Source organism: Oncorhynchus mykiss, chromosome 5 (genome assembly GCF_057628025.1).
Source record: "Oncorhynchus mykiss isolate SJ-2025 chromosome 5, ASM5762802v1, whole genome shotgun sequence".
Classification (NCBI taxonomy): Eukaryota; Metazoa; Chordata; class Actinopteri; order Salmoniformes; family Salmonidae; genus Oncorhynchus; species Oncorhynchus mykiss.
Genome location: NC_143026.1, coordinates 53,858,953 through 53,929,824, shown reverse-complemented (window position 1 = coordinate 53,929,824; position 70,872 = coordinate 53,858,953). Strand labels below are relative to the sequence as shown.

Sequence of the window (70,872 nt, the reverse complement as noted above, 5' to 3'; positions counted from 1 at the left end):
TGAAAAGAAACGGATACTTTTCTCAGCACGTAGGTAGTGGGCCAAGGTTCAAGGCCTCTGCTCTGCCAGCAGATATAGGAGACTAAAAAAAAAATAATAATAATTGGGGCACTGACTTCCTTGTTTGTCTAGGTGGGAACAATGCCACAAAGGGTCCAGACCTTGTTCCAGTAGTATGAGTTTGTACAAAGGATGGGACAAGTGTTAACTTGAGCCCTTTCAATGGAGAGAAACATTCCCATAGTATAGAAAGTTGTAGGCCTATTGCTTAGAGTTGACATGATTGTCAGATATTCACATGTCTATACAATACATTCCAGCTGATTTTAATATTGGCTGATGGTGTTGGCAATAAGGTGAACATGTAATCTGTACTGGCACAAACCTCAATTGGCCTTGAACAATGTCATATAACAATGTGAATTACTTCAGTAGACCACAATTGCCCTTAAAACAACTTCTAGCATGCGACAAATTGGTTGCTTGAATTTGAGTCATTCCCATGCGTTTCTTGTGCAGTTGCATTACAAAAATGTGATTAGGGCCTCACTAGCCCCATGTAACATGTACAGTGGACTCAGTGAGATGGTCCAGAATTCTTTCCTGATGGATTTAATTTTTCATTTAACCTTTAACTAGGTAAGTTGGTTAAGAGCAAATTCATATTTACAATGATGGCCTACACCGGCCAAACCCGGACGACGCTGGGCCAATTGTGCGCCGCCCTATGGGACTCCCAATCACGGCCGGATTGTGATGCAGCCTGGACTCGAACCAGGGTGTCTGTAGTGACGCCTCAATCACTGAGATGCAGTACCTTACAGGCTGACTACACCGCTCGTGTTGCAAATACATTTAGAAATCTATATTATTCAATTATTGCACCCACACTGCTCGCGCGCACCAAAGATCGTCTGTGTTGCCAAGGGGTAAAATAGAAGTCAGTTCTATTTGTGAGGCAGATCGCGCTGCAAGTCCTGCCTCTCCTGTCTCCTCATTGGTTTGTAGAAGCAGGTACCCATGTGCCATCTCCTCATTGGTTATACCCACGTGGGTGACTGAAAGTTCAGTGGCGGTAATGCACTTCAATTATGAAAGTTGCCAATCGCAATCTAATGTCAAGAGAAGGAAAAGGCCTGGAAGGAGGAGAGATGACTAGAAACAATTCGGTTGACCGTTTTATGTGTGGATTAATTGGCGGGGTAGAGGACCTTGTGCATTTCAGGTAAAATAACAACTCACTACACACTACAACATCTGTGCATATTTGTGTGCTATGTGGCAGGGCCTGCGAGTTCTACCATCAGTCTAAGCATACACATTCCGTCCCATGCTTCCTCTCTTCTGTAACGGATAGATATGGCCTGTTCTATCAGATTCTCATTCTCTTCATTGAAGAAAAGCACAGTGGCATGATCTAACCGTCAAAAACATGAAAGATTATGAAAGAAATGTAAATTCAATGTAGAGTAAGATCTGGTCAGATGCAGACAACTGTTTACATTAACACATTTGGTCAGGCTATAGATCTGTCTGTAAATACTGTAGGTTAGTTTTTCTCAAAGTATTCCCAGGCCCAATGGTCTGCACACTAACATGTAAAGGAAGGAAGGAATGGCATTTCACAGGGCTTTCAAGAGCTCCCATTACCCTGCTTTCATTGTTTTATACTCCTATATCAGCCCCTCCCCCACCCAGGCTTAGTCATGTGAGTATGACTGGGACATGTATCACCTAACCCTCCACACTAATAGGCCTGTTTACTGGTACAGAACCTGTACCCGGGGGGCCTTGTTTTCTAGCTGGATTACCCACTCCCCCAATGTGTAAGATAGCCCTCAGTCAACTAAGTTACCTTCTCATTCTCGACTCAAAGGTTGGAATGCATGTTCTCACTTTTAATGCCTGTATGTAACATGCTCCATACCCAGACACTTGGAAGCCTAAAGAGAAACAATAAACCGTTTTTAACCTGGCTTCCTGAAACTGTAAAGTGTTTTATTATTTGAAGGTTTTGCCAACTGAAGTGAGATAATGGCATCCAGGGAAGTAACTCACACAGCTTGAGTGATGCAAGTAGTTATCCAGTCAACTTCGCTTATATTTCTCAATCGTCCTTGACTGATGTTTTAGACAACGCCTTATTTCTGAAGAGACTTGGCCTATCTGACATATCCCAGGCCTAGATTTTTGAAAGGGCTATGGTGTAATTGGAACTTCGTACAGCAGTGAGTGGCATGTTGACGATTAGTGACAGCTCATGTATATCATGTAAAGGTTACTACAAGCTCTAATCTGTTGAGCTGTGTGCACGTGGGTGGAGTGGGATTTTTGGAATACCAGACACCTTTTGGTAACATGATATCCTCGCCGGTCTCACTCCCATTCACAAGGGGGCGATTGCGAAGAGTCACCTTCCCTTGCTAGTAGTGGCTAGCTGGCAGCCTGGCTAGCTGGTTTTAGCCTAGCTAAAAACATAGCAAGATAGCTAGACTTTTTAGCTTCCCACATGTAATATAATAAAATATTGAAAATGGCAAATAGTTATACTTGCTGGTGTAACGTAAAACATATCCCAGTTTGAAATGTTGCTTGTGTAATATCTTACCATATTGGCAAAACATAGAACCTTCTAACCAAATGGCTACTTTTATTTTACCTTTATTTAACTAGGCAAGTCAGTTATGAGCAAATTCTTATTTTCAATGACGGCCTGTTCAGATTTGTACCTTGTCAGCTCGGGGATTTGAACTTGCAACCTTTCGGTTACTAGTCCAACGCTCTAACCACTAGGCTACCCTGCCGCTGGTCTGTTTGTGCATACATAGTCACTTTACCCCTACCTACATGTACATATTACCTCGACTAACCGGTGCCCCCGCACATTGACTCTGTACCGGTACCCCCCTGTATATAGCCTCGCTATTGATATTTTACTGCTTTTTTTTCTTAACTGCATTGTTGGTTAAGGAGTTGTAAGTAAGCATTCCACTGTAAGGTCTACTACACCTGTTGTATTCGGCGCATGTGACAAATTGGCTTAGATTTATGAAGTGTGTGTCCGTCAAGGGGGTGGCCCTGCCTTTGTTGCCAGGGGCAATGGATCCCAGTGTCTTTTTAACGAGCGTTGCAGCAGTATCTCAAATAGAACAGTGGACTAACTAAGGAAAACCTTAACTATAGTTGTTCACCATGAGCCTGTTCTACTGGTGCAATCCCCCCCCCCCCCCCCCCCCCTTCGAGTGTCCCTCGGTGGGAGAGTGGCACTTAAACGGAACAACTAGTGGTAAGGAGAGCAAAATTGGGCTTAATGGGACAAACAAATAACACAATTGAATGATGACGAGCCTTGTTTTTCACAATGCCTGTAGTGGTGGCAATAATAGCTTTCCTTATTTCCCATGGAACAAATACGTACCTACTATATGCGCAACAAATGAGAACAGCAAAACAACAATGTGCCTGTACCAATGTACCCATCTTCTCGCTGTGGTTCGGTGTGGAGTCGTACTGAAGCAGGACTTTCATCCCATAGCTGTTTGACATGTAACATTTCCTTCACTCAGTCATAACCAGTGGAAGCATTGTAGCATTGTATTAAAACCCCTGTTTTGAACTAGGCTAATATTTATGCCAAATGTTTTCAGGTCCATACACCAATCGGCTACATGGCTACACAGCCATAGCATACAGGTATTTTTAACCTCTGCACAATAAGCATGAAAATAGTTAGCTGCGTTACCTGCATTGGCAAATATCTTCAATCTCTAACATCACTACAAATAAAGAACCATGACTAGTTATTGAGTTTGAAATATTTTTTAATGAACGGCATGGAAAGCTTACATAATTGGACATTCAATTTGCATTAAAGCCTTTAGCTAGCTAGTCAGATTATTTACATCCTCTGGGTTTCACAAGATGACTTGCTGGGTTGCTCAGCAGTCCATAAAACAAAGACTAATTACAATTCATACAAATGGCATATGCCCAAAGAGCAAGCTAGTTGGATAGCTTGTTAAATGGCGATTTTGGGAAATTTGACATGTATGCATCGTTTTTCTTTACGTTAATTAACATATTCCTCTGAACTGTACATTATTTTTTTTATTTTTTTTACATGATTTGTTATGAAGCTATAATAGCCATCTTCCTGAAGCAACTTCGGAGCCTTGGGTCGCAGAGCTTTATGGGACTTTTTGATAACCCCTAGATAGGAAGTCTGCATTTCACTTTGTTTGGGGTGGGTATTGGGATTGAGCCCAAGTCTAGCTTTCGCAAATGATGACGTGTTGATTTTGTATATTCTTGTGCTGAACATCAAGTGGCATACCATGTGATCTGTACTGTTGTGGATCCATAGCCTTGGGGGAATAGGAAGTTTGAACCTCTACTCCCTGTCAGAGAACACTTGATGGGCTGGGTTTGAGCAGCTCTCAGGCATCACCACACACCTGGGCTTCTCAGACTTTCTCTGCACTGTAATGTAATTATGTCTTCAAGCTACAAGCTATATGTAAAGGATCCGTATCTTTCATTTCAGTCTAGCCTAGCTACTCTGAGCTTGTGGACATTTTTTTTAAATACGGGAAAAGGATTTATTGCTCCGCTGACTGTTAGTGCAGAAGGCGTGTGCCCTTACGTCACCCACTATGACGTGTCACACTATTTCAACACGAAGCCACATCCTTTTAGATAATAGAAAAATCAGCTTTCACTGGAAGGATGTGGCTGAGCTGAACTAGTTCAGAAGTCACTCGGCACCCATCATTATGCAGTAGCAAGTTCAGACTTGAAGGCCTTTGTTCAACTGTTTTCGGGTTGGGTTTTGTTTTGACTGGCTGCAAATTATGGATTGAAATCAGTGCTGCTACAGTGTGTTTTTATTCAGATAAGGAGGTCTTGCTATAAACAGGTATGAGTTTTCGGTCATCAAGGAGACTGCATCTGAACGGGTAAGACTTTTAAACGGCAGTTTGTGCTAAGTTGATTGTCGATTGCTTTTCAGGCAAGTTCTTTGAACAGCTGTGCAAATAGGCTAAATACCTAGGTTTGAGACTGTCCTGTTGTGTAGTGTGTTTGTAGTTTAGATTCATTCTGCACTTTTATGTTGCATGTTTTTGTCCTGTGAAAGGTCTAATGATGTCTTACACTTTGTAGCCTAGAAATGGCCATTATTGGATTTGACTTGGGCTAGTATGTTTTGATATGGGCTTGAATGTTTCATGCTTTCATCTACACCATAGCAGGCTCATCACGTGTGTGTGTGCGCCTAGAAGGCCAGCATCCCAGAGCCGCCTCTTCACTGTTGACGTTGAGCCCCGTGTTTTGCGGGTACTATTTAATTAAGCTGCCAGTTGTGGACTTGAGGCATCTGTTTCTCAAACTAGACACACTAATGTACTTGTCCTCTTGCTGAGTTGTGCAACGGGGACTCCCACTCTTTCTATTCTGGTTAGAGCCAGTTTACTTACACTGTTCTGTGAAGGGAGTAGAACACAGCGTTATACGAGATCTTCAGTTTCTTCAGCAATCTTGTATGGAATAGCCTTCATTTCTCAGAACAAGAATAGACTGACGAGTTTCAGAACAAAGTTCTTTGTTTCTGGCCATTCTGGGCCTGTAATCGAACCCACAAATACTCCAGATACTCAACTAGTCTAAAGAAGGCACATTTTATTGCTTCTTTAATCAGAACAACAGTTCAGCTGTGCTAACATAATTGCAAAAGGGTCTTCTAATGATCAATTAGCCTTCTAAAATGATAGACTTGGATTAGCTAACACAATGTGCCATTAGAACACAGGAGTGATGGTTGCTGATAATGGGCCTCTGTAAGTCTATGTAGATATTCCATAAAAAATATGCCGTTTCCAGCTACAATAGTCATTTACACCCTTAACAATGTCTACACTGTATTTCTTATCAATTTGATGTTATTTTAATGGACAGAGAATGTGACTTCTTTCAAAAACAAGGACATTTCTAAGTGACCTCAAACTTTTGAATGGTAGTGTATATGTGATGAGCCTAAACGCAAGTTAATCGCCAAGAAAGCATGTGGTTTACTATCTGTTTACAGCCTTGTCACAGGATGCGTTGATGCAGTTTTTTACAGTCACTATAAGGCAGATTACTCAAATGGTCACCTTTTCTGTGAATCATAGAGATAAGCCTTTGGCCTCCAACTGTCCATTTTTCATTGATCCTTTATTGCAGTTAACCTAGTCAAGAGTTGAGGAAATGTACTCCGTTTTCAGCGAGTCCACACAAACTACCATTTACATACTACTCTATTCCACTTATTAGACCATTCTTTTAAATTTTTTATTTAATCTTTATTTAACCAGGTAGGCCAGTTAAGAACAAGTTCTCATTTAGAACTGTGACCTGGCCAAGATAAAGCAAAGCAGTGCGACACAAAAAACACAGTTACACATGGAATAAACAAACATACAGTCAATAACACAATAATTATACACGGTGACAAGTGTCAGCAAGACAAAATAATGGGTTTTCACTCCTTTTGCAATTTTGCTTGTATCGCAGGGGCTGAAATGTGACGGTGGTTTGACTTTGAGCCAGTGGTGATATTCATATACATCTGAATGGTGTGTACTTAAGGCAGCCCTCTGAAAGCATTAGGCTACACTGCGTGCTTGGAAAGCAGTGCTTCATTATTTACGTAATATTCATATTCGATACGTGGTTCGACATTGGCCGAGTCTATAAATCCAAACATTTTATTTATTGTCTCTATCTCCTCAAACTTCAGTGGCCGTAAGAATGATGGGTGTTTCGGTTGATCTGTTTTGGCCCTGTCAATTAACCCTTCTCGTCTCCTCTTCCTCTCTTCCAGCTACCCGGTGGAGAGTGGGGGACTATTGGTGAAGAAGGTGAGCAAGAAGGTGAAGACCAGGAAAGCCTTCAGTCTGGAGGAGGCCCAACTGGAGCTCCAGCAGAACAGAAACTTCACCAGACAAGCCCCCGTCAGGTAACCACACAGACGCACTGTGCAACCGTAGGCTGCATTTACACCAGCAGCCTAATTCAGATATTTTGCCCAATTATTGGAACAAGGATATCAAATGGGCTGCCTGTGTAAACGCAGCCATATAGATTTCAAGATTTACCATAGACCCACTTGTTTTCTCTTTTGTGAATGTGTCACACCTAAGGCTTCTGTGTTTGACTATTAATATCTGTCAAGAATTCGCTAAACCCACAGACTTCACGTAACGTCATGCTGATGCTTTGTCTTCCAAAGGTCTCAGACGTTCGACGCGGATAGAAGTTTTGAGAAGACTGAAGGCAGTGGTTCACAAAGTGTACGTTCACTCGTTCTTACTTTTTTTTTATTTTTACCTTGTTTATGAATATTACGTAAATAATGAAGCACTGCTTTCTCAAACCACCGTCACATTTCAGTTTTAGTCATGCTTTTTTTCCTTCTGTTCAACAGAGTTTTATAAAGCACAACAAAACATTCCACAAGCTGTTTCCTGACATTCCGGAGAGTGAAGACGTGCTACATGGTAAGTGACGGTTTGGAATATTATTGGTAAAATACTCATGTCATGGAAACATCTATTCATGCTTCTCAGTCAAATCACATACCTGACCTGTGACATATTGTAAGCTAATCGTTAAACGATAGCATGGTTCGGCGACGCTGCGGCACGTGTTGCCACAAAACCATATCAGGCAGCCTTTACGGCCATCAGCGTCAGACCGGCAGCCTGTGCTTGCGGTGTCATCACGCTGCAAGGCCTTAAGTAACTAACATTCTCATGTCCTCCCTTTCTCCCCAGCCTACATCTGTGCCCTGCAGAAGGAGGTGCCCTACCACGGCAGGCTCTATGTCACCGAGCACCACGCGTGCTTCCACTCTTCCGTGCTGCTCAAGGACACCAAGGTAAGCAAACCTGACCCTTGATTGGCGACTAGGCTTTTCAGTTGAAAACATGGTTTGAACTTGGTCCTACTTGTGAATAGATGGTTTGGCCATCCTATTCGTAGCTAACGGAGAAATGTATTCCTGTACCTCTGCTTTCTTTCCCAATTATGTGTTAAGTTGAGCACACAGTTTATTAGGTTTGGGCGATACCCCGCGTACGGTACATTTTTAGAAAAACGTTTTTTTATTTTTTATTAATACCTGTTAGGGTCACCTCTGCACCGCATGCATGGCCTGTAGGGGTATGGTATGGAAACCTGGATACCGCCCAACCCTACAGTTTCTTAATATGCATTTTACTTGGTACATCTACTGACTTGATTATTGTTTGAAAAGCCTTTTTCTTAGTGTAATGTGAAGGTCTGTTGCTCCTCTGTGTGTTTCTGCAGTTGGTTATCCCGGTGACCAGCGTGCACATTGTGAAGAAGCAGAACACCGCCCTGCTGGTGCCCAACGCCCTGTCTATCCGCACCATCGAGGGGGAAAAGGTCAGGGGTCACTTGCTCACCTATCACATTGACACTGCATAGTCCATCCCTTAATCAAATGATAAGATCTACACTGGTGGTTGTATTATCAATCTTCAACAGAGGGCAACCGATGAGTTACATAACACCCATTGACCTCTGATATATACAATTTTAATCTGTTCAATAACTGGGCTCATTTTAAGGGCAAAGGTTTGCAACCTTGTACTTTCCAGTTTGACGAAAGGGCATCCGAGCTGAAATGTCTCTCTCTCGCTCCTGTGTGCATTTTTAGTACCTGTTTGTGTCTTTGCGGAACCGAGAGGCATGCTACAAGCTCCTGCGGTCCGTTTGTTCTCGACTGGAGGATGGAAGTGCCAACAGCAGCCCCTTATTATCTTCTACGGACAATAGCTTTGATCAGGGCAAGCTAGTGGTGAGTTAGAATCACTAGTATTTGTCTGCCTAAAGTTCAATTCTTTTTTTATCCCTGAATGAAAATACTGCAGATACGACAACAGCCCTTCATAACCTAACGTTACTGCCTCATATTCTACTGTAGATGTTTTGCCCTCCATTTTGAAGCTGATTTTAACCCAGTCTTTTTCCATCTCCCCAGAACTCCAGTCAGTCCAGTCTAGACCAGCTGGACAGGTCAGACCCCAAGCTATTCCTTGACTCGCCCCCACCCAACCCACACACAGGTGAGTGAACCTAACTGGAATAGTAGTCTGGAAGAAGATCAGCCTTTAGTCTGGGGGGTCTACTCAGGACTAGTACTTTTTAACTCTGCGTTGTTGGGAAAGGGCTCGTAGAGTAAGCATTTCACTGTAAAGTCTACACCTGTTGTATTCACTACATGCGACAAATCAAATTTTATTTTTATTGGGGGCCGGTTTCCTGGACACAGAGTAAGCCTAAGCCTAGTCCTAGATTAAAAAATCCCTTTCAAGGGAGAATTTCCTTTTGAGCGTGCTTAATCTTAAGCCCTATGTTCAACCTCTCCTGTAGTCCCTAATGTGTAGAATGATAGTTTTACATGCGAGTGTTCTCTCCTAATGAATGAATTGTCTAGGTTAAAGGGATATGGTGCGTTGTTCAACCTACCCTGAAAGTACCCCCATTGTGTAGAATAACAAAGTTTTAGTCGGCTACGCGTGACCGTTATCTGTTGCCTGTGTACGTGCCTGACCTCCACATGCAAAGTCCAAGGTCATGTTTTTTTAGAGTGACTAATGTGTATGTTATTTCTCCTACTCTTCAGACCTAGTGCCTCAAGGGAGCAGCTCCAGCCGTAGGAGCACGCACACGCAGCAGAGTGACGGCTCCTTAGAGAACGTCTCAGGTAACCACACAACGTAGGCCTGCGTGTCTGGTTGTCTCCTTTTCCCACTCGAACAGAAACACACGTGATCGTACAAAAATAAGCTTTATCACAGCGAGCCACTGACGTGCAAGTCGTTTCACAGTTAGTCATGTGGGATTGCTTGATTTTATTTGGCGATGGAAAATGCATATAAAGCTGCCCATTACACCCATGCGCCCAACTCTGTGTCGTTCCCTCTCTCCTTGGCCAGGTGGCTCGTGGGTGTGGAGTGTGACGGAGAAAGCCCGCTCCCTTCTCATCCACAGAGAGACCAGCAGCCTCAACACGCTCCTCTTCATCTACCTAATACTGTAAGTGACCTCTAACCTCTCCACACTCATTTACCGAATCCTACTTCCTATCTCTACACTTACTCTGTATTTGCTCAGTTTAACCCCTCCTAAGGTTGATTGTCCGTGCCCCCACGAAAATCTAATTTGCATAATAAAAAGCCCCATCAAAATCTGTCAGTTTAAGCAAGAGATGTCTATTTATTTTGCATTGGATGCGTCTCAATCCACCGCATCCGCTTATGTCCCACTTCCGCATCTGCAGTGAAAGGTGACAGAGCTAGAACGGTGTTTGTCAGACCATGAGACATCCCAAAAATCGTTCTCACAAAATCGGCTGTAGCGGTTCAAACGTTTACGATGGGGTTGTTGTCAGGGCTCTGTGCAGGCCAGTAAAGGTCTTCCACACCGATCTCGACAAACCACTTCTGTACGGACATCGTTTTGTGCACGGGGACATTGCCATGATGAAACAGGAAAGGGCCTATGATGAAACAGGAAAGGGCCTTTCCCAAGCTGTAAGCACAGTCTAGAATATGCTGTAGCGTTAAGATTTCCCTTCACTGGAACTAAGAGGCCTAGCCCGAACCATGAAAAACGCACCCAGACCATTATTCCTCCACCAAACGTTACAATTTGCACTATGCAAAGCGTGATTCATCACTCCAGGGAATGTGTTTCCACTGCTCCAGAGTCCAATGGCGATGAGCTTTACACCACTCCAGCAACCCTTGGCATTGCTCATGGGGATCTTAGGCTTGTGTGCAGCTGCTCGACCATGGGAACATGAAACATTTCATGAAGCTCCCGACGAACAGCTGACGTTGCTTTCAGAGGCAGTTTGGAACTCTGTAATGAGAGTTGCAACCGAGGACAGATGATTTTTATGCCTCAATACTCGACGATCCCGTTCTGTGAGCTGAGCCGTTGTTTCTCCTAGACTTTTCCACTTAACAGCACTTACAGTTGACCGGGGGGCAGCTCTAGTAGGACAGAAATTTGACGAACTGACTTGTTGCTAAGGTGGCATCCTATGATGGTGCCATGTTAAAAATCACTGAGCTCTTCAGTAAGGCCATTCTACTGCCAATGTTTGTCGATGGAGATTGCATGGCTGTGTGCTTGATTTATTTTATTTTTTTACACTTGTCCGCAGCGGGTGTGGCTGAAATAGACGGATCTACTAATTTGAAGGGGTGTCCACATACTTTTGTGTACATATAAGGAGACTGTTTAGTGCCAAAAAAGGGTTAAATAGTTTAAAATATATTTAAAAATCCTGAATCTGTAAGATATATGAATGAATGACAGACACTGCAGAACAAACTTCCTTAGAATGTTTTGGGGATTCTGTTCCATTTAGTGATTTGTTATTCAATGCGTTTCTAGGCTTATGCTCTGCAGGTAGAGATGAAACAGTATGAACATTTCAAATCAGGGTATTGTTAAAATGTGTTGGAAATGTTCGGAAGTACTGACACACCCATTGAAATCATTTCACCAAGTTTTATATTGAAAACCAACAAATGTAAAATTAGCAGCACTATGCATTTTTTGTGTGCATAAACATTAACAATTAAAGATGGCACCATGTGGCCATGAGGTAAAAATTTCCCCGGTGCTGGTTTAAATGAACACAACCTTTTTTTAAAGTAATCAAATAAATAAACAAATAAAATTAGCAGCACTCACTTTTGATAAAGGTTGCCGTGCCTCACGACAGCCTCAGAACTGTAGATGATGAAGGGACCAGTAGCATCACTGGGTTTACCTGCTGCACGCCCACTCTGTAAACAAGGGGACAGCAAATGTATTATTGGTGTTACATTATAATTATTATTATTCACTTACACACAATCTTCTGTGTTGCATTTGAGTATATGCAATGATCCCATGCACAATTTACATAAATACAATGAGTATTTATACAGCAGGCTTGTATACAGCAGGAGTCTATAGTGTTTCTCCTGTTGGAGCACTTACAACCAAGTCGACGTCTGACTGATTCTTTTTTTAAATGAACAAAATATGTTGGTTGGGTGACTAGACTACGTGTTATCATGTGCAATGGGAGAATAGTCTGCAGACACGACGCAAACAACTTGTAGTGTTTTTAGAAGAGTAGGTAAAACTGAAAGCATGTTTACATTATTGACAAGCTAAGCGGCAAGTTGGCTAGACAATGACCCCCCCCCCCCCCATTCTGAAGTCTCCACATCATGCATTGAGATAAAAGTGAACTTACCTTGCATTCGCTATAAAGTAGTGGGTGGTGGTCATGAAGATGACTCAAGATTTGAAGTGTTACCCCCTTTCGCAGCGATATTTATTTTTGCATGCTCTGCAGACAGGGTGACCATCTTCGATTTTAAGTTTCCCTCAGCACTCTTGTAAAATCCAAAATACGACCACACTTCAGATTTGGTTCTCTTAGAAGACATAAAAATCTCCTGAGCGCTGTCACTACCTTCCGCCATGTTTTCAAACAAAACAAAACCCACGTTGCATGCTGCGCCTGCGTCTGACTGTTGCGAACTTTGTTTGATGCGGGACAATATTTACCGTGAGTTTTAATTTAAGCTGCATATGCGGGTGTGACTAAACATTGTTTGTGTTTAGGGTGGTACTACTGCTGCTATCATCCGGGTACATCGGCCTCCGTATCGTGGCTCTGGAGGAGCAGTTGACCTCTCTGGGCGCCCTCCCTGAATTCTCCCTACAGAGCAGGTATGACAACCCCACAACAACCATAATACAACTTCCACATAACAGGTCACAACCGCGTGACAACCAGCAACCATGTCACGTCTCAAGCAAGCCTTGTCCACAATTGCTTAATTTAAACTCATCCTTGATGTATGAACGTAAGCACAACAACCATTTTCATTGCGTGTCAACAGATCCTGATGGGTTTTAGCCCTCCTCTGAATATCTTTGCTCATGGCAGGACAGCTATATTCAGAGGAGTTGGCTAAACCATATACAGATCTTGGACCAGGCTTCTGCACGTTGGAAGACATGCCTCATCTGTGTGTGTGTGTGACTGTTCTATACAGGCGTAACTGAGATCTGATTATTTTAAGATGTCAGTTACGATATTTTGTGGTTATGCAAATTGCCTCTCCCTCCCTTTCAGAGCTGTGACTTTCAAATTCCCATAAGAGGTGCAGCTCAGTTGACTCGAAGCCAAATCTTTTTGTATCACGTCGGGGTGTATTGTGTGTTCAAACCTTTCTCGAAGTATACTCAACGGCCTCCTTTCTCTTTTTTTTTAGGTACAAAGACACAACCATGATTGGCCAGAGGAGAGATTGACTCATGTTTGGAGGACGTGACAATATAGCGCCAACTGGAGCTCTCGTGTTGAAGATATTCTGTCCTATAAGAACTAGGAGCAATTTTGAAAGTGTTCCAGAGTTGGCCCGTTGTCCTCTTGCATATAGGACTTTTGGAGCACCTCCCTGTATGAGTTCAAACACAGACGGGTAAACTCAAAGGGCTATATTTAAGAGAGCTAACCCAGGCCAGCCACAACTCGCAGCAAGCGGAGCCAAGCCAACACATATGCACACAAATGAGCTGCTGTGTGACTTGGAACCAAAGCCAACTCTCAAACTAAGAATAAACTGAAGGAAGGCGGTAGTCAACTCCATCTGCTCTCAGATCATATTGACGAAGCGATTTCTCTGATTTCTAAGAGAACTCTGAAACGTGTGTGTGCGCTTCCAGTTTGTATTCTCTTCATGAGCATGTGGTCTGTGCAGACTAGTCAAATTGAGTGTAGTCCTACGTTTTGCTGCTTCTTTTTATTTTAATTTTTTTAACACCTACCGTAAGGTACAAGTGCTATGCAGAACCAAAGATGCACGTCTTTGGCATGAGTACACAGATACATTTTATTCTTTACCTCCTATCTCAGCATTTCATCACGGTGTTAAGTCTATCTGTATTTAATCTTTCACTACTAAGCCATCTGAGGGTTCTCTTGAATGATTCTCCTGGTAATCAGCCATAATGATAACAATGAATTATCTTGTCTTCCACGGATCAGCCAGCCAAGCAGCCATTTTGAGCTTATCTCCTGAAGGTCTCCTCTCTTTTAAAGATCAGCAGTATTTAGCCTGGCATTCGCATGATTTAAACCAGTTTTAATGATTAATGCTTTTGGAGGCCACTCCCTCCAGTCTCACTGGATGTATGCATCTTCAATGCACAAAAAAAAGTACGATCAGGTTGAGTGTTGTCGCATTTGTAGCCGTAGAAATGTTAAACTTTTTTTATTTTATTATTACTTTGATCATCAAAGTAGTTTTTGATATACCAATACTATTCTTGTTCAGATTAATATCTGATGACTTCTGTACTGTATAGAATGAACTGATGTTGTGTAAAAGCAAAGAATCAAACCTCTGTTCTCAACAGGCCTGTCAATGACTAAACGCTTGTTCCTACCGGTTCGGCTGTTTCAGGACTGTTCAATGGCTATTTAGATTAAGAAGCGCCATAATGTATTGTATATTATTGCATGTGTCTGGAGCATCAGATACTTGACTGATATATTATGCACACTTTAATCAAGCGATGTTACGGAGGTCCTATTTCCAACGAAGGAAATAAATGTGGTCGAGAGAATTTATTTCAATATGCAAAAAAACATGCAGGCAAAAAGATGTATTGGCAAACCTGTAGTTTTTTTAATTTTATTATTTGTTTTAAAAAATAAAGCAAAAAGAATGGCTCGTGAGCGATCAAGCGCACTTTAAAAGTTGGGAACCTGTCAATCCAAAGACATCACATTTGACAGATGGTGGGGAAGCAGGTGTTTGTTCTTTAGTATTTTATGGCGCTAAGGCCTTTTGTTCTTCTCAGGGATGAGGGCAACCTGCCACAGTTTCAGGTTCCCTGCTTTTCTTTCGCCATTTACTTTGTCCATCGGAGCGATAATGTTCTCTACTTTTCATTGAGCATCACTTTGTAACTTTGCGATATGTCAGTCTCTGATTTGTTTGAACTTATCTCGTGACATGGGATGATTTGGTCGAAAAACATGAGAAAGAAAATCCATTAAATTGTAACACTTTCTCTATTGACGAGACATTAAATGCGTTGAAGTGACGTCTTATGTCCTAATGATTGGGTAGTTGTAGTCAGGTGTTGGGCTCAACTACATGCCATAAAGCAGTACTGTCAGTTCCTGTACTTCCCCACCTTGAGACAGCACACTTCTTCAAACGGATACAATGCAAGAATCTCAAGAAGAGTGCAGTATGTGTGGTTTTGCACTATTGAAGTGGTGTAAATTATTGTAATGTCCTTAATTCTATGGTCATATGTATTTATTTGCATTCTGTGTAATTCAAAGTATTTGTCTCCGTGAGATTTTGTTTTGGTATTGTTAAACAAATAAATCAAATGTTGCACAGAGTATACATGCATATCATATTCATGGAAGCAACCTTTTCTGGCCTGGGAATGTAGCAAAGTATTTGAAAGCCCCTGTGTTCCCTTTCTGTTCATAGTTGCACCACTCCAATATCACCTTTACACATTACTAAAGCACCACTGAGGTGAGCGAAGTACTTGTGGCAGAAAATTATTTAGTTTTGTTATCTATACAATGTTTGTTATAAACTCAGCAAAAAAGAAACGTACTCACTGTCAACTGTGTTCATTTTCAGCAAACTTAACGTGTAAATATTTGTATGAACATAAGATTCCACAACAGACATGTGACTTAACAGAAATTGAATAATGTGTCCCTGAACAAAGAGGGGGCAAAATCAAAAGTAACTGAGTATCTGGTGTGGCCACCAGCTGCATTAAGTACAGCTGCATCTCCTCATGCAGGAAATCACGAGCAGTATGGCTGGTGGCACTGTCATGCCAGGATGAGCCTGCAGGAAGGGTACCACATGAAGGAGGAGGATGTCTTCCCTGTAATGCACAGCGTTGAGATTGCCTGCAATGACAAGCTCAGTCCGATGATGCTGTGACACACCAGACCATGACCGACCCTAAACCTCCAAATCGATCACACTCCGGAGTACAGGCCTCGGTGTAACACGCATTCCTTCAACGATAAATGCAAAGCCGACCATCACCACTGGTGAGACACAACTGTGACTCGTCAGTGAAGAGCACTTTTTGCCAGTCCTGTCTGGTCCAGCGACGGTGGGTTTGTGCCCATAGGTGACGTTGTTGCCGGTGATGTCTGGTGAGGACCTGCCTTACAACAGGCCCACAAGCCCTCAGTCCAGCCTCTCTCAGCCTATTGCAGACAGTCTGAGCAGAAGATGGAGGGATTGTGCGTTCCTGGTGTAACTCGGGCAGTTGTTGCCATCCTGTACCTGTCCCGCAGGTGTGATGTTTGGATATACCGATCCTGTGCAGGTGTTACACGTGGTCTGCCACTGCGAGGATGATCAGCTGTCCGTCCTGTCTCCCTGTAGCGCTGTCTTAGGCCTCTCACAGTACGGGCGATGCAATTTATTACCCTGGCCACATCTGCAGTTCTCATGCCTCCTTGCAGCATGCCTAAGGCACGTTCACACAGATAAGCAGGGACCCTGGGCATCTTTCTTTTGGTGTTTTTCAGAGTCAGTAGAAAGGCCTCTGTAGTGTCCTAAGATTTCATAACTGTGACCTTAATTACCTACCGTCTGTAAGCTGTCAGTGCCTTAACGACCGTTCCACATGTTCATTAATTGTTTATTGTTCATTGAACAAGCATGGGAAACATTGTTTTTAAACACTTTACAGTGAAGTTATTTGGATTTTTACGAATTATCTTTGAAAGACAGGGTCTTGAAAAGGGGACCCCCCCCCCCCCCCCCCCAATGAAGGTGGCTTCATTGTCCATTTACCCGGAAAACAGATCAAAAGATATGTATAAGCAATGAAGTAAAGAGACCAGGCCACAGTCAAATATTCCTATTTATTCTGTTCAGTAGATTTTGCCAAAGGACACCGGTAGTAATGTAACGGTAATGTGGTCACATTGCTATCAATGATAATGGTAAAGACTAGAGGTTGATTGTTTTGTGCAAGTAAAAGATGTGCTCCATTTAGCTTTCTTGAATGTTAGGTGGTTCGGAAATGTTCTTCTGGTAGGCACAGAGTTGGAACACACCTGAAAGATCAAGCAACAATGAAATGGATGAGGCACAACATTGAAACTATTCCACGAGCCTGTGCTGAGAGGGACTTCTTTTAAAGTCTGAATTTGGACAACCTGAAAAGCTAGTTGCAACCCAGCTAACCCATGGGACCTAGACACAATATCTACAGCACTGTCCGTTGGTGGCAGAAGTTGGATCCATCCTAACCACAGAAGATGTACATTATGTACGTTGAAGTGTTGCTAATCAATGGATTGCAGCTGATCCTAACACCAGATTGTACCAGTCAAACACCTACTAAAAAATAAAAAAAAAACATTTTAAACACAAAGGGATAGTTTGAGATTAAAGTTCGATGAACTCATGAATACCATTCTTCTGGCTGCGTGCAGTTTGAAGGTAGTTTCTGGAGCCACTGTTAACTAGCATTGGCGCAATGACTAAGTCCATAGGAGCAGCTACTGGAAGCTACCTTCAACATCCTTCAAACTGCACCCACTCTGGATAAGTAGAAAAAAGTGCTTAACCCCCTAGAGTCTGTGTCTGCGGTTCTGAGAAATCCAATTAGCATAATAACAAAGATATCCACATCAAAATCCAGCAGTTTAAGCTAGAGATTTTTTTTTTGTTGCATGGGCTGCATCATGTTGTTGCATGGGCTGCATCATGTTGTTGCATGGACTGCATCATGTTGTTGCATGGGCTGCATCATGTTGTTGCATGGGCTGCATCATGTTGTTGCATGGACTGCATCATGTTGTTGCATGGGCTGCATCATGTTGTTGCATGGACTGCATCATGTTGTTGCATGGGCTGCATCATGTTGTTGCATGGACTGCATCATGTTGTTGCATGGACTGCATCATGTTGTTGCATGGACTGCATCATGTTGTTGCATGGACTGCATCATGTTGTTGCATGGGCTGCATCATGTTGTTGCATGGGCTGCATCATGTTGTTGCATGGACTGCATCATGTTGTTGCATGGACTGCATCATGTTGTTGCATGGACTGCATCATGTTGTTGCATGGGCTGCATCATGTTGTTGCATGGGCTGCATCATGTTGTTGCATGGACTGCGTCTCAATCCGCTGCATCTGCCGACGTCGCCCTCCACATCTGCGGTGAAATGTGGCAGAGCTAGAGCTGTGTTGTCAGACCATGAGACATCCCGAAAATCGGTCTTCTCACAAACGTCTGGACGGTGTGGCCCACAAACTATTATGACCTCTATATGGAAAGGTGAGACTTTCACGAACACGGGACTCTTCTAGGTCCGTACATCCGATCTGCAACATCTGTTTGTAGCGTCTGAACCATTTGGGCTACACACTAACACATACTTATCGGTTGTTTTGCCCTAGGAAGAGGTAGACGGTACCAGATAAAAATACAATTAATGGAAGTATATATGAATATAGTTTTGTGCCTAAAATAAAGGGTAAGTGCATGTAAATTACAAAAAACAATCCTGATCATATATCTCAGATCTAGAACAAACTTCCTTTAAAATGTTTTTGGGGACCATCTGATTATGCATGTACAAAGCTGTTATTCAATGCATTGCTCAGTAGTGTAAAGTTTACTTAAGTTGTTGTTTGGGGGTATTTGTACATTACTTTACCATTTATATTTTTGACAACTATTACTACCTGACACCCAAAAGTACTTGTTACATTTTGAATGCTTAGCAGGACATAAATGGTCCAATTCACGCACGTCCCTGGTCATCCCTAATGCCTCTGATCTTGCAGACCCACTAAACACATGATTTGTTTGTAAATTATGTCTGAGTGTTGGAGTGTGCCCCTGGTATCCATAAAAAGTTAACAAGAAAATTGTGCAGTTTGGTTAATATAAAGAATGGGATGATTAAACTTTTGATACTTAAGTCTATTTAAAACAAATGACTTTTACTCAAGTGGTATTTTACTAGTGATTTTTACATTTACTTGTCATTTTATGTTAAGGTATCTTTACTTTTACTCATGTATGACAATTGGGTACTTTTTCCACCACTGGCATTTCTATGGGCTAATAGCAGTAAGGCCAAATAAAAATAAACAATTTGATAAGTTAAGGGGTCCTAAAACTCAATCAAATAGCTAAATGATTCTTGGTATGACCACCCCGCTTAGACTCCAGAGGGTTTTTTAATCTCAAACTATCCCTTTAAAGACCAACGGTTTTATTAGAGGAGTTTACCAGCAACGAACGTTAAGATGATGGCCACCCAACCTAAGATGTAGGACCAGGAGAAGCGCCAATCAAGGAAGCGCTTGCCAAAAAAGTTGACAGTCACGCCCGTGTAGATGGCCAGAGCTAACAGAGCAAGAACACCTGAGGGATGAAAGAAAATGTGGTGGGATAAAAGAGAGAAACATGTTGATGTGGCCAAGACAGAAGTTTTTTTAAATAATGTTGATGTTTGTTCAAGTCTATACAATTCTACAAAATGTAATTCCTGATTTATTATAAATACAGTGGGGAGAACAAGTATTTGATACACTGCCGATTTTGCAGGTTTTCCTACTTACAAAGCATGTAGATGTCTGTAATTGTTTATCATAGGTACACTCCAACTGCTGCAGTGTGTGCAAACCTGGTCAAGAACTACAGGAAACGTATGATCTCTGTATTTGCAAACAAAGGTTTCTGTACCTGTGCTGCCATCCTGTTAGAAGGTAACAGATTATTTTATTACAAGGGTTCAATTGGATTTTCATTGTGTGCAATGGTGTTATTTGCCCCCTAGTGGATGCTTCTGGTACTTAAAAAGACAACGCAAACAGGAAGTAGAGAATTTGTTCTGCACGCATAGAAGCAGCTACAAACAACGCTACGGTGCAGGTCTTTCATTGTAGTTATTTCTTGTCACGCTTCAGCCTTGGAAAATATTTGTTTGTAAGTTCAATTCAAGCATTTAGCTAATGATTATAATCTTGTTATTGATAGAGTTGCTTACATGTCAATGTTGGTTGCATTTACTCACAAATTGCAATGCTTTTCATGTATGCGTTAGCAGTATTACTTTGCTCGTGCGTCATGCAAACGAATTGTAAAATATACAATACTGTAGTTTTGTTACTGTTCCTAGTGTAATATGCTTTGTTATTCTACATAAATGGTTGTACATTATTAGAGTAATGAAAGGAGCCAATTACCATATGAGTAACAATTAGCTATATGGTTTGGCATCATGCCAGATGCATGGTACCTTAGCGCGTGCTTTGTATTTATGCAACTTCAAATGTATAATGTACAGCTACTGTCGGTGTGAATTGAATACTAAAGTATATTCTTTTCTGTATTTTGCAGTTTCACAACATAAACGTTTTCAATATATTCATTCAAGAAAAGTCACGCCTTGGGAGTTTTATTGAAGACTTAGTTGTTAGCTATCTGTCTAGTTTTGCATGGGAACGCAACTCAAGGGCAGAATAGTACCAAATATTAAGTTCTGCTTTTCTGATGTATCAAATTCTTATGTCATGCAATAAAATGCAAATTACTTAAAAATCATACAATGTGATTTTCTGCATTTTTGTTTTAGATTCAGTCTCTCACAGTTGAAGTGTACCTATGATAAAAATGACAGACATCTACATGCTTTGTAAGTAGGAAACACTGCCGATTTTGCAGGTTATCAAATACTTGTTCTCCCCACTATATTTTTTCCTGACTGGTCCGCTATCCCATACTTTCTACTTCCATTGTGTAAACTGGTGTCTTCTCCTTGAAGGAACTGGACAGGTCAAGGCAAACCCCCTGTTGGCCTTCCATGCTTTCTCCTTTCCTGTCTTTTCCATAAAGCATCTGAGTAGGTGCTGATCTAGGATCAGGTCCCCCATGTCCATGTAATGTTATTCATTGTGATCTAAAATCCAAAACAGATCCTATATCAGCACTCCTACTCTGCAACGCTTTATGAATATGGCCCCTGGTGTTTACCTGAGAGGAGCAGAGCGATGCCCCCCATCCGGACCCTCCTGCTCTTGGTGCCATTGGCAAAGGCACTCAGGCCCAGCACCACGCCAGCGAAGCAGCTCAGCACGGCCAGCAGCATGAAGGCCCTCGTCGCATCCCAGAAGGCTGTGCAGAGAGGACAAAGTCATATACAGTGCATTCGGAAAGTATTCAGACCCCTTGACATTCCACATTTTGTTACATTACAGCCTTATTCTAAAATATATATAATTATTTTCCTCATCCATCTACACACCCCATAATGACAAAGCAAAAACAGGTTTATATTTTTAAGCAAAAAAATAAATATATATATATATATATATATATATATATATATATATATATTAATTACTTATTTACATAGGTATTCAGACCCTTTGCTATTAGACTTGAAATTGAGCCCCGGTGCATCCTGTTTCCATTGATCATCCTTGAGATGTTTCTACAACTTGAAGTCCACCTCTGGTAAATTCATTTGATTGTACATGATTTGGAAAGGCACACCTGTTTATATAAGGTCCCACAGTTGACAGTGCATGTCAGAGGAAAAACCAAGCCATGAGGTCTAAGGAATTGTCTGTAGAGCTCCGAGACAGGATTGGGTAGGGTACAAAAAACATTTCTGCAGCATTGAAGGTCCCCAAGAACATAGTGGCCCCCACCATTCTTAAATGGAAGAAGTTTGGAACCACAGTGACTCTTCCTAGAGCTGGCCGCCTGGCCAAACTGAGCAATCGGGGGAGAAGGACTTGGTCAGGGAGGTGAGCAAGAACCTGATGGTCACTGACAGAGCTCAAGAGTTCCTCTGTGGAGATGGGAGAACCTTCCAGAAGGACAACCATCTCTGTAACACTCCACCAATCAGGCCTTTTATAGTAGAATGGCCAGACAGAAGCCACTCCTCAGTAAAAGGCACATGACAGCCCGCTTGGAGTTTGCCAATAGGCACCTAAAGGACTCTGACCATGAGAAACAAGATTCTCTGGTCTGATGAAACCGTCTGGAGGAAACCTGGCACCATCACTATGGTGAAGCATGGTGGTGGCAGCATCCTGCTGTGGGGATGTTTTCCAGTGGCAGGGAGACTAGTCAGGATTGAGGGAAATATAAACGGAGCAAAGTACAGAGAGATCCTTGATGAAAACCTGCTCCAGAGCACTAAGGCCCTAGACTGGGGCGAAGGTTCACCTTCCAACAGGACAACAACCCCTAAGCATGCAGCCAAGACAATGCAGGAGTGGCTTTGGGACAAGTCTCAATGTCCTTGAGTTGCCCAGCCAGAGCCCGGACTTGAACCCGATCGAACATCTCCGGAGAAACCTGAAAATAGCTGTGCAGCGACGCTCCCCATCCAACCTGACAGAGCTTGAAAGGACCTGCAGAGAAGAATGGGAGAAACTCCTCAAATACAGGTGTGCCAAGCTTGTAGCGTCATACCCAAGAAGCCTCGAGGCTGTAATCGCAGCTAAATGTGCTTCAACAAAGTACTGAGTAAAGGGTCTGATTATTGTAAATGTGATATTTCACTTTTTTTAATACATTCGCAAATTTCTAAACCTATTTTTGCTTTGTCATTATGGGGTATTGTGTGTAGACTGAGGGGGGAAACTATTTAATCCATTTTATAATAAGGCTGTAAAGTAACAAAATGTGTAAAAAGCCAAGGGATCTGAATACTTTAGTATATTAGCATTGGTAAGAAATCTCCTTCGTAGCTATCAAAAGTGTTTTATTTATAGGTTGGTATGTAGGCCAACATGTGTATTGTAGTTATGAGTGATTAAAAAAATCCAAATAGCAGTTTTATGTAACTATAATTTGACTCACCTTACAGTATCTCTATAGGCTATTCATAATTGTTATCGTTCAGGGTCAGTTTTAGTGGTTAGGCCAAAAACAGACTCTTGATCACAAGAGTTGAGGTTAAAGGGGTAGTTCACCAAAAATACAAAATAACTTGTAGGTTCCTTACCTTGAAAGTAGTTTATGGGCCAAGAAAAATAATGTATATTTAAGCAATAAGGCCTGAGGAGATGTGGTATATGGCCAATATACCACGGCAAAGGACTGTTCATAGGCATGAAGCAACGCGGAGTGCCTGGACACGGCACTTAGCCGTGGTATATTGGCAATATACCACAAATTCCCAAGGTGCCTTATTGCTATTATAAACTGGTTTCCAACATAATTAGAGCAGTAAAAATAAATGTTTCGTCATACCCGTGGTATGCGGTCTCATATTCCATGGCTGTCAAGCAATCAGCATTTAGGGCTCAAAACCACCCAGCTTATAAATAACCATAGCTACTATCTGCCTTAGCCACATTAGCATTTATTCTCAGTGCTTTTTTGTTGTCAATGGACCCCAGGTAGCATGCTCTTATTTGCGTGCCAAAATCCCCTCAAAGTAAGAAAAATTCATAGTGGATCCTAAATTATTAGTTAAAGGTAGATTGTACTACTCACCCACAGTGATGGTGTGGGCATGGCACTTGTGATTGATGCAAAACCTCCAGAGGCCCTGGTTGGCCGAGGCGCCTGAGTAGCGGTACTGCATCCAGAAGTCGGTTGCCGTGGAGACTATGAGGAGCACGAGGGCGGCCACACCACAGAGTGTGCCCCCTCCTGCTAAAGTGTACAGCATCAAGGAGAAGCCTGGGATAGCACAGTCCTCCTAAATGCACCTCAACTGTTTTGAGGTAAAAATGAAAAATAAATGAAGATTTGAAAGAGTTCATCACTATGTATCACTCTAACCAATACAAGCTTGAACAAAATCATATCGAAGTGGAGGATAACATTTGTTACTTTTAAAACGTGTACCATGTGTTGAGTTTTTACCACCTGTTTGTCGAACAGATCAGAAGGAAAGAACCACGCTTAGAACTTATGGCATACATTGGATAGAAGACTGGGTGAGGAAGTAACAACAAAAATGCCGGGGGGGGGGGGGGGGACACGGGTGGACATGTGTTGGGGTGAACATTACAATGGTGGCATTGCAAACAGCCTTGAGCTCAATTTTATGAAATGCATCTTTACTTGGGTCTTATCTGACATCCTTTCATATGCGAAAGCAGTTTAGTCTAATCTGTGATTAGGCTTGAAGGAAGAACTGAAGGAAGGATGCATTTTTGAAGTTCAAGCAGGGCCTTCATTTGGAAGTCAACACTAACACCTTTGGGCTTCAGAGCGGACACATCAAGTTTTAATGCTATGTGGTTGTGACACCTACCTATAAGCACACTAACAACAACTGCACTTCTAGTCACCATGCAAAGCGTCTTTGTAAAAAAGATTGCTCAAGTTAACTCCATTTCCAATCCATTAAAATGTCATTTAAACATTATTGAATGCATATTTCCACCTATCTGATCAAGAGCCACCAAGAACAAAATCAAAAACCTGCACATTTTGCCAAACCAAACAAAGCACTTAACCAAAATGGCTGCATGTCAATGAGAGTGCTGAACAGGCTGATTTCAAACCATTGTTTCCAACTAATTCCCCCAGCGCATCACAACTAATCTTCTAATGCTGAGCAATAGATCTGTCAGCATGTTGCTCTGTGACCAGCGTGATGGGGTACCAATACCCTTTCCAAACTACTGAGCCGAACCAAACCATCCACCATATGCTGCTTGGAACCCTGCTGGAAGGGCAATGTGAAAAGATCTGGTGTGAAGAAATATCCCAGCCGTTCGGGGCAGCACGATGGTGAAGAAATATCCCAGCCGTTCGGGGCAGCACGATGGTGAAGAAAGGGTACTATATTCCATAGTTGCCATTTCAATTCCTGCAGCAGCCTCAATGCATCCGAAGACCAAAAGCTCAATCAAATGTTAACTGGCCCATTTATACCCTAAATTTTATTTGTTCTTTTGATTGAAATAGCTTAAATAACAGACCAAATATATAAAGTGAGTTTTCTCCAAAGAGCAGTTCCCTCATATTCTTGTTGCTATAATGTGTTTTTGAAAATATAGTCCATTTATATCCACGAAGAAAAAAAAAAGGAACGTTTGCAGATACCTGTTGGTTGCTGTCTCTGTGCTGGGTGGTTTGCTGTCTGCGTGAGTCTATCCTTTTTAAACCCTCTACCCATGGCCCTCATTGTCTGCCTGTACAATAGAGGGAATGATCGAGTGCAACGAGAATGAAGGTAATCCCTCTCTCTCTCTCTCTCTCTCTCTCTCTCTCGTTCACTCCCTCTCCATCCCTCTATCGCGCACCGTTACCCCGTTGCCTCCACTCTCTCCCTCAAAGCTGTACACTTGCTTGCTCACTCCATCTGCATTTCTTACACCTTCACTCATGGCCTCTTCCTCCTTACCTATTCTGCCTTCCTCTTAGAGAGTGGCTGAGTTGCCCTGGCAGGCAGCCCTTGGCGTCGTAGGACTCTTTTGTGGATAGAGGGCCACAACACCACCCGGATTCGGCCATGCCAGGGCTGGGTTCACCATGTCCTCACCGCCATGGTGGGAAGTGGGTACCATCCAGGGTCAGCATGTCATGCTGTACAGTACATGGTCACTCACTGGTCCAGGGTCCAGCCCTATAGTAACACTGATTGATAGTTTCATATGGAATAATTTAACCTGGTGTGTTATAACAGGGCTGGATTGAACACTTGGAACAACTAGAAGCTCTTCGGGACCGGATTTGGCAAACCCTGCACTAGTCAGTGGTAACCCTCTGGTCACTAGGGTAGGTCTTGGCGGGCTCAACTGCCCCAACAGACAATGCAGAGAATATCCCAGTTAGAATTGGAATTATGTTTGTTTATGCCTGCCATGGTCCATCACCTGCAGTTCTGCAGTAATGCTAGGATGCAGAGCAGCTCAGAGTATTGCAGATCTAAATGTAATGCATAAAATGGACTATATCATGTGGAGTAGAGAGTTGCGTACACCTTGTATTTCTATCTGCAGTGTTCTGAACATCAAGCCAAATTGAGTAAAACCGGGATTAAATCCACTCACTGGTAACAGGCAATGTGACTTTTAATAAAGGCAATGTCCAACCAGACATATGCAGTGTTAACTGTGAACGTGATCTCCGCGAATGCGGGAACATTGCCTTTAATGCCTTTAAGACAGCAGTGACTGCGGTTGTATTGAATCCTGGCCTAATCATTGAACTGAGGAACACTTTTGTAGAGGGTACCATATTTCTACACGGAGCATGGCTAATAACATAGTATATTCTAAGAGTGAGATCAGAACATGCTGTCCATCCAGGGGCGCTGCACTGCTGCTTTATTTTGAATATATAGTTTATTTATTTATTTGGCTTTTTAACAGCTTCTACCCCCAAGCCATAAAACTCTTGAACAGTTAAACAAATGGCTACCCGTACTATTTGCATTGTCTCCAACCCACCCCCCATTTTTACGCTGCTGCTACTCTGTTTATTATCCATATATAGTCACTTTACCTCCACTTACATGTACATATCACAGCGACTTATACTGTTGCTCCATAAGTTTTTTTTTCCCCCTTGACTGCATTGTTGTTTAAGGGCTTGTAAGTAAGCATTTCACTGTAAGGTCTATCTGTTGTATTCGGCGCATGTGACAAATAAAATTTGGTTTTGATTTAGTGGACTCAATGCAGAACCTATTCTGGTCCCACGTTGAAGCTCAAAGGGCTCTGAGAGGAGGCTGTTAACACAGAGGCAGAAGGGGCATTATATAAAGTCTTAATCCATTAAATACAATGATTACAAAATCAAAATATGTTTCTCTACATCAAATATTCCCATTCAACACCATCAAAAGCCTTTTTGGCATCGAGAGAGAGAGCAATACTTGGAGAAGTTGTCCTGCATAGGCTACTGAAGGTTGACCAGTCGTCTGGTCTAAATCTTTGTAGTATGAACCCAGACTGGTCCGTGTTAATGATAATACCCACTACCTTAGACAGTCTACTAGAAAGTACTTTAGCCAGCACCTTTTCATCAGAGGGGAGGAGAGAAATTGGGTATTGTTGCCTAGAGCCAGAGGTTCTTTCCCGGTCTTGTGAATTTAAAGCAATAATGACTATGTGCATCGAGGGAGGAAGTGTGTCGGAGTCTTTGAACACCTCTAGTAAGATATCCTGTAACTCAATGGGTTGTTCTAGCATTGCTTTGTCCTTTTCTGATAAATGAAGTAGTTTTAAGTTTGTCAAAAAGCGTTCCAGCTTTTGCTTGTCAAGCTTCCCTTGAGAGGAATATGAGCTTCTGTAGAACGACCAAAATTCCTTATTCATTTCTGTTGTGTACTGAAGCACCTTTTGGGATTTTAATTGCTGCTATGAGGTTTCTACAACTATGCTGTTTCAATCTATACTGAACAAAAATATGAATGCAACATTAAACAATTTCAATGATTTTACTGAGTCACAGATCATATAAAGAAATCAGTCAACTTAAATAAATTCATTAGGCCCTAATCTATGGATTTCACATAACTGGGAATACAGATATGCATCTGTTGGTAACAGATACACTATATATATACAAAAGTATGTGGACACTTCAAATTAATTGATTTGGCTTTTTAAGCCACACCCATTGCTGACAGGTATGTAAAATTGAGCACATAGCCATGCAATCTCCATAGACAAACATTGGCAGTAGAATGGCCTTACTGAAGAGCTCAGTGACAATGTGGCACCATCATAGGATGCCGCCTTTCCAACAAGTCAGTTCGTCAAATTTCTGCCCTGCTAGAGCTGCCCAGGTCAACGGTACGTGCTGGTATTGTAAAGTGAAAACATCTAGGGGCAACAACGGTTCAGCCTCAAAAACGGGACCGCTGAGTGCTGAAGCGCGTAAAAATCGTCTGTCTTCAGTTGCAACACTCACTACCGAGTTACAAACCTCTGGAAGCCACGTCTGCACAATAACTGTTCGTCGGGTGCTTCATGAAATGGGTTTCCAAGGCCGAACAGCCGCACACAAGCCTAAGATCACAATGCGCAATGCCAATCGTCGGCTGGAATGGTGTAAAGCTCACCGCCATTGGACTCTGCAGCAGTGGAAACATGTTCTCTGGAGTGATGAATCACGCTTTACCATCTGGCAGTCCGACGGACGAATCTGGGTTTGGTGGATGCCAGGAGAATGCTACCTGCCCGAATGCATAGTGCCAACAGTAACATTTGGTGGAGGAGGAATAATGGTCTGGGGCTGTTTTTCATGGTTCGGGCTAGGCCCATTAGTTCCAATGAAGGGAAATCTGAATGCTACAGCATACAATGACATTCTAGACGATTCTGTGCTTCCAACTTTGTGGTAACAGTTTTTGGGGAGGCCCTTTCCTGTCTCAGCATGACAATGTCCCCGTGCACAAAGCGAGGTACATACAGAAATGGTTTGTTGAGATCGGTGTGGAAGTACTTGACAGGCCTGCACAGAACCCTGACCTCAATCCCATTGAACGCCGTTGGTATGAATTGGAACGCTGACTGCGAGCCAGGCCTAATTGCCCAACATCAGTGCTTGACCTCACTAATGCTCTAGTGGCTGAATTGAAGCAAGTCCCCGCAGCAATGTTCCAAAATCTAGTAGAAAGCCTTCCCAGAAGAGTGGAGGCTGTTATAGCAGTAAAGGGGGTACCAACTCCATATCAATGCCCATAATTTGAGATGTTTGACAATTAGGTGTCCACATACTTTTGGTCATGTAGTGTACCTTTAAAAAAAGTAGGGGCGTGGATCGGAAAACCAGTCAGTATTTGGTGTGACTACCATTTGCCTCATGCAGCGCGACACATCTCCTTAGCATAAAGTTGATCCGAATGTTCATTGTGGCCTGTGGAATGTTGTCCCAATCCTCTTCAATAGCGGGAACTGGAACATGCTGCCGTACACGTCGATCCAGAGCATCCCAAACCGGCTCAATGGGTGACATGAATCCTGTGTGTGCAGGCCATGGAAGAACTGGGACATTTTTAACTTCCAGGAATTGTGTACAGATCCCTGTGACGTGGGGCCATGAGTGGCCTTTTGTCCCCAGCACAAGGTTCATGTGTGTAATGACCCTACTTTTTAAATCAGCTTCTTGACACGCCACACCTGTCAGGTGGATGGATTATCTTGGCAAAGGAGAAATGCTCACTAACAGGGATGTAAACAAATGTGTGCACAACATTTGAGAGAAATAAGCTTTTTGTGAGTATGGACAATATCAGGGATCTTTTATTTCAGCTCATGAAACATGGAACCAACAGTTTACATGTTGTGTTTATATTTTTGTTCAGTGTATATGCACTGTGGCTTGACCATCTGCTCCTCTCAACTGTGTATTTGATGTGTGCTATCGGGGGCTGAGAAATTAGCAGAAGATACATTTCTGTTTCTCACTGTAATGGACAGTACATTTGTATTGATATGTGAAACACGTGTGTGTGTGTGTGAGATGAGTCAGTCTATTCATGATGACATGAAGATCAGTGGAACTAAGGTGGATGAGTGACTCAAACTGTCACGAGGGCTCATGGTTTCTGTTGATACAAGACTCTGCGACATGCACTTTTTTCTAACTTTCTGCTAACCAAGCAAGCTTTGTCATCTGTCACTAATCAGCAGCTTGAGCTGGAGTTCATTGCCCTGTTTATACCTGGTCCTAACATGTGTCCTGGGCCCGTATCCACAAATAATCTAGGAGTGCTGCTCTAGGATCAGTTTAGCCTTTTGGATCATATGAACAGTTCCTAGATCAGCACTCCTTATGAGACGCTTTGTGGATACGGGCCCAGATCTCGTCCACATTCTGATTGTGCCTTCATTTTTAGACTGGTACATGTAGAATAACTGATTATGATCAGTAGTCGGAATGTGTCATATCTACATATCTTACAATTGTAAACATATCTGGATTATCCAAACATTTCAATCGTCCCTCAAATCATTGACAGGTGGCACCATTGAACTAAGGCATCAATATAATTTAGGGGGAAATGGAGGTGTTTGATGCATGGGAATTATAATAAGGGCAGGCTAATAAACATTAAGACATTGGCCTAATGATAAAACAGGTGCATTTGCCGTTGGTAAGGAGCAGCATATAACCTCATGTTTATTTTATTTTGTTTATTTTTTAATAATCGTATTCCAGTACATCTCTCCTTTTCTGACAGGTTTATTCCCACTACTAGACAACAACTATTACCATTCATCCATTAAATAGTCAAGTATGCTCTAATGTAAATAGACGGTAGCCTATTTAAAATAGTTGACAGTATGGGTAGACTACAGTATTGCTGAGCACTACATCATAGCCTATACCAAGGCAGGAGATTGTGTTTCTATCTATTAATAAACAAAATATTGAACAACAATTCGTCTTTTCATAGAAGTGTGGGATGCAGCAATTAGGCCTTTTTAAATTATTTGAAAGCAGTGGTGTAAAGTACTTAAGTAATACTTTAAAGTAGGTTTTACTTAAGTCGTTTTTTGGGGTATCTTTACTGTCTTTTACCTTTACTTCACTACATTCCTAAAGAAATTTATGCCAGCAAAGGTGAACAATTTATTCAGCAATAATCATGGCAATGTAATAAATATGGGGTGCAATTTTCAAATAAAGCAATTTTGTTCCCCCCAGTTTAATCACTGGAATGTGCTGAAAAAAATGATGTACCTTATACTCCCATACATTTTCCCTGACACCCAAAATAACTTGTTACATTTTGAAGAGAGAACATCCCTGTTCATCCTTACTGTGTGCATCTGATCACTAAACACAAATGCTTTGTTTGTAAATTAAGTCTGAGTGTTGGGAGTGTGCCCCTGGCTATTCGTCAATAAAAATTAAAAAAGTTTTAAATTGTGCTGTCTGTTTTGCTTATTATAAGGAATTTGAAATTATTTACACTTTTACTTTTGATACTTAGTACATTTTAGCAATTCCAATTACTTTTTATTCTTAAGTATTTTTAAAACGATATATTACCAGTCAATATTACCAGTCAATTTACCAGTATATTTAAAACGATTTATTTGCACATTATGGTGGAACATAAGTATTTGGTCAATAACAAAAGTTTATCTCAATACTTTGTTATATACCCTTTGTTGGCAATGACAGAGGTCAAACGTTTTCTGTAAGTCTTCACAAGGTTTTCACACACTGTTGCTGGTATTTTGGCCCATTACTCCATGCAGATCTCCTCTAGAGCAGTGATGTTTTGGGGCTGTTGCTGGGCAACACGGACTTTCAACTCCCTCCAAAGATTTTCTATGGGGTTGAGATCTGGAGACTGGCTAGGCCACTCCAGGACCTTGAAATGCTTCTTACGAAGTCACTCCTTCGTTGCCTGGGCGGTGTGTTTGGGATCATTGTCATGCTGAAAGACCCAGCCACGTTTCATCTTCAATGCCCTTGCTGATGGAACATCTTGTCAACATAATTTTACATACTGGGACTATTGTAGTTCTGCTTTTTGTCTCACCTAGGAACGGCAGGCAAAATTCCATCGGCAGGCAACGATTTGACAATCCTACCCGTGTGCTTTAAAGTACATAGCGAAGCAGCGGAATAATTTAGTGAGTCGTCAACTTAGCTCATCATTAGGTTGGCTTTCACAATTGAGGAAGAGCCATAGAAAGAGAATGATGGTGCACTTACACAATCCTTACCGACAGCCTAAATGCCAATTTATGCTTGATCCAAAAATGTGGTCGGAGGCTTCATGTGACACAATTGCAGAGCTTCCGGAGGCATGCAGAGGCTCGATCAAGCTCCGTACCGTATCGCTGTGCGCCTGTCAAATTTTGTAACGATGCAGAGGGCTCCATATAGCTTTGACATGATTGGTTGATGATAGGTGGGGGTGGTACGTCCTTAATAAACACAAACTCACTTACTTGACAACTTCCTTCTGTCATGAGAATGTTTATCCCAATGGTTGAACTCAACTATCACTATAGCTTTGACCAATTCCCAGAAGTTTGTAATACCCTGGTTAATGAAGAATTAGACAAAGCCCCCAGTCTGCAATAGGTTAGTTCTTTGTTCAGAGTACTCTGAAGTCAAAAATGCAAACACAGTCATTTTATAACTCCCACCCCTACACACACACACACACACACACACACACACACACACACACACACACACACACACACACACACACACACACACACACACACACACAGTTTATCACTTTTCTACCTGCCTGGCAGTTTCTAGCCGTTCCTCTCCTCCCTAGATTAGAGGGGCTTTGGACGGGCCCTCTATCCTGTTGTCAGTTTTCAGAGTTATCACAAGTTGACAGTTCAGTTGGCCTTGAATGTCTCAACTCTACCCAGCTCATATTGCGAAATAGTAACACAATGGTCTAGTCACACACATTATGGAATTATTACTCTAACACATTCCATACAATTACATGATTTCAGGGTGGAATCCTTTAGTCATTACTTTAAACATATACATTCCTTTATCACCTTCACAATAGCTCTGCTCTGCTCCACTAGCACAATAATTATGAAACCCCTGACATGTACAGAGGCTGCATCGCAGTAAATTCTGTGTGGCCACTTCAGATGTTGGATTGACCATGCAGAGCCTTTTAAGTTGCTGGCGCACACATACAGTCTCCTGGAGAACGTTCCAGGCACGGTTGTCCCTGCTGTCAACACTGCTGTCCACACTGCAGCCTCTACGGATCAGTAAGCGCACACGCCTGACATTCCTCTCATGTGCTGCCACGCTGCAACAGCAAGGCTGGACACGGTGTCGCTGTGAGACTCGGTAAAGTCCATACTCCTTACTTCTCACCTGAATGACTCTGACAAAAAAAAGAGGGGTGGATATGATTTTTACATTTTTTATATTTCAGTAATTTAGCAGACGCTCTACTCCAGAGTGACTTACAGTAAGTGCATTCATCTAGGTGGGACAACCACATCTGTCACGAATCCCGTTTCCTGAGTCTGTTTTTTGCCTGTGTTCTGTCCTGGAGTGTTTTTTCCGGCGTCCTGGAACGCACCCTGTCTGGTTGCCGGGCAATGTAGCCAGTTGGGAGTTCTGATTACCCGCACCTGTATCCCATCAGCTATCTGCACACCTGGTCCTGATCATCATCTCTCCTCTTCATAAGCCCGGACCTGACATCCATTCCCTGCCGGATCATTAGCCATGAACAGTATGTTGTGCCATAGTATCAGCCTCAAGTTGGATAGAATTTGTTTTTTTTACGTATTGATTGCCTCAAACTTACCTCCGTTTGTTCTGTCTTCAGTTACTCACCTGGATCATTTACCCCATTCCCGCCTGGTCGTCGGAGGATTCCGCTTCCCCATTGGATCCACCTATTTACTCCCATCAACTCACCACCGCTGCCCGCTACGCCACCTGGATATATCTACCCATTCACTTGTAAATAAATACTCACCTTCTTCCTACTCTCCTTGTCCTGGTCTGCTTCTGGGTTTGATTTTGAAGAAACGTGACAACATCACAGGCATAGTAAGTACACTTTTCCTCAATATAGTAGCTATCAGCAAAGTCAGCAAACTATAGCACAAACATTTATAGCACAAACATTTCAATAACCTAATATTCTGACTTTCACGTATAGTTATCATTACTTCTCTAGAAGAAGAAGTAGCCACAACCCTCTAGTGGAAGTCCTGGCTAAGGTGCAAACCAATTTTTTGCTTTCTAAATTTAGTCTCACACGTGTACACTTCCTAATAGGCCATATTAATTCAACAAAAAAATATGCTTGGAAGCAGTGTAGCTAAATGTCCTCGTCTTTTCAGCTGTGTTTGCAACATTGACATAACACCCACATTAAACCACTTCTTTTTCTATGGTATTGTGACAGACTGCAAACAATCATTAGAGGTGCATGCCATCACCTATTGTACTGGTGGTAAACTATAGAAGAAAAAAAAACATTGTAGAAAAGGGGGGGAAAGAAACGTTATCATCCAAAATACCCAAAAAATAGACGTATTAAAAAACCCATCCCACTCCTTCAGTCACATTACAATTCAAGTCACATCCCTCACAGGCTAAGGGGCCTGTGAGGGCGGAACATCCTTTGACATTACTTGCAATGCCTCGGCTGTGAACTCAGTCCCAAAAAGTGCCCTGCTGCAATTTTCTCCGATTTCTTCTCCATTTGTGCTGTGCAGTTTATGACCATCCCTCGGTTGCAGAGAAACATTCACTGATGTGAGCTCTACTACCATGACTTCTTCAGCTCCACTCGCTCCTCCAACTCTTCTCAATACCTCCAGGTAGGAGACACACTGGAGAGCCCTTACTCTTGCCACCTCTGTCTCCTTCACCCTAACAGGGCAATCTGTGAATTCAGGCACATGTTCCCCACTACAATTGCAACATCTAACCTCCACTGGCATTCGATACTCTTCCCGTCTGCATACACTTGACCAATATCCATATCGCCACGAAGCACTTCATGATGACAGAAGTGAGTGTTACGAGAGGCTAGTTAAGGTTCATATCACCTCTACTTTACCTGACACCAGCAAATTTGCTCACCACCCCAATAGATCAACAGACGATGCCATCGCACTGCCCTATCTCATTTGGACAAGAGGAATACCTATGTAAGAATGCTGTTCATTAACTACAGCTCAGGCTTTTCATTAAGCTTGGTGCCCTGGGTATGAACACCGCCCTGTGCAACTGGGTCCTGAACTTCCTGACGGGCCTCCCCCAGGTGGTGAAGGTAGGAAACAACGCCACTTTGCTGATCCTCAACACAGGGGGCCCACAAGGGTGCGTGCTCAGCACCCTCCTGTACTCCCTGTTCACCCATGACTGCGTACCTCCAACTCAATCATCAAGTTTGCAGACGACATAACAGTCGTAGGCCTGATTACCAACAATGATGAGACAGCCTACAGGGAGGAGGTGAGGGCCCTGGCAGAGTGGTGCCAGGAAAATAACCACTCTTTCAACGTCAACAAAACAAAGGAGCTGATCGCAGAGGGAGGACCCCGCCCTATCCACTTCGATGGGACCGCAGTGGAGTTCAGCCAAGTTCCTTGGCGTACACATCACTGACAATCTGAAATGGTCTACCCATACAGACAGTGTGGTGAAGAAGGCGTAACAACGCCTCTTCAACCTCAGGAGACTGAAGAAATTTGACTTGGCCCCTAAGACCCTCAAACTTTAACACATGCACAATTGAGAACATCCTGTCGGGCTGTATCATCGCCTGGTACGGAAACTGTCCTCAACCACTGGCCAACGCATCACCTTGAGATAGAAGCTGTTTTTTAGTATCTCACTCCCAGCTTTGATGCCCAATGCCTGCCCTCCAGAACACCTACAGCACCTGATGTCACAGGAAGGCCAAAAAGATCATCGATATTAACCACCCTAGCTATAGCCTGTTCACCCCGCTATCGTCCAGAAGGTGAGGTCAGTACAGGTGCATCAAAGCTGGGACTGAGAGACTGAAAACAACTTCTATCACAAGGCCATCAGATGGTTAAATAGCCATCACAGGCACATTAGGGGCTGCTTCCCTATATACATAGACATGAAATCACTGGCCAGTTTAATAATGGAACACTAGTCACTTTAATAATGTTTACATACTGCTTCTCATCTCATATGTATATACTGCATTCTATTCTACTGTATTTAGTTAATGCCACTCCGACATTGCTCATCCTAATATTTGTACATTTCTTAATTCCATTCTTTTACTTTTAGATTGTGTGTATTGTTACATACTACTGCACTGTTGGAGCTAGGAACACAAGCATTTCGCTACACTCGCAATAACATTTGCTAAATATGGGAATGTGACCAATAAAATTTGATTTGACATTTTTTGCATTTATGGCACTGAAGGGGTTTGAATGCTCTTACAGGGTATCTCATATAGCCCAACTTTACATGAGAAAGGAGTGACTCTTCATCAAAGAACAAAAAAGTATGGATGAAGTGAATTTCTTCATCACGCCATCTACCATACGGATCAGTTGACATGCACCAACCACACCACCTACTTCCTCAGGTATTACATCTGCACACACTATGTGCCACCCCCAGAGAGAACCTTGATTGGCTCTCTACGATCCATACACAACTTCCACTCATATCGTCTTGAGGCCTGAGTATTCTGAAATCGAAATAAGCCCACTTTGTAACCCTCACCGACATCACTTCACCCAGTGCATCCATGACATTTATGGAGACTTCTCAGGTTACATTATTCTGAAACCCTCACTTGGACTAAAAACGAGTCTAGAACTTTCCTACATTGCCCTTAAAAGTATTCACACCGCTTTACTTTTTCCAAATTTTGTTGTTATAGACTGAATTTTCATGAATTAAATGTAGATTTTATGTGTCACTGGCCTACACACAATACCCCATAATGTGGAATTATGTTTGTCTGCAGTCATTAAGTTGTGAACCATTCAGAGGTGTGGGGGTCAATGGGAAGGGACGGGGCAATTACACATAGGGGAAAAAAATAGAACAATTGAGATGCAGGAGGAGTGGAGAATGCAGGCAACAGAAGTGATGACAGAGTTTACTATAAGTTATAATAAGGATGGACTGCGCATTGTTAAAACAGTTGGCTACGTGCACCATTGCACAAAAACCTCTTGAGAACTGAAGTAGCTAGGCTAGCTTAGGCGGGGAAGGACAGTAAGCCTGGAGTTGGGACCCATAAACCAAGGCTACAAGATCAAGATGAGATTGAGGCCTATTTGTTTTCATTCGAGAGGTCAAGCAGTAAGAGAACTATGGGCCCCGGAGCAGTGGGCAGGGATGCTGGTCCCCTTTCTGTCCGGGCATGCGCAGGCTGCGTATTTCAAACCCAGATCTTGCAGAAAACTAAGAAACTAAAGGCCAAAATCTTATCCTGGTACTGTCTGAATCCATGGGCACGGCAAAGCATTTCCAAACATGGACCTTCGATAGCAACGAGTCAGTAGGAGCCCAAATGTACCAATTAATACGTCTGACCAGGCATGGGCTAGAACCAGAGAAAGGAACCGATGCAGTCATCGAAAAACTGGTTATGGACAGGTGTCTCAAAGTAGGGCAAGGCAACCCCAAGACAGCAGATCAACTGGTCTAGCTAAAAGACTTTCCAAGCCACCGCAGAGCTGGTGAGCACATCTAGAGCAGATCGGCCTGCACCGGTACCAATGCCCAGTCTAAAGAATACGCCAGAAAGGCCCCAGGGAGACCTGAACAGGAGGCGAGAGAGCACCGTAGAACATTCCCCGAACCAGCACAGAGGAGATACCCGTTCACCCGAGATCTGCGAGAGACTATTTTTCCGGTGCAAGGAGCTCGGGCATACACTACCGTCCAAAAGTTTGGGATCACTTACAAATGTCCTTGTTTTTGAAAGGCATTTGTCCATTAAAATAACATCAAATTGATCAGAAATACAGTGTTAATGTTGTAAATGACTATTGTAGCTGGAAACGGCATATTTTTTAGGGAATATCTACATAGGCATACCGAGGCCCATTATCCGCAGCCATCACTCCTGTGTTCCAATGGCACGTTGTGTTAGCTAATCCAAGTGTATCATTTTAAAAGGCTAATCGATCGTTAGAAAACCCTTTTGTAATTATGTTAGCACACTTAAACTGTTGTCCTGATTTAAAGACGCAATAAAACTGGCCTTCTTTAGACTAGTTGAGAAACTGAAGATCTCGTACAACGCTGTGTACTACTCCCTTCACAGAAGAGTGCAAACTGGCTCTAACCAGAATAGAAAGAGGAGTGGGAGGCCCCGGTGCACAACTGAGCAAGAGGACAAGTACATTAGTGTCTAGTTTGAGAAACAGATGCCTCACAAGTCCTCAACTGGCAGCTTCTTTAAATAGTACCCGCAAACCACCAGTCTCAACATCAACAGTGAAGAGGCGACTCCGGGATGCTGACCTTCTAGGCCGAGTTGCAAAGAAAAAAACATCTCTGTCCAGTGTCTGTGTTCTTTTGCCCATCTCAATCTTTCTTTTCTTTGGCTAGTCTGAGAGATGGCTTTTTCTTTGCAAATTTGCCTAGAAGGCCAGTCTCCCGGCAGTGTCCCCTTAATGACAAATCTATGCCCATCGACCCTTCCTCCGGTCCAAGGGGCGTGCGTCCATGTACTATATCCCCACAGTGTTGGACTGCAGAGGGAGCCCCGTCCATGATTGTCCAAGGAGGACAGGTAGTATGATTACCCTAGTTCTGTCACACTTAGTACAGGAGAGAGATTTGTGTCAGGAACAAATGTCAGTCTCCTGTATCCATGGGGATACGTGTAAACACCCAGTGGTGCAGGCTACGTTAGTTACTCCCCGAGGCAAGTGCACTATGAAGGTGGGGGTGATGCATAAGCAATGTGAAGCAGTCATTGGTACACTCAGAGAAAACGCATCCCCAAAAGGATTACTGCATAAAGAAGGGCTTGCTGTACTGGGTGGTTAAGAGAAGGGGTGAAGTGCTAGAGCTCTTAATGGTGCCTAGAGCATATACTGTAGAGACCCTGAGTTGTACGTGGTGCATTCGCATGTGTTGGGAGGCCACTTGGCAGTAGAAAAACTAAAGAGCGCATCATGAGTAGATTCTACTGGACCCGAATTACAAGTGATGTAAAGGAGTAATGTGACCAGTGCCATGTTACCAGTGCCAAAAGAAAGCCCCCAAAGTAAATTACAGAAACCCGCTCACCCTCCTTCCATCACTGAAACGCCCTTTGAGCTTGTAGCCATGGATCTGGCCGGGGGCCACAAATATATATACTGGTGGTAATGAAAGACTTGTGTGTCTTGTACCAGATTTAAAAAAATAGACAAGTGTATATCATCCTCAGACAGATGGTTTAGGAGAACGCTTGAATAAAACACTAAAGACTAAAGCCTAAAAAGGCTATGAAATGGGACGGGAGGAACTGGCACATGTTTTTTGCTCTTAGGGAGGTGCCCCAGTCGTCAATGGGCTTCTCCCATTCAAGCTGTTATAATGGAGGCCACGCCATGCCGAGGGATCCTGGACCTCGCCAAAGAGGGGTGGGAAGCCCAGCCATGTCCACACAGAAATCTGATTGAGCATGTTACCCTAATGCGAGAACAGATGGCTACGGTGTGGTCAAAAGTGAAGGAACACATGGAGAGCGTGCAGCAAGCGCAACAGAGAGCCTACAGCATGACTGCGCAGACCCAACGTTTTAATGTAGGAGATAAACTACTCCTTTAAAATTCCGACAGAGGAACATAGGTTCTTAACTCAGTGGAGGGGTCGATTCGAAGTAATAGCAATAGTATCCCCTGTAAACTACAGAGTTAAGCAGCCAGTTCAACGAAAACCTAAACAGCTATACCACATCAACCTTATGAAGGAGTACCATGAAAGAAATTGAGATGTTCTGCTCCCAACAAGAGCAACCTCCGCCAGAGGAGAACCTACGGGCCCTAGTGGACTGACACCAGGAGGTATCCTCTTCCCTCCCAGGGAATACAGATCACATCCAGCATCATATATACACAGAGCTAGGCAAGAGAGTAAACTTAAGGCCTTACAGAATCCCTGTAAATTGCCAGAGAGGGAGTGAGAGAGTTATCATGTCGTCCCACAGCGCCTGGTCTAGTCCGATAGTTCTCATTCCAAAGCCAGACAGAACTGTGAGATTCTATTACAACTTCAGTTGACCCTCCTCTACACTTAACGTCGCTCCAGTTATCACTCCTTTCAACTGTGTCCTGCACCGGAGATGAAAGTAAGTCATAGTTATTGTCCCCAGTCGTGTGGTGCGGAGCGCAGGCTCCCTCTGGATTGCAGAAAGGCAAAAAAAAAATCTACACGATTCCAATTTGAGTCACCGACCCAACATTTAACCTCTTCTCCAACCAATTTGACACCACATATGGATCAGCCAGAATACAAGGATCCATTCTCGCCAAAAACCTCACTCCCACTAGGCCAATATCATCTTCATCACCATCTGAATGAGGCTCCATCTCGGCAGTCTTCACTCCACCTGCCACCGCAGTTAATTCATCCTCACTCTCATTATGTTAAATTTCCTTCTACAGCACTCCGTATATACTCTTAATATGTTGAGCTTTCTTCCTTTTTTCCCTGCCTGCCTTCTTACCGACCTCTATGGGTTCCTCTGCTCTGTGGCCATCTCCAAATCCGACAACCATTTGGGCGTAGTTCTACCTGCCATCTTGTCCTGTTCACAGCATTGTGCCGCTGTTCCACCCTGACAAAAACTCAGCTACCATTCAATGGTCCAGATTTCGAATGTTTTCCTCCAACGTCCATGTCACAGGATTCCCCAAAATGTGCGTGAGCGACTTCCCGGAGCCGCGAGCAAAAGCCAAGCTTAGCCACAATTTGTTGATTTTCGAAAGGATCATTGGTTTGTCAGTGAAGTGCTCTGAACTGAGCAAGGATTTTGTTTGACCCTTTCTTGAACCGGCCGAGTACCATTCTGTGAACATTTAAATATGTCATTTTGATTTTTGTAAGTTAAAAAGCCAACTCTTCCTCTGTTTTACAACGCACCTCGCTACCGCATAGATCGGTAGCGATCGCAAACTATTCAACCCCTTTGTTATGGCAAGCCTAAATACTTGTTTTGAATGACTACCTCATCTCTGTACACATAAAATTATCTGGGAGGTCCCTTAATCGAGCAGTGAATTTTAAACACAGATTCACCCACAAAGACCAGGGAGGTTTTCCAATGCCTCGCAAAGAAGGATGCCTATTGGTAGATGGGTAAAAAATAAAAATAAAGCACAAATTGAATATCCCTTTGAGCATGGTGAAGTTATTAATTACAATTTGGATGGTGTATTAATACACCTAGGCACTACAAAGATACAGGCATCCTTCCTAACTCAGTTGCCGGACAGGAAGGAAACCGCTCAGGGATTTCACCATGAGGCCAATAGTGACTTTAAAACAGTTATAGAGTTTAATGGCTGTGATAGGAGAAAACTGAGGATGGATCTGTAATGGAATTGTAATGTTTGTACTAATTTCTGTGTTCTATTTATGTGCTGTTCTATAAACCAATATCTGTGTTCATGCAAGTGGCTGACTGAACAAATCCTCACTATCAGTAGCTGCAATTTGGCATACGCCCAGACCTTGTTTTGAGAATTAACGAAAGACATCTCAGTTTTAAGGTCTCAGCTTAGAGAGAAGGAGCCTCGTGAGGTATTGGTCTGTCACATGTTATGAATACAGTATTGGTCGGTCACATGAATGAAACGGTAATGATTAATTCATTATGCAAATATAACTTGTCTGTGTATAGCTGTATATAAGACAACTGTTGGGACAGCCCAGGCACAGCTCCTGATTGACATGTGTACTATGGTGCATTGAGTTGGTTGGAACCTCTCCAGCGCTGACAAATAAACAATGATTAATTTAAGATTGACTTTGAGTCAAGAATTTCCACGACAGATCAACAACATTGTAGTTACTCCACAATACTAACCTAAATGACAGAGTGAAAAGGAAGCCTGTACAGAATATAAACATTCAAAAACATGCATCCTGTTTGCAAAAAATGTGTCAAAGAAAGAAACTTTGTCTTGAATGCAAGGTGTTGTGTTTGGGGCAAATCCAACATAAAACATCACTGAGTAACACTTCATATTATCAAGTATGGTGGTGGCTGCATCATGTTATGGGTATGCTTGTCATCGTCAAGGACTATGTAGTTTTTTGGGATAAAAATAACGTAATAGAGCTACGAACAGGCACTCCTAGAGGAAAACCTGGTTTAGTCTGCTTTCCAACAGACACTGGGGAAAAAATGCACTTTTCAGCAGGACAATAACCTAAAACACAAGGCCAAATATACACTGGAGTTTCTTACAAAGATGACATTGAATGTTCCTAAGTGGCCTAATTAGTTTGGACTTAAATCCGCTTAAAAATTTATAAATCTATGGCAAGACTTGAAAATAGCTGTCTAGCAATGATCAACAACCAACTTGACAGAGCTTGAAGAATTTTTAAAATAATATTATGCAAATATTGTACAATCCAGGTGTGCAAAGCACTTAGAGACGTACCCAGAAAGACTCACAGCTGTAATCGCTGCCAAAGATTCTAACGTGTTAATTCAGCGGTTAGAGAAGTCAGATTTGAAAATTCCTAATAAGACACTTGTCATCTCCTTTGTGCACAAAACATCCATTGGATTATTCAAATATGTGTCACTCACAGGTCGTGTTCGGAGAATCAAAATTGTGATGTATCATGGGTAAATTGTGACTAACAGAGCTACAAATAACAATGAGTCGTTATTTATGATGCAAGGTGATTTGTAGATCAGTCAATTGGCAGTCGCCTGCACTGTCGACTGCAATGTCGAACAAGTCCATTAACATTTTATATCGGTTCGTGCTTTCCGGGATACTTGGAACAACCCTAGCCAGTTAAATGTTACATTTAAAATGGTTAGAGTTTAGGGTAGGGACATCCCAAGGAAGCCGAATAACACTTTCCACATTTTTGTATGGCGTGATGACATCAGCACTGCTGCTCCATGTGCACATGTGATGTTGGTCCCACTGAGGTTTTGGGAGTGTTCGAGCTATCGCTTTTGTCAAGTTGGTGACCATTGTTGGTTGTGTGGTTTGATGATCCATGGCTTTATGATGAGAACCTTGCCGGAGACCTGAAGACATCTGTTAGTTTGACATCGCCAGACCAGCTGCGCGTGTCTCGGCCATCAAGCATTTCGATTGTCTATCCCCGCCAAATGCTTTAATGACACGCAGGTTAAAATACCAAAATCAACTATAACTGTATTAATTTGGGTCCAGGTTGAAACACACATGAAACATTCATTGACATTTAGCTAGGTTGCTGTTGCTAACTAGTTTGTTGTGGGATATTATTTTAGCTTAAGTGCATTTGATCCTTTTTTATCTGGATATTTGTATTTGTATTTTATTTTGTGTGACCTGGAGTCATATAAAATTGTGTGTTTCTCTACTCTGATGATTAATCCACAGATAAAAGTGGAATCCTAGTTAGTTATCTTTGATTAATCTCTCCTCGTTCATCTTTCAAGCACCTACGTGGGTTTTAATGCTTGTGAAAACCAATGAGTAGATGGGAGGCAGGGACTTGCAGCTAGCAGTAAGGATGAAATTAAACGGTACACTGTGTGTACAAAACATTAGGAACACATTCCTAATTTTGAGTTGCACGCCCTTTTGCCCTCCAAACAGCCTCAATTTCTTTGGGGACATGAACTCTACAAGATGTCAAGCATTCCACAATCCATGTCTCAATTGTCACAAAGTGGATTGAAGTGGATTTAACAAGTGACATCAATAACCGATCATAGCTTTCACCTGGATTCACCTGGTCAGTCTGTCAGAGATCATCAACTAGATTCAGCTGCAGGACGATTTGTTCCTTGAGTGGATGGTCGGGGGGCCTGAACTTAATTACAAATCATTTGTAGACTGCAAATTGACTGCAAGAAGCCCAAACAGACATGTTTGACAAAGACATAATCATTGCAAACCTTGCTTCCAATTTGTATATGATCTTGTCTCTCTATTATGCATGAGAATACACAGGAACAGACTTTGTAACATAAAATCACTTTGTGTCCAACAATTTTCTTTGCTCAGAAAACTTTGGCGCCAAATAAAACCACCCGCCAGCTTGGGGAACCCTGGTCTTTGTCATGTAAAGAGCAGGTGTTCCTAATGTTTTTGACACTCAGGTTGAAATACAGTGCATTCGGAAAGTATTAAGACCCTCGACTTTTTCATAATGTTGTTAGGTTAGAGCCTTATTCTAAAATGGATTAAATAAATGTTTTCCCTCATGACAAAGCGAAAACATGTTTTAAAAACAGATACCTTATTTACATAAGTATTCAGACCCTTTGCTATGAGACTCAAAATTGATCTCAGGTGCATCCTGTTTCCATTGATCATCGTTGAGATGTTTCCACAACTTGATTGGAGTCCACCTGTGGTAAATTCAATTGATTCGACATGATTTGGAAAGGCACACACCTGTCTATATAAGGTCCCACAGTTGACAGTGTAAGTCCGAGAAAAAACCAAGCCATGAGGACAAAGGAATTGTCCGTAGAGCTCTGAGACAGGATTGTGTTGAGGCACAGATCTGGGGAAGGGTACCAAAACATTTATGCAGCATTGAAGGTCGCCAAGAACAGCCGCCTTCATCATTCTTAAATGGAAGAAGTTTGGAAGACTCTTCCTAGAGCTGGCCGCCCGAGACAAACTGAGCAACTGGGGGAGAAGGGCCTTGATCAGGGAGGTGACCAAGGACCCGATGGTCACTCTGACAGAGCTCCAGAGTTCTTCTGTGGAGATGGGAGAACCTTCCAGAAGGACAACCATCTCTGCAGCACTGCACCAATCAGGCCTTTATGGAGGAGTGGCCAGATGGAAGCCACTCCTCTGTAAGGCACATGACAGCCCACTTGGAGTTTGCCAAAAAGCGCCTAAAGGACTCTCAAACAAGATTCTCTGGTCTGATGAAATCAACACTGAACTCTTTGGCCTGTATGCCAAGCACCACGCCTGGAGGAAACCTGGCACCATCCCTAAGGTGAAGCATGGTATTGGCAGAATCATGCTGTGGGGATGTTTTTCACTGGCAGGGCATGGTAAACTAGTCAGTATCGAGGGAAAGATGAACAGAGCAAAGTACAGAGAGATCCTTAATGGGGTCCTGAGTGCTCTGGAGCAGGTTCTCAGGAAGGTTCACCTTCCAACAGGACAACGAAACTAGGCAAACAGCCAAAACAATGCAAGAGTGGCTTCAGGACAAGTCTTTGAATGCCCTTGAGTTGCCCAGCCAGAGCCCGGAGAGAGGATGAACTTCACTTGCTAATGTAAAATGGTGGTGGTACATGCCACTGCCAGAGGAGATGTAGCTGGCTGCCACAGGTATAGTAAAGTAAAAGTTGGTGATGGTACATGTCGTTGCCACAGATGTAGGAGTGTAAAATGTTTATGGTGCATGTGGTTTTTATGGTGGCGGTCGTACCTCTTGAGCTCTTTAAAATGGAGTACCGCTTGAGGTCTTTTAAGCTCTTTAAAATGGCAGTACCTCTTGAGATGAGCCATCTTCTCCCTTTCACCGATGTCCACTGTGCTGACAACCGCCTCTGCCTTCTTCTTGGCTGATTCCATCTTCTTCAGCATCTGTCACACCACACAAACAGGTCATATATTACTGCCTATCCTCCATCTTTGTCTTGAATAAACAACTATCAACCCCCCTCTTGAATATACAGCTATCAACCCCCCTCTTCCACTTTCCTTCTCTCCCTCTATTTACCCTTTTCTTCCCACACTGCCTTTTTCACCCTTTCTCCCTCTGCTCCCACCTTTTGCATTTAAATGTTTAGTCATTTAGCAGACGCTCTTATCCAGAGTGACTTACCTTTCTCAAGGGCACATCGACAGGTTTTTCACCTAGTCGGCTCGGGGATTAGAACCAGCAGCCTTTAGGTTAATGGCCCAATGCTCTTAACTGCTAGGTTCCTCTCAATTCCCTTCTCTTTCCCCCTCTCCCTTCCTTTCATTCACTTCCCCTCCTTTCTCACCTTTCCTCTCTCCTTCCACCATACATCCCATAATTTCCCCCTCTCCATCCCCATCGCTCCCTCTCTTACCCTGCTCTTCTTCCTGGCCTTAGCCTCGGCCACTCGCTTAATGGGCCTGGCGTTGATCTCCTTCCATTTTGCCTTGTTCTCCTCCACCATCTCCTTGGTGACGAGGATGGGCTTATTCCTGTGTTTTTTCTCGTCATCCACAAACCACTCAAGCACCTCGCACTGGTCCTCCGAACTCACAAACCTGAACACACACACCGTCACACTTGAAAGCAGAAATAATACAAGGCATGGCTAAATAAAATTACTATTGTTCATTCATATAGTGTGCCTGCAAGCGTCATTAGTGAACACACACGCACAGTAATCATCTAATCTTGCCTGTGAAAGGAGCCATCTACCAGGTCCCTCTCTCGCTTCTTGGACGTGGCGATCTGACAGCCCAGGGCCATACCCTCTGAATTCATGACGCAAACACGCTTGCCTGGGATAACACATGCACACCAGTTAAAGCTTCAGAACAGATTAAATCTAGCCATTGGTCGAAACAGCTATGAGTCACTCTGTAAGGCCCTCCCCCTAGCCATGTTTTCTTTACTCACTGGTGCTCTCCACTAGCACCACCTGGAAGTCATCACCGTTGGCATCGCCTTGAATACCGCCTGACCCTTTAGCCTTCTACATCTGAGCGAAGCTCCTGTAGACCACACGTAAAGTGCATAATTTGGTCATAAGCCAAGTGACAATGTCTACCAGCATTACCCCCATTGGAATCTGTCAAATAATAGACGGTGCCATCTAATATCAATTTAAAATCAAATCTAAGATACACTACATGAACAAAAGTATGTGGACACCTGCTCGTCGAACATCTTATTCCAAAATCATGGGCGTTAATATGGAGTTGGTCCCCCTTTGCTGCTATAACAGCTTTCACTCTTTTGGGAAGGCTTGCCACACGTGACAAATGTTATTTGTCACATGCGCCGAATACAACAGGTCACCTTACAGGGAAATGCTTACTTTTTGCCCCCTCTCTCGCGTTGATCTTTCCTCTGCATGCCCCGCATGTCCTTCTTCATGCGGCAGTCCACCACTTTGAACTTCCCCTTGACGCCGCACAGCTTGGTTCCGGAGCCCTTCTTGGCCACAACGTTATTGCCAGAATCTTGTAGTATTTAAAATTTAAACCGCAATCCTGTATGGTCAAGTAACACACTGACACTCATTTGACCTCTGACCTTAGGTGCTTATGCTATCTGTCGGCATTACTCTGTGGTGATGTCCTCTGTCAGAGCGACCACATTGGGAATAGCCTCGATTGGGACCAAGTCGACACCTGAGAAAAGAGAGGAACGTCATAACGCCATAAAAAAACTATCACATCATGTTTAACTGCGATAGTAGTAATATAAAATGAATTAGTTGGTATACAGTGCATTCGGAAAGTATTCAGACCCCTTGACTTTTCCCACATTTTGCATTACAGCCTTATTCTAAAATAGATACAATTTTTTTTTTTCCCCTCAATCTTCACACAATATCCCATAATCACAAAGCAAAAACTTTTTTTAAATGTTAGTAAATGCTTTAAAAAATAAATAAAACTGAAATATTACATTTACATAAGTATTCAGACAATTTACTCAGTACTTTGTTGAAGCACCTTTGGCAGCGATTACATCCTCGAGTCTTCTTGGGTATGACGCTACAAGCTTGGCGCACCTGTACCTGTATTCTTCTCTGCAGATCCACTCAAGCTCTGTTAGGTTGGATGGTGAGCGTTGCTGCACAGCTATTTTCAGGTCTCTCCAGAAATGTTTGAGCCGGTTCAAGTCTGGGCTCTGGCTGGGCCACTCAAGGACATTCAGGGACTTGTCCCGAAGCCACTCCTGCATTGTCTTGGCTGTGTGCTTACGGTTGTTGTCTTTTTGGAAGGTGAATCTTCACCCCAGTCTGAGGACCTGAGCACTCTGGAGTAGGTTTTCATCAAGGATCTTTATACTTAGCTCCATTCATCTTTCCCTCAATTCTGACTAGTCTCCCAGTCCCTGCAGCTGAAAAACATCCCCATACCATGGTGCTGCCACCATCATGCTTCAGTGTAGGGATGGTGCCAGGTTTCCTCCAGATGTGACGCATGGCATTCAGGTCAAAGCGTTCAATCTTGGTTTCATCAGATGAGAGAATATTGTTTCTTATGATCGTAGAGTATTTTGGTGCCTTTTGACAAACTCCAAGCGGGCTGTCATGTGCCTTTTACTGAGGAGTGGCTTCCATCTGGCCACTCCTCCATAAAGGCCTGATTGATGGAGTGCTGCAGAGATGGTTGTCCTTCTGGAAGGTTATCCCATCTCCACAGAGGAACTCTGGAGCTCTGTCAGAGTGACCATCGGGTCCTGGTCACCTCCCTGACCAAGGCCCTTCTCCCCCAATTGCTCAGTTTGGCCAGGCGGCCAGCTCTTGGAAGTCTTGGTGGTTCCAATCTTCTTCTATTTAAGAATGATGGAGGCGACTGTGTTCTTGGGGACCTTCAATGCTGCAGAAATGTTTTGGTACCCTTCCCCAGATCTGTGCCTCGACACAATCCTGTCTCAGAGCTCTACGGACAATTCCTTCGACCTCGTGGCTTGGTTTTTTCTCTGACATGCACTGTCAACTTTGGGACCTTATATAGGCAGGTACGTGCCTTTGAAAATCATGTACAATCAATTGAATTTACCACAGGTGGGCTCCAATCATGTTGTAGAAACATCTAAAGGATGATCAATGGAAAAAGGATGCACCTGAGCTCAATTTCGAGTCTAATAGCAAAGGGTCTGAATACTTATATATATATATATATATATATCAGAGAATATTGTTTCAATCTACACACAATATCCCATAATGACAAAGCGAAAATAATTTTTGCTTTGTCATTATGGGATATTGTGTGTAGATTGATGAAAAAAATGTATTTAATCAATTTCACAAAAGTAATGTTACAAAATATGGAAAAAGTCAATGGTCTGAATACTTTCCGAATGCACTGTATATTAGTGGTGGAAGAGAGGAGGTTTGGCTCCCCAAAAATAAGACTGGAGACGGGCATAAACGTGGACGCCACCTGTAACCTAAGGTATGATCAAGAGAAAGAATGTAAACAAAATATTAACAATACAGTAGCAACTATTCAAAACAAGCAAAAACAACAATACTTCATTGGAAGACATGATAGGTCTATGATTGACATTTTTTGTTATTTAGCAGATGCTCCTATCCAGAGAGACCTACATGAGCAATTAGGGTTAAGTGCATTGCTCAAGGGCACATCGACATATTTATCAACTAGTCAGCTCAGGGATTTGAACCAGTGACCTTGCCCAACAGTCTTAACAGCTGTGCTACCTGCTGACCCAATCCTATTGCTAAAGTACAACTTGACTATCACTTAGTAGGGTTTGAGTGTATATTGAAATACTTTACAGGTGACAATGCTTGCTACTCACCAACCACCTGGAGCTGCACACAAGTCCACAAGAGCCCTGGACTTCTGCAGGAACTGGAATTTATGGTTCAACTGAATAAGTTTAAAGGAAGAACGTGAACGATATCCTGAAGGAGTGGAAAGCAAGTATTAAACACATATAACAAGCCAATGTCTACATAGCTAAGTTAGCTGTTTCAAAACAAACCAGCTGGCTTCAACTACTGTATCAGAACCCTGAAAAGCCAGTTAGTTTCTAACGTTACTAGCTAGCTATGTTATTGAGTATTGATGGCTAAGTATATGGGTCAAGTGCACCCGAATCACTGGTTGGCAACATTAGGTACATTATATATTCTCAAACTCAGAAGCACACAGTACAGCCAGAGTAGCTTTCTGTATCTTTAGCTAGCTAGTTAAGTTAGTCCATTTAAATGGGGCTAACGTTAATACTAATAGCACGATGTGTCTGGAGAAAGATAACAGATCCTACCTGTTTCCTTTGCTAAGTGGTGGAAATGATATTTTCTGGTCTTTCCAACTTTGAGTTTGTTCCCCAAGTTTGCTGGCGTTGTTGATCACTTAAGACGAAAATTGTGCGTTTCCTTTGGAATAATATGATTTACATATGACTGACGCATATCGTCAACCACCTTCATTAAAACGGAACACGTGTGGCTTCTCTGCGCATGAAATCTAACTCGCATAACAGTTTGACGCCTGGAAACATTATTGAGTTGTTGTAACTAAAAACAGTAGGCCTTTAATTTGTATATGTAAAGTACATTCACGTTACATTGTTTTTTGATTATTATTCAATTCGTTTTGTCAGTTTTTCTATCGTTAGAATTTTAGATGATGTTTTAAACTGTCTGTGCTTGACAAGATTGAATTATATGAAGAATCAAACCCAACATAATAAAGAATAAAGATTTTTGAAACTGCAGTAAACGTGCAGTAACTGCAGTTGACTGTGGTATTTTGGATGCTGTAATTGCATTATAACTGCAGTTCAACTGCTCTATTATTCTGCAGTTATACTGCCCTCTAACTGCAGTTACAATGCAAAATTACTGCAGTAAAAAAAACTGTTGCTTTGGACGTAGTATTTGCAACATACTGTAGTTATACTGCACTCTAACTGCAGTCTTCTTTCGTAATGGATGCGATACTTCAGTTCTTTATTAATTATTCTTTTGTTACATTTTACATTTCATTCTAACTTCATTCTCACACAACCAATTCTTTGAACATCTCCAAATGTGTATCTCCAGCAAGATACTGCATTAATTGTAATGTTGGCAACATCTCTACTGTATACAGTACTTTGTCTGCTTGGCCTCATACAAATGATGATACAAAGGGTCATTGCATCCATGTTTTATGACAGTGGGTAAAGATGAGTATCCATTTATCTTCTTAACCAAAATAAGATTGTTTCCCAGAACAGTAGTAGCACAGGACAGTGCTGCTGTTGTTGAGGGGCTTCAGAAGGGTCGGTTTCTGGAGCGTGTGTTGATCAGTCCAAGAACAGAGAAGGCACTTGCTGCAGCCGTCACCAAACTGATAGCTCCAATGGCCCGTGTGGCCTGTGGACGTGGGAAAAACACAATTGTAACTTGAATACAATAACATCTAATGTAGTATCATGAAATTATAAGTGTATGGTGGTGGAAAGGGAGACAACATAGTGGCTTATACCACAATATATAGATTTCAAGTCGTGATGAGGGCTAGAATGGCATTTTATACATTAGAAAAAAAGGAGAGAGTAATGCCAAATATCCAAATTGTCACAGAGGCACTTATGCATGTAAATCTGAGAGGATTATATAAGTATATGAAATATAGTGGAAACTCTACCTGCCCTGTAAGAAGGTATAATACCGGTAAACTATTATCAAATCATGATTGGACACTGAAACCTATGGGGAGTGGCTGGGTATCGATTTGGGATTGGGCATCAGCGAAGACATTGAGAGAGAGAATACAGAGCATACACAGGAAGATAGAGACAGGAAGAGTGCGAGAAAGAGAGAAAGAAGGATTGAGAGACCTGCTCAGATACCCCCTCCCCGTAGCGCAGCAAGGTGACAAAGTGCTCGCAGTTACTGCCCAACAGGTCATAAGACACCTCCTGGCCAATGAGGTCTTGAGATCGCTGAATTATGTCATCGACAGGCAATGGAGTGCGGTCGTCGTCGTATTTGTTGTTGACCCGGTACGAGTCATCTCCAACCACTTCCTTTAGAAGCTGCATTCGGACCACTGCCTTTCGACTGAACACTGACTTCACACTGGAGATGGCTGCAGCCTGACTCTCGTCTACAGGAGAGAGACAATATTAAATGGGTGTGAAGGGGTAGCATTATTATGGTTATTGAGTGGTTGGAATTCATTCAAACTTGCATGGATAAATGTGGATTTGAGTGAATCCCACCCTTTCACAATGCTGAATACATTCACAAAGGGGTGTTGACTTGTTATGCGTGTGTTTTTTTTAAAAACTCAAACGTATTGAGCAAGTTAGTGCATTTGAAGCGTTCACATTCTGTAAGATCCAATATGATACATAAAACACCAATACGACACACATACAACATATCCTAACTCAAGCTAGGATTTGCCCTCATGTCCACACTGCTTTCACTGACCAACAGGTGTCAAGTTGATGATATAACCATCTCCCAGGTACAGAGCCCAGTGCTGATAGGCCGGTCTGAAGATCTCAATGAGGTCACCAGGCTGGGGGGTCCCAGGGGGGTCAAGAGGGTTGGGGTCATTAGAGGCCATCTATAGGGAAAGGAAGTGATGTCAGAAGATTTACACACATGCTCAACAATGTAGGATATTGCCTCCATTTACAATCAACATACTATTATTTAGTATCGAAAAACACTCAAATGGTTTACAAACCACAACCTCTCTCCACATGTGTAAGGGGCTGAGGTCACCGCTGCTAATTTAACCATCAAACTCTCTCCTATCACTATGGGTTCAATGAAGTTCAATGAGGAGAGTAACCCCTTTCTCCCTGAATACAATATTCATGTACTCTGAGGTCCCAAAGATGTATATTTATTTTAATTTTATTTCACCTTTATTTAACCAGGTTGACCAGTTGAGAGCAAGTTCTCATTTACAACTGCGACCTGGCCAAGATAAAGCAAAGCGGTGCGATGAGTGCAGATGAGGATGTGCAAGTCGAAATACTGGTATGCAAAAGAGCAGAAAAACAAATATGGGGATGAGGTATGTACAGTGCCTTGCGAAAGTATTCGGCCCCCTTGAACTTTGCGACCTTTTGCCACATTTCAGGCTTCAAACATAAAGATATAAAACTGTATTTTTTTGTGAAGAATCAACAACAAGTGGGACACAATCATGAAGTGGAATGACATTTATTGGATATTTCAAACTTTTTTAACAAATCAAAAACTGAAAAATTGGGCGTGCAAAATTATTCAGCCCCTTTACTTTCAGTGCAGCAAACTCTCTCCAGAAGTTCAGTGAGGATCTCTGAATGATCCAATGTTGACCTAAATGACTAATGATGATAAATACAATCCACCTGTGTGTAATCAAGTCTCCGTATAAATGCACTTTGGGGCTTTAGTGACAAAATGGATGGCACTGTGATAGACTGCATCCAATTTACTGAGTAGAGTGTTGGAGGCTATTTTATAAATGACATCGCCGAAGTCAAGGATCGGTAGGATAGTCAGTTTTACGAGGGTATGTTTGTCAGCATGAGTGAAGGAGGCTTTGTTGCGAAATAGGAATCCGATTCTAGATTTAACTTTGGATTGGAGATGCTTAATGTGAGTCTGGAAGGAGAGTTTACAGTCTAGCCAGACACCTAGGCATTTATAGTTGTCCACATATTCTAAGTTAGAACCGTCCAGAGTGGTGATGCTAGTCAGGCGGGCGGGTGCGGGCAGCGATCAGTTGAACAGCATGCATTTCATTTTACTAGCATTTAAGAGCGGTTGGAGGCCACGGAAGGAGAGATGTATGGCATTGAAGCTCGTCTGGAGGTTAGTTAACACAGTGTCCAAAGAAGGGCCAGAGGTATACAGAAGGGTGTCGTCTGCATAGAGGTGGATCAAAGAATCACCCGCAGCAAGAGCGACATCACTGATATATACAGAGAAAAGAGTCGGCCCAAGAATTTAACCCTGTGGCACCCCCATAGAGACTGCCAGAGGTCCGGACAACAGGCCCTCCGATTTGACACACTGATCTCTATCTGAGAAGCAGTTAGTGAACCAGGCGAGGCAGCCATTAGAGAAACCAAGGCTGTTGAGTCTGCCGATAAGAATACGGTGATTGACAGAGTCGAAAGCCTTGGCCAGGTCATTGAAGACGGTTGCACAAGTACTGTCTTTTATCAATGGTGGTTATGATATTGTTTAGGACCTTGAGCGTGGCTGAGGTGCACCCATGACCAGCTTGGAAACCAGATTGCATAGCGGAGAGGTACTGTGGGATTCGAAATCGTCGGCGATCTGTTTGTTCACTTGACTTTCGAAGACTCTAGAAAGGCAGGGCAGGATTGATATAGGTCTGTAACAGTTTGGGTATAGCGTGTCTCCCCCATTGAAGAGGGGGATGACCGCGGTTCAATCTTTAAGAATCTCAGACGATACAAAAGAGAAGTTGATCAGACTAGTAATAGGGGTTGCAACAATGGTGGTGGATAATTTTAGGATGAGATGGTCCAGATTGTCTATCCCAGCTGATTTGTAGGGATGCAGATTTTGCAGCTCTTTCAGAACATCAGCTGTCTGGATTTGGGTGAAGGTAAAGCGGGGGGGGGGGGCTTGGGCCAGTAGCTGCGGGAGGTGCAGAGCTGTTGTCCGGGGTTGGGGTAGCCAGGTGGAAAGCATGGCCAGCCGTAGAGAAATGCTTATCGATATTCTCGATTATTGTGGATTTATCAGTGGTGAAAGTGTTTCCTTGTCTCAGTGTAGTTGGCAGCTGGGAGGAGGTACTCTTATTCTCCATGGACTTTAGTGTCCCAAAACTTTTTGGAATTAGTGCTGCAGGATGCAAATTTCTGTTTGAAAAAGCTAGCCTTTGCTTTCCTAACTGACTCTGTGTATTGGTTCCTGACTTCCCTGAATAGTTGCATATTGTGGGGACTATTTGATACTAGTGCAGTACGCCACAGGGTGTTTTTGTGCTGGTCAAGGGCAGTCAAGTCTGGAGTGAACCAAGGGCTATATCTGGAAAGCACTTTTAAAGAACAACCAGGCATCCTCTCGCGATGGGATGAGGTCAATACCCTTCCAGGATACCCAGGCCAGGTCGATTAGAAAGGCCTGCTCGCTGAAGTGTTTTAGGGAGCGTTCGACAGTGATGAGGGTGGTCGTTTGACCGCGGACCCATAACAGACGCAGGCAATGATCGCTGAGATCCTGGTTGAAGACAGCAGAGGTGTATTTAGAGGGTTAGTTGGTCAGGATGATATCTATGAGGGTGCCCATGTTTATGGATTTGCGATTGTACCTGGTAGGTTTTTTGATAATTTGTGTGAGATTGAGGGCACCTAGCTTAGATTGTAGGATGGCTGGGGTGTTAAGCATATCCCAATTTAGGTCACCTAGCAGTACAAACTCTGAAGATAGACGGGGGGCAATCAATTCACATATGGTGTCCAGGGCACAGCTGGGAGCTGAGGGGGATCTACTGTATAACAAGTGGCGACAGTGAGGGACTTATTTCTGGAGAGATGGATCTAGCTCGAACTGTTTGGGCATAGACCTGGATAGTATGACAGAACTGTGCAGGCTCTCTCTACAGTAGATTGCAATTCCGCCCCCTTTAGCAGTTCTGTCTTGGCGGAAAATGTTGTAGTTGGGGATGGAAATTTCAAATTCTTTGGTGGCCTTCCTAAGCCAGGATTCAGACACGGTTAGGACATCAGGGTTGGCGGAGTGTGCTAAAGCAGTGAATAAAGCAAACTTAGGGGGGAGGCTTCTGAGGTTAACATGCATGAACCCAAGGCTTTTACGGTTGCAGAAGTCAGCAAATGGGTTAACCTCTATATCACCAGAGTACCATGTACACTGACAAAAGTTATACCCTAAAACACATCAGTGTCTGTGACTAATGCTACTGGTTTAAATAAAAAATAAAAACTGTATTTGGTGAGTGCACATGTATTTATTTATTTAAATGAATCACAAATAGTTTTCTTATTTCTAGACTTTGTGTAGAGAATGGCAGTTGCACACTCTACAGACAATTAATTTCAAGTCAGTCCTCAAGGGAATTAGTTATACATTTAATAAGAAAAATAATAATAATTGTAATTCAAGAAAATTAAATCCTAATAGCAAAATGTTCCCATCCATATAAGGGTCTATCTCCCAACCTGCCCCATATACAGTAGCTAAGTTGAAGGTCAACAGGGTCATAGACATACAGTAGATATAGGCCTATACATATTAATCATGCCAAAGACAATTGAGGTGAAAATAAGAAACTTTCGCACACAAAACGTTACTCACAGTAGAGGTTGCACTTTTTCTATCCATCCCACATCATGCTTCCACAAATTCTGAAAGAAGAAACATGGATGAAACCATGTCACCCCCCCCATCACCATCTGTTTGAGAGTAGACCTTATAGTTCAGTGTTTCCCAACCCTGGTCCTCGAGTACCACCAACAGTACACATTTTTATTATAACAATGGACAAGCACACCTGATTCAGCTTGTCACAATAATCATAAAGCCCTCAATGAGCTGAATGAGGTGTGTGTCCAGGACTACAACAAAAATGTTTGCTTGTTGGAGGTACTCGAGGACCAAGGCTGGGAAACACTGCTATAGTTATCCTTGTGCTATTGACTGCATTCCTACTATGCATATCTGTGCCATACCCAAATGGTATTTTCATAACAACTATTCTCTGAAAAACATGTTCAATCAATAAAAAAGGAAAGGAGAGAGACGATAAAATGTACTTGAATTTTGATGTTTCTTTTGTGGTAATATTCTTCGATCATGGTAGGTGATCTAATTTCACAGAGAGAGAAAGTGCTGGAGAACAGGGTACAATGTAGTGGGTAAGGTCACACACATACACACAGAGACAATACACCAAGCTCTTGTGCCACGCACAGTCACAATGGGACCTACATAATAGAGAAACTGACAGAAAATGTGTTTGTCACCACTGAAAGTAATCAGACTTTGACATTGGGGGGGAAAAACATTTATAAATGTTTAGGGAGCATTTATAATGAGTGTCAAAGTCATAGTTCAAGAACATATATGTGTAAAATTAGAGACAATATAGTCCAATACATGTAAAGGGAAGATAAAATGTCCATACATTTGTATTCGGCCACACAGAGAATATCTCTGAGTACACCTGGCATGTGATGAAATCTATAGCATCCTGGGAGAGCTATGTGTGTATCCATGTTATCATTAATTCATAAGTCTGAAGCTATGTGGTGGAACATTAAACCATGTTTAGTGATGTTATTTACAAAATGAGCACATAAATATTTGTGTACTTCAAATTAAATTATACTTGACATAATTCAATGTAGGTCCTATAGCCTAAAAGTGTGTTACTTTATTACAACTTCAGAATACTATTCAACTGTATACAAAAACAAAGAAGTAATACTTACTCGAACACTAACACCTTTTTCTTCCTCTCCATTTTAGTGCTCCATGATTTATAGCCGCACGTTTTGAAAGTCAGATGAGGGAAATAATTCAATCCAAGTCCTTGTGATGGTCGGTTATCTGAGGGAAAAATCTAACTTATTCGGATTAGAGTCCCTCTGATTGCTTGGTGAAAATTGAAGCGGTGCTTGAGGTCCTGCAGGTAGGTAGTGTTTCATGTGCATACGTCGTGGTATGGTATCGACTTTGACAGATGATGACAGTCACCGGGTTACTGCCACAGTTCACTGATGCTAGAAGGCTGTCCCTTCCATAGCAGCACTGACAGTGTGTATTCATAGTGTATCAATAAAGAATGCTTTGATATTATGTAGTAAGATGACTGACCATTCCTGCAACAAATTATCATCACTGGCATGGAAATTATGTACATAAGTCAGTTTGTGGCTGAGCCTTGAATATTTTTTTATGTAATGAATTATAATGAGGTCTGTTTTGAATAGGCTGTAATATAATTCCAATAGACCATTTTCTTAAGTTATACACTAATTCTCTCCCAGGAGGGCAGTACGTAGCCTACCTGTCTGTATTTATTTTATTTAGGCTATTTCATGTAGTCAGCGGTATTGGGCAAATCTTGTAGGCTACTAAATGACAGGTGCAATGTTACCCATGGGTATTTTTTATTTAACTAGGCAAGTCTGTTAAGAACAAATTCTTATTTACAATGACGTCCTAAGAACAGTGGGTTAACTGCCTTGTTCAGGGGCAGAACAATACATTTTTACCCAATGCTGGCCCAATGCTCTAACCACTAGGCTACCTGCCGCCCCGAATGCTAGCTAGCTAGCTAGTTAGCATTTACAGTATTGCAGATAGTAACTCGTAAGGTCATATTCGGGTTAATCTGTTAACATGCACCTTTGATATCCTGCCCACTGTAACGGTTGTCTTGGGTGGAAGAAGGATCGGACCAAGGTGCAGCGTGGTAAGTGTCCATAATGTATTTTAATATAGACAAATGAACACTCGAACAAAAACAATAAACAATGACGTGAATTACAAAACCGAAACAGTACCGTGTGGCGATAAACACTCACACGGAAACAAACACCCACAATTCAAAAGTGAAACCCAGGCTACCTAAGTATGATTCTCAATCAAAGACAACTAACGACACTTGCCTCTGATTGAGAACCATACTAGGCTGAAACAGAAACCAAACATAGAAAAACAAACAGACCACCCACCCCAACTCACGTCCTGACCATACTAAATAAAGACAAAACAAAGGAAATAAAGGTCAGAACATGACACCCACGAATATATCTGTAACCATGAAAAAACAGAATATTCCTAAATTGAATAGTAACTGAAATCTGGACACCGACTGTAGGCCTATAACCTCTCACATGTAGCGTAATATTAACTCCTGCAGAATTATGCATTTCTTGCAGTAAAATGATACAACAAATGTTAATTTTGTCTCGGGAACAGCAGTGGAGAAATATAATTTATTTCTTTCAGCATCTCTTGAGAAAATGCAAAGCCTGTGTAATGCATTCTTTGACACTGTATGCAAGTAGACAGTATTTCAACCACAAGCAAGATGATGCCGACAGATGGTTGTCTAGCTTCTAGTCCTTAGGAAACTATGCAGTATTTTTTATTTTTTTAATGTATTATTTCTTACATTGTTAGCCCAGAAAATCTTAAGTGTTATTACATACAGCCGGGAAGAACTATTGGATATCAGAGCAACGTCAACTTACCAACATTACGACCAGGAATACGACTTTCCCGAAGTGGATATTTTGTTTGCACAACCACCCAGAGCATTGGGTCTAACCCCAGAGGCCGACCCAAAACAACGTCGCCGCAGAAGAGGTAGACATAACGACCTCCTGGTCAGACTTCAAAGGTGTGCACACCACCAACCACGTCCGAGTATATTACTCACCAATGTCCAGTCTCTAGACAACAAGGTAGACAAAATTAGGGCAAGGTTTTCTTTCCAGAGAGACATCAAAGATTATAACATTCTCTGTTTCACGGAAACATGGCTCTCAGGATATGTTGTCGGAGTCTGTACAGCCACCTGGATTCTTCATGCGTCGCGCCGACAGAAATAAACCTCCCTTCTGGGAAAAAGAAGGGTGGCAGTGTATGCTTCATGATTAATGACTCATGGTGTAATCGTAACAACATACAGGAATGTACTTTTGTTTACCTGACCTAGAATTCCTTACAATTAAATGCAGACCATATTATCTCCAAAAATAATTATCGTCGGTGATTGTCACAGCCGTGTATATCCCCCCTCAAGCCGATACTACAACGGCCCTAAAGGAACTTCACTGGACTCTATGCAAACTGGAAACCATATATCCTGAGGCTTCATTTATTGTAGCTGAGGATTTTAACAAAGCAAATTTGAGAACAAGGCTACCTAAATTCTACCAGCATATTGATTGTAGCACTTGTGTGGGTAATACAGTGGATCACTGCTACTTTAACTTCCGCGATGCATACAAGGCCCTCCCCTGCCCTCCCTTCGGCAAATATGACGACGACTCCATTTTGATACTAGGCAGAAACTCTAACAGGATGTTCCCATGACAAGAACTATTCAATGCTGTTCTGACCAATCGGAATCCACGCTTCAAGATTGTTTTGAACATGCAGACTGGGAAATGTTCCGGGCAGCCTCGGAGAATAACATTTATTTATACGCTGATTCAGTGAGAGAGTTCAAATAGAAGCACATTGGAGATGTTGTACCCACTGTGACTATTAAAACCTACCCTAACCAGAAACCGTGTATAGATGGCGACATTCGCGCAAAACTGAAAGGGCGAACCATCGCATTTAACCATGGAAAGATGGACTGGGAATATGGCCGAGTATAATGTAGTTATTCCCTCCGCAATGCAATCAAACAAGCAAAATGTCGGTATAGGAACAAAGTGGAGTCGCAGTTCAACGGCTCAGAGACGAGACATATGCGGCAGGGTCTACAGGCAATCACTGACTACAAAAAGAAAACCAGCCATGTCACAGACACCGTCTTGCTTCCAGACAAACTAAACATGTTACGGTGCGTGAATGAGGACCCAAAAGCGAATCAACTTAAACAGAGCTTCTTTAATTACCAAACATAGGTAGGCTCAGATGGACCGGCAGATTCCGACAGGACAGGACAAGGTTACAGCAAACATGACGACAGTCTGGTTCAGGCATGAATGACACAAACAAACAAGAATCCGACAAGGACAGGAGCAGAAACAGAGAGAGATATAGGGACCTAATCAGAGGGACAAAAGGGAACAGGTGGGGAACGGGGTGAATGGGTAGTTAGAGGAGACAAGGGACAGCTGGGGGAAAGCGGGGGAGAAAAGGTAACCTAACACGACCAGCAGAGGGAGACAGGGTGAAGGGAAAGGACAGAGACAAGACAACATGACAGTACCCCCCCACTCACCGAGCGCCTCCTGGCGCACTCGAGGAGGAAACCTGGCGGCCACGGAGGAAATCATCAATCAGCGCACGGTCCAGCACGTCCCGAGAGGGAACCCAACTCCTCTCCTCAGGACCGTACCCCTCCCAGTCAACTAGGTACTGATGACCACGGCCCCGAGGACGCATGTCCAAGATCTTACGGACCCTGTAGATAGGTGCGCCCTCGACAAGGATGGGGGGGGGGGGGGGAAGACGAGCGGGGGCGCGAAGAACGGGCTTAACACAGGAGACATGGAAGACAGGGTGGACGCGACGAAGATATCGCGGAAGAAGAAGTCGCACTGCGACAGGATTAATGACCTGAGAGATACGGAATGGACCAATGAACCGCGGGGTCAACTTGCGAGAAGCCGTCTTAAGGGGAAGGTTCTGAGTGGAGAGCCAAACTCTCTGACCGCGACAATACCTAGGGCTCTTAGTTCTACGCTTATTAGCAGCTCTCACAGTCTGCGCCCTATAACGGCAAAGTGCAGACCTGACCCTCTTCCAGGTGCGCTCGCAACGTTGGACAAAAGCCTGAGCGGAGGGGACGCTGGACTCGGCGAACTGAGATGAGAACAACGGAGGCTGGTACCCGAGGCTACTCTGAAAAGGAGATAGCCCGGTCGCAGACGAAGGAAGCGAGTTGTGGGCGTATTCTGCCCAGGGGAGCTGTTCTGACCAAGACGCAGGGTTGCGAAAAGAAAGACTGCGTAAGATGCGACCAATAGTCTGATTGGCCCGTTCTGCTTGACCGTTAGACTGGGGGTGAAAGCCGGAAGAGAGACTGACGGAAGCCCCAATCAAACGGCAAAACTCCCTCCAAAATTGAGACGTGAATTGCGGACCTCTGTCCGAAACGACGTCTGACGGAAGGCCATGAATTCTGAAAACATTCTCGATGATGATTTGTGCCGTCTCTTTAGCAGAAGGAAGCTTAGCAAGGGGAATGAAATGAGCCGCCTTAGAGAACCTATCGACAACCGTAAGAATAACAGTCTTCCCCGCTGACGAAGGCAGTCCGGTGACAAAATCTAAGGCGATGTGAGACCACGGTCGAGAGGGAATAGGAAGCGGCCTGAGACGGCCGGCAGGAGGAGAGTTACCGGACTTAGTCTGCGCGCAGACCGAACAAGCAGCCACGAAACGACGCGTGTCATGCTCCCGGGTGGGCCACCAGAAACGCTGGCGAATGGAAGCAAGCGTACCCCGAACGCCAGGGTGGCCGGCTAACTTGGCAGAGTGAGCCCACTGAAGAACGGCCAGACGAGTAGGAACGGGAACGAAAAGAAGGTTCCTAGGACAAGCGCGCGGCGACGGAGTTTGAGTGAGTGCTTGCTTTACCTGCCTCTCAATTCCCCAGACAGTCAACCCGACAACACGCCCCTCAGGGAGAATCCCCTCGGGGTCAGTGGAGGCTACTGAAGAACTGAAGAGACGAGACAAAGCATCAGGCTTGGTGTTCTTAGAGCCCGGACGATAAGAAATCACGAACTCGAAACGAGCGAAAAACAGCGCCCAACGCGCCTGACGCGCATTAAGTCGTTTGGCAGAACGGATGTACTCAAGGTTCCTATGGTCAGTCCAAACGACAAAAGGAACGGTCGCCCCCTCCAACCACTGTCGCCATTCGCCTAGGGCTAACCGGATGGCGAGCAGTTCGCGGTTACCCACATCATAGTTACGTTCCGACGGCGACAGGCGATGAGAAAAATACGCGCATGGGTGGACCTTGTCGTCAGAGAGGGAGCGCTGAGAAAGGATGGCTCCCACTCCCACCTCTGACGCGTCAACCTCGACAACGAACTGTCTAGAGACGTCAGGTGTAACAAGGATAGGAGCGGATGTAAAACGATTCTTGAGGAGATCAAAAGCTCCCTGGGCGGAAACGGACCACTTAAAGCACGTCTTGACAGAAGTAAGGGCTGTGAGAGGAGCTGCCACCTGACCGAAATTACGGATGAAACGACGATAGAAGTTCGCGAAGCCGAGAAAGCGCTGCAGCTCGACGCGTGACTTAGGGACGGGCCAATCAATGACAGCTTGGACCTTAGCGGGATCCATCTTAATGCCTTCAGCGGAAATAACAGAACCGAGAAATGTGACGGAGGAGGCATGAAAAGTGCACTTCTCAGCCTTCACAAAAAGACAATTCTCTAAAAGGCGCTGGAGGACACGTCGAACGTGCTGAACATGAATCTGGAGTGACGGTGAAAAAATCAGGATATCGTCAAGGTAAACGAAAACAAAGATGTTCAGCATGTCTCTCAGGACATCATTGACTAATGCCTGAAAGACAGCTGGAGCGTTAGCGAGGCCGAAAGGAAGAACCCGGTATTCAAAGTGCCCTAACGGAGTGTTAAACGCCGTCTTCCACTCGTCCCCCTCCCTGATGCGCACGAGATGGTAAGCGTTACGAAGGTCCAACTTAGTGAAAAACCTGGCTCCCTGCAGGATCTCGAAGGCTGAAGACATAAGAGGAAGCGGATAACGATTCTTCACTGTTATGTCATTCAGCCCTCGATAATCTATGCAGGGGCGCAGAGACCCGTCCTTCTTCTTGACAAAAAAAAACCCCGCTCCGGCGGGAGAGGAGGAGGGGACTATGGTACCGGCGTCAAGAGCTACAGACAAATAATCTTCGAGAGCCTTACGTTCGGGAGCCGACAGAGAGTATAGTCTACCCCGGGGGGGGGTGGTTCCCGGAAGGAGATCAATACTACAATCATACGACCGGTGTGGAGGAAGAGAGGTGGCCCTGGACCGACTGAACACCGTGCGCAGATCGTGATATTCCTCCGGCACCCCTGTCAAATCACCAGGCTCCTCCTGTGAAGAAGAGACAGAGGAAACAGGAGGGATAGCAGACATTAAACATTTCACATGACAAGAGACGTTCCAGGAGAGGATAGAATTACTAGACCAATTAATGGAAGGATTATGACAAACTAGCCAGGGATGGCCCAAAACAACAGGTGTAAAAGGTGAACGAAAAATTAAAAAAGAAATGGTTTCACTATGATTACCAGAAACAGTGAGGGTTAAAGGTAGCGTCTCACGCTGAATCCTGGGGAGAGGACTACCATCCAGGGCGAACAAGGCCGTGGGCTCCTTTAACTGTCTGAGAGGAATGTCATGTTCCCGAGCCCAGGTCTCGTCCATAAAACAGCCCTCCGCCCCAGAGTCTATTAAGGCACTGCAGGAAGCTGACGAACCGGTCCAGCGTAGATGGACCGACAAGGTAGTGCAGGATCTTGAAGGAGAGACAGGAGTAGTAGCGCTCACCAGTAGCCCTCCGCTTACTGACGAGCTCTGGCCTTTTACTGGACATGAAGTGACAAAATGACCAGCGGAACCGCAATAGAGACAGAGGCGGTTGGTGATTCTCCGTTCCCTCTCCTCAGTCGAGATGCGGATACCTCCCAGCTGCATGGGCTCAGCACCCGAGCCGGCAGAGGAAGATGGTAGTGATGCGGAGAGGGAGGCGACGGAGAGCGCGAGCTCCTTTCCACGAGCTCGGTGACGAAGATCAACCCGTCGCTCAATGCGAATAGCGAGTTCAATCAAGGAATCCACGCTGGAAGGAACCTCCCGGGAGAGAATCTCATCCTTTACCTCTGCGCGGAAACCCTCCAGAAGACGAGCGAGCAAGGCCGGCTCGTTCCAGCCACTGGAGACAGCAAGAGTGCGAAACTCAATAGAGTAGTCTGTTATGGATCGATTGCCTTGACATAGGGAAGACAGGGCCCTGGAAGCCTCCTCCCCAAAAACAGATCGATCAAAAACCCGTATCATCTCCTCCTTAAAGTCTTGATACTGGTTAGTACACTCAGCCCTTGCCTCCCAGATTGCCGTGCCCCACTCACGAGCCCGTCCAATAAGGAGAGATATGACGTAGGCGACACGAGCAGTGCTCCTGGAGTAAGTGTTGGGCTGGAGAGAAAACACAATATCACACTGGGTGAGGAACGAGCGGCATTCAGTGGGCTCCCCAGAGTAACACGGCGGGTTATTGATTCTGGGCTCCGGAGATTCGAAAGCCCTGGAAGTGGCCGGTGGATCGAGGCGGAGATGGTGAACCTGTTCTGTGAGGTTGGAGACTTGGGTGGCCAGGGTCTCAACGGCATGTCGAGCAGCAGACAATTCCTGCTTGTGTCTGCCTAGCATCGCTCCCTGGATCTCGACGGCTGAGTGGAGAGGATCCGAAGTCGCTGGGTCCATTCTTGGTCGGATTCTTCTGTTACGGTGCGTGAATGAGGACCCAAAAGCGAATCAACTTAAACAGAGCTTCTTTAATTACCAAACATAGGTAGGCTCAGATGGACCGGCAGATTCCGACAGGACAGGACAAGGTTACAGCAAACATGACGACAGTCTGGTTCAGGCATGAATGACACAAACAAACAAGAATCCGACAAGGACAGGAGCAGAAACAGAGAGAGATATAGGGACCTAATCAGAGGGACAAAAGGGAACAGGTGGGGAACGGGGTGAATGGGTAGTTAGAGGAGACAAGGGACAGCTGGGGGAAAGCGGGGGAGAAAAGGTAACCTAACACGACCAGCAGAGGGAGACAGGGTGAAGGGAAAGGACAGAGACAAGACAACATGACAAAACACCTTCTTTGCCCGCTTTGAGGATAATACAGTGCCCCCGACACGGCACGCTACTAAGGACTGCGGGTCCCCCCTCTCCTTCTTCTTGGCCGACGTGAGTAAGACATTTAAACGTGTTAACCCAAGCAAGGCTGCTGGCCCAGATGGTATGCCTAGCCGCGTCCTCAGAGCATGCGCAGACCAGCTGGTGTGTTTACGGACATTTTCAATCTCTCCCTGTCCCAGTCTGCTGTCCCTACATAATTCAAGATGGCCACCATTGTCCCTGTACCCAAGAAGGCAAAGATAACTAAATGACTATCGCCCCATAGCACTTCTGTCATCATCGTGCTTTGAGAGACTAGTCAAGGATCATATCACCTCCACCTTACCTGCCACGATAGACCCATTCCGAGCTGTTGTTTTGCCACTGAACAAGGCACTGTTCCCTGTTTAGGCCGTCATTGTAAATAAGAATTTGGTCTTAACTGACTTGCCTATTTAAATAAAGGTTCAATAAATAAAACATATTTGCATACCGCCCCAATAGGTCCACAGACGACGCAATCGCCATCACACTGCACAATCTCATCTGGACAAGAGGAATACCTCTGTAAGAATGCTGTTAATTGATTACAACTTAGCATTCAACAGCATAATACCCTCCAAGCTCATCATTAAGCTTGAGGCCCTGGGTCTCAACCCCACCCTGTGCAATTGGTTACTGGACTTTCTGACGGGCCACCCCCAGGTGGTGAAGGTAAGAAACAACATCTCCGCTTCGCTGATCCTCAATACTGGGGCCCCACAAGGGTGTGTGCTCAGCCCCCTCATGTACTCCTTGTTCATCCATGACTGCGTGGCCATGCACGCCTCCAACTCAATCATCAATTTTGCAGACGACACAACAGTAGTGGGCTTGATTACCAACAATGACGAGACAGCCTACAGGGAGGAGGTGAGGGCACTCGGAGTGTGGTGTCTGGAAAACAACCTCTCACTCAACGTCAACAAAGGAGATGATCATGGACTTCAGGAAACAGCAGAGGAAACACCTCCTATCCACATCGACGGGACAGCAGTGGAGAAGGTGGAAAGTTCAGTTCCTCGGCATACACATCACGGACAAACTGAAATGGTACACCCACGCAGACAGTGTAGTGAAGAAGGTGCAACAGCGCCTCTTCAACCTCAGGAGGTTGCACAACCACAAGCCCCTCCAGAGGGTGGTGCGGTCTGCACAACGCAAGCTACCTGCCCTCCAGGACACACCTATTGCACCCGATGTCACAGGAAGGTCAAAAAGATCAGCAATAATAAAATATGCACCCAAGAAGAACTGAAAAAATGGTCATTGTTTTCTCAGCTTTTCATTTCCTTAAAACCCACCAAACTGGCATTTGGACATATTGCACAGGGACAGTCTTTCCATTGTTTTGGAGTTATGGTGTTTTCTCCCTGGTCCCTAAAAGAAAAGACATTTATCAGTGTTAAATAGATTACTAATGCATTCATTCTATCAATGTAAGACATTCTGGTTAACACATTTATTTAGTCTTCTGGAGCAACAAGTTATGACAGAAGAGAAGCTGCATGTATCTAAATATAGTTGACAAACAAATGGGCTTACCAAAAGCAGAAAGTTGTGTCGTGTCTTTAGTATCCTTAATGTGATGACATACTATTTTATCAAATCGATTACCTAATGTTTAATTGATTACATGATTTAATTAAATCAAGCAACAATTTACTCATTAATGACCTGGGGCACCACAGAGAAATTTATTTAAGGAGTTCGGTCTTCCGAATTAACTCTTAGAGATCTCAAGATCTTATAAGGGCACAAGGCGAGACCCAGATGCAGACACAGGAGGTGTAACGGCTGTCTTCCTCCTCCTCCAACGAGGAGCAAGCAAACACTGAAACAAAACAATAAACGACACGTGAAATAACCAACCGAAACAGTTCCGTGTGGAACACACAGACATAGAAAACACAAGTGGGAAAAGGCTACCTAAGTATGATTCTCAATTAGAGACAACTAATGACACCTGCCTCTGATTGAGAACCGTACCAGGCCAAACGCAAACACAACATAGAAAACAGAACATAGACAACCCACCCAACTCACGCCCTGAACATACTGAAACAAAGACAAATCAAAGGAACTAAGGTCAGAACGGGACAGGAGGCAGATGGTTGGAGTCTTAGATGTTTATTAATCCAAAAAGGGTTAGGCAAGAGAATGGTCGTGTACAGGCACAAAGTCAAAACCAGTTCTGAGTCTAGTAGGTACCGAAGGGCAAGCAGGCTCGAGGTCAGGGCAGGCAGAATGGTCAGGCAGGCGGGAATGGAGTCCAGAAAACAGGCAAGGGTCAAAACCAGGAGGACTAGCAAAAGAGAATAGAAAAAGGAGTATGGGAAAAAACGTGTTGGTTGACTTAACACACATACAAGACGAACTGGAACAGAGAGAAAGGAAACACAGGGAAAATAAGCGACACCTGGAGAGGGTGGAGACAATAACAAGGACAGGTGAAACAGATCAGGTTGTGACAGATCTCTTACATTTCAGTCATCAGTCATTAATTATTCTTTACCTTCTATCAGTCTCATCTGAATGTTGCAAAATTCTTGGTTATCTGCACGAACCCTAGTTTCCATAATGAATCAGCAATATACAAATTGGCTTAACTTTTTTTTTACTAACTAAATAATCACAGAAATACATAACAAACCATAGATATTGGTTACTAGCAATGATAGAAAAGTCCCTAGTGGGCTAAGCCGACATGACAGCTTGGTAGAAAAAAGGAAAGGGGTGAGACTGAGAAAGAGCGGGAAAGACAAAATGGATTCATAACACACAGTCTATAATTATATTAATTAAAATGTCAATCCTTTGCACATGAACGCTCATTAGAGAATGAGCTCATTAGAGAATGAGCTCATTAGAGAATAATTGCAATGTATATATATTTACGCCCGTATGTCGTTGTCGTCTTCTCTGTTGGAATCCTCATTTGTCCTGTAGGGTTCATCAGAGTCTCTGGTTAACTTTCATTGAAGTCGCTATCTTTTGTTCATAGAATAGATGCTTCGGCAGTTGTCTGTATTCTCATTCTAGGTTTAGGTCATTTCTAGCTGCAGACTAGTAATTATGCGTCTAAGATTTGCTCTTATTCTGTAGTGATCGACTGTCTCACCATTTCCAGCCGTGTAGCCAAACTACAGCTGTTTGGTCTCCGATCTTGTAGTTTTAAACCATTTCACACGTAGCTTTAGCTACATGTTTTCTAATCTTCTTAACCATTCGAGACGTCCGGCTTACCGAGGGTCTCTTTGGGATCTTGTAGTTTAAACCACTTTACACACCAGCGTCACCTGTCATGTTTTGGTCTGGTGTGAATTTCTTCAGGAGTGGGTTTTATTCTCTTCAGAGAAAAGGGCGGTCCTAAAACGCCTAATGTGATGTCTGGGCTCACGGGGGTGTGGCCACTGACTAGTTAACCTTTACATGAAAATCGGTATCTCATTTAGAAGGTTAAGATGACATTACAACTTTTCACAAATAGTTTCATGTTTAATCACATAAGTTTCACAATATTCAGATGTAAACCTGACAGCTGGGAAATGTACACTTTAAGAGATACCGTTATGTGTGTTTCCTGTCCTCCATGAGATCACCAAATGAAACTCACTCGTCATAACTGTCCCTTAAGTGTCCACGGACCATTCCCACATTCTCAAAAGTAGAGATATTATTTAATTCTCCCATTTTGGGTATTCGAAGTTTGGCCAAGTCAAGATCATTGTTCTCTCTCTCTCTCTCCCTCAATACTGCATGTCCAAAGGGGGAGAGGGTCCCTACCAGGAATGTACGACCTGTCGTTAAATCATAAAACTGTGGAGAAAGAGAGAGAGGGAGAGTGGGGGCTATTATCCTCCCCCCAGGGCACGTCATGACAGTCGTCTTAATTAGGGGTGAAAGTGGCCAGTAGGATATACGGTCCAGTACTGAGTATCAGGAAAAGTATTTATTATGGAATTATGGTGGATCGAACTGCGCAGGTAAGATGTGTTTGTCAATCAGATGAAAACACACAACACACATGATATGTGAAGCTGAGCCTGTGCAGACTGCAAAAAAACTATAGTAAACGGGATAAGATGTTTACATGCCACAGTATTCCATCTAAGATCAGCATATCCGAATACAAGCTTTTGGGGTTTATTAGAAACAGGATATGATGTTTATATGTGTCAACTCAAAAACAGAATACTTGACTATCCTGAATAATAACGGGATATAGGTGTGCATGTAAACATAGTGCAGATCTAGCGCCCACTTTCGGCTGCCTAGGCTAGTTCAAAATGAAGGTGAAAATATAAAAGGTGCTACAGATATGATTTATTTATATTTTTACATTATAATTTCAGAAAATGTCCATAATATACCTGCAGTAATAGTGGAATGACAGTGTTTCACAGTATTACTTTCCCGCCAGTGTTGTGCTTGGCTGTGATATTGGCGTATTGATTTCTGCTGCCGGAGAGGCATCAGCTGTCAAAATGGGAAAGCTGTTTTGACTTTGTGTCTGTGTTATTTAGTGAAAATCACTGTCATTTCCTGGTTTCTAAAATTCTACACTGTTTGCTCAATTTCAGTTCATATGTGAGATAAAAAAAAAACACTGAATAGAGTAGGGAATCATTGTACCTTCTAAATGTTTGCTTTTACAGATGTTTAAAGCTGGTGGACTGGGGCCTCCTGAGTGATGCAGTGGTCTAAGGCACTGCATCACAGGTCTACCTGTGCCACTAGAGATTCTGGGTTCAAGTCCAGGCTCTGTCGCAGCCGGCCGCAACCGGGAGGCCCATGGGGCGGCGCACAATTGGCCCAGCGTCGTCTGGGTTAGGGAGTGTTTGGCTGGCAGGGATATCCTTGTCTCATCCCCGCACTAGCGACTCCTGTGGCAGGTCGGGCACAGTGCACGCCGACACGGTCACCAGATCTACGGTGTTTCCTCCAACACATTGGTGCGGCTGGCTTTCGGGTTGGATGGGCATTGTGTCAAGAAGCAGTGGTTGGGTTGTGTTTTGGAGGACGCATGGCTCTCGACCTTCGCCTCTCCCGAGCACGTACGGGAGATGCAGCAATGAGACAAGACTGTAACTACTACCAATTGGATACCATGAAACTGGGGAGAGAAAAGGGGTGAAAAATACAAATAATAAATAAAAAATAAAAAAGCTGGTGGACCAACAGTAAAAAGCTCAAGTGCGAGTCTCTGCCATTTTACGGGAAATTGGATGTGGGGGAAGGGGGATATTTGTTTTGAGTGCTGTTGCAATTCACCTAGTGTAGCACCTTTAATATGTATACCTACTTCTAGAAGCATTGTCAAGAGTCAAGGTGCACACTTTTCTTCTGCTCCTCTACTTATCAACAACAACAAAAATTGCAAACAAAAACTTCTTGCAGAATGTGCCAGATAAAGCATGTCACAATATTATCCACAGTAGATCTACTCCAGTGTCTCTCTAGTAATTAGCCTACTATCAACCTGGAGAGGTAGAGGAACATATGCACTGTTCAAGATGACTGTGTGATCACGCTCTCCGTAGCCGATGTATTTAGTATTTGGTATATTATTAGGATCCCCATTAGCTGTTGCAAAAGCAGTAGCTACTCTTCCTGGGGTCCGCACAAAACATGAAACATGAAACATGACATAATACATAACATTAATAGTCAAGAACAGCTCAAGGACAGAACTACATAAAAAAATGTTTAAGGCACCCATAGCCTACATATCAATGCATACATACAAACTATCTAGGTCAAATAGGTGAGAGGAGTTGTGCCATGAGGTTCTGCATTATCTGTTTAAAAAACAACTAGGTTTA

At 43.3% G+C, this 70,872-nt stretch overlaps 4 protein-coding genes, 2 long non-coding RNA genes and 1 other non-coding gene across 9 annotated transcripts in view; 2 read left to right on the top strand and 5 right to left on the bottom strand.

Annotated features, from left to right (window-relative positions):
• The window catches only part of LOC110524019 (GRAM domain-containing protein 2B), a 22,373-nt gene extending 6,868 nt beyond the window's left edge, over positions 1–15,505 (top strand). For 2 of the 3 annotated variants that reach the window (XM_021603302.3, XM_021603303.3), the window contains exons 2-12: positions 6,860–6,994; positions 7,268–7,328; positions 7,463–7,535; positions 7,812–7,915; positions 8,347–8,445; positions 8,720–8,860; positions 9,044–9,128; positions 9,689–9,769; positions 10,002–10,101; positions 12,700–12,807; positions 13,356–15,505. In XM_021603302.3, the coding sequence (XP_021458977.2) occupies positions 6,860–6,994; positions 7,268–7,328; positions 7,463–7,535; positions 7,812–7,915; positions 8,347–8,445; positions 8,720–8,860; positions 9,044–9,128; positions 9,689–9,769; positions 10,002–10,101; positions 12,700–12,807; positions 13,356–13,395 (1,027 nt within the window). In that variant the 3' untranslated portion in view covers positions 13,396–15,505. Of the gene's footprint in view, positions 1–4,541; positions 4,956–6,859; positions 6,995–7,267; positions 7,329–7,462; positions 7,536–7,811; positions 7,916–8,346; positions 8,446–8,719; positions 8,861–9,043; positions 9,129–9,688; positions 9,770–10,001; positions 10,102–12,699; positions 12,808–13,355 lie in introns of those variants that run through there. The other variant, XM_021603304.3, reaches the window with a different exon arrangement.
• A 1,490-nt stretch (positions 15,506–16,995) lies between these two features.
• Positions 16,996–25,307, bottom strand: LOC110524018 (lens fiber membrane intrinsic protein). The gene is made up of 5 exons (XM_021603301.3): positions 25,201–25,307; positions 23,635–23,857; positions 21,151–21,291; positions 19,405–19,539; positions 16,996–17,209 (listed from the first exon to the last, which is right to left on the bottom strand). The coding sequence occupies exons 2-5, from the start codon at positions 23,810–23,812 to the stop codon at positions 17,145–17,147; spliced, it is 519 nt and encodes a 172-aa protein (XP_021458976.1). The 5' UTR covers positions 23,813–23,857; positions 25,201–25,307; the 3' UTR covers positions 16,996–17,144.
• Positions 19,999–21,189, top strand: LOC149983513 (uncharacterized). The gene is made up of 3 exons (XR_016496137.1): positions 19,999–20,103; positions 20,753–20,812; positions 21,093–21,189. It is a non-coding gene; the product is annotated as an uncharacterized LOC149983513 (long non-coding RNA).
• Positions 25,308–32,549: 7,242 nt separating the features above from the next.
• Positions 32,550–37,252, bottom strand: LOC118964618 (uncharacterized). The gene is made up of 2 exons (XR_005051758.2): positions 33,034–37,252; positions 32,550–32,947 (listed from the first exon to the last, which is right to left on the bottom strand). It is a non-coding gene; the product is annotated as an uncharacterized LOC118964618 (long non-coding RNA).
• A 3,817-nt stretch (positions 37,253–41,069) lies between these two features.
• LOC149983512 (pre-rRNA 2'-O-ribose RNA methyltransferase FTSJ3-like) lies at positions 41,070–46,095 on the bottom strand. Its single transcript, XM_090236686.1, has 3 exons — positions 46,091–46,095; positions 45,812–45,995; positions 41,070–45,338 (listed from the first exon to the last, which is right to left on the bottom strand). Exons 1-3 carry the CDS (start codon positions 46,093–46,095, stop codon positions 45,021–45,023), a joined length of 507 nt encoding a protein of 168 aa, XP_090092812.1. The 3' UTR covers positions 41,070–45,020.
• Positions 46,096–46,113: 18 nt separating this feature from the next.
• Positions 46,114–49,925, bottom strand: LOC110524017 (phospholipase A and acyltransferase 1). Its single transcript, XR_016496437.1, has 4 exons — positions 49,714–49,925; positions 49,243–49,348; positions 46,775–47,090; positions 46,114–46,235 (listed from the first exon to the last, which is right to left on the bottom strand). It is a non-coding gene; the product is annotated as a phospholipase A and acyltransferase 1 (transcript).
• A 27-nt stretch (positions 49,926–49,952) lies between these two features.
• Positions 49,953–57,181, bottom strand: plaat1 (phospholipase A and acyltransferase 1). Its single transcript, XM_021603300.3, has 5 exons — positions 56,872–57,181; positions 55,736–55,785; positions 51,875–52,013; positions 51,277–51,545; positions 49,953–50,809 (listed from the first exon to the last, which is right to left on the bottom strand). Exons 2-5 carry the CDS (start codon positions 55,760–55,762, stop codon positions 50,708–50,710), a joined length of 537 nt encoding a protein of 178 aa, XP_021458975.1. The 5' UTR covers positions 55,763–55,785; positions 56,872–57,181; the 3' UTR covers positions 49,953–50,707.
• Between the last annotated feature and the right edge of the window lie 13,691 nt (positions 57,182–70,872).

What these genes read in the sequence shown, in the direction of transcription:
- LOC110524018 (XM_021603301.3), bottom strand. Translation starts at nt 23,812, where the DNA reads ATGCTGTACACTTTAGCAGGAGGGGGCACACTCTGTGGTGTGGCCGCC. An exon ending in TGCCCACACCATCACTGTGG is followed by an intron (nt 21,292 to 23,634) that starts GTGAGTAGTACA and finishes CTCTCTGCACAG; the next exon opens with CCTTCTGGGATGCGACGAGG. An exon ending in CATCGCTCTGCTCCTCTCAG is followed by an intron (nt 19,540 to 21,150) that starts GTAAACACCAGG and finishes TTCATCCCTCAG; the next exon opens with GTGTTCTTGCTCTGTTAGCT.
- LOC149983512 (XM_090236686.1), bottom strand. An exon ending in AGGCCAGGAAGAAGAGCAGG is followed by an intron (nt 45,339 to 45,811) that starts GTAAGAGAGGGA and finishes GTGGTGTGACAG; the next exon opens with ATGCTGAAGAAGATGGAATC.
- plaat1 (XM_021603300.3), bottom strand. Translation starts at nt 55,762, where the DNA reads ATGGATAGAAAAAGTGCAACCTCTACT. An exon ending in GAAAAAGTGCAACCTCTACT is followed by an intron (nt 52,014 to 55,735) that starts GTGAGTAACGTT and finishes CTTTCCCTATAG; the next exon opens with ATGGCCTCTAATGACCCCAA. An exon ending in GGGAGGGGGTATCTGAGCAG is followed by an intron (nt 50,810 to 51,276) that starts GTCTCTCAATCC and finishes CCACGTCCACAG; the next exon opens with GCCACACGGGCCATTGGAGC.